The 60,948-nt window shown below is 44.7% G+C and overlaps 2 protein-coding genes across 5 annotated transcripts; both read right to left on the bottom strand.

Annotated features, from left to right (window-relative positions):
* Positions 1-7,709: 7,709 nt before the first annotated feature.
* Positions 7,710-15,702, bottom strand: GPRC5D (G protein-coupled receptor class C group 5 member D). Its single transcript, XM_042948431.1, has 3 exons — positions 14,721-15,702; positions 9,077-9,144; positions 7,710-7,975 (listed from the first exon to the last, which is right to left on the bottom strand). Exons 1-3 carry the CDS (start codon positions 15,700-15,702, stop codon positions 7,895-7,897), a joined length of 1,131 nt encoding a protein of 376 aa, XP_042804365.1. The 3' UTR covers positions 7,710-7,894.
* Positions 15,703-35,075: 19,373 nt separating this feature from the next.
* HEBP1 (heme binding protein 1) lies at positions 35,076-60,176 on the bottom strand. Of its 4 annotated transcripts, XM_042945850.1 has the most exons (6): positions 59,987-60,044; positions 58,960-59,208; positions 51,440-51,578; positions 49,486-49,666; positions 48,728-48,835; positions 35,076-35,665 (listed from the first exon to the last, which is right to left on the bottom strand). In XM_042945850.1, the coding sequence occupies exons 3-6, from the start codon at positions 51,480-51,482 to the stop codon at positions 35,494-35,496; spliced, it is 504 nt and encodes a 167-aa protein (XP_042801784.1). In that variant the 5' UTR covers positions 51,483-51,578; positions 58,960-59,208; positions 59,987-60,044; the 3' UTR covers positions 35,076-35,493. The 4 variants fall into 4 exon arrangements, with proteins under 4 accessions (XP_042801784.1, XP_042801781.1, XP_042801782.1 ...); XM_042945847.1 differs by lacking the exon at positions 58,960-59,208 and having other exon boundaries at positions 59,987-60,174; XM_042945849.1 differs by lacking the exons at positions 35,076-35,665; positions 58,960-59,208 and adding an exon at positions 46,386-46,404 and having other exon boundaries at positions 48,723-48,835; positions 59,987-60,176.
* Positions 60,177-60,948: the final 772 nt, after the last annotated feature.

Consider the following 60,948-nt stretch of genomic DNA (forward strand, 5'->3'; position numbering starts at 1 on the left):
GCTCTGTATGAGTTGACCAAGCCCAGCTGTCCAGCCCCATGTCCGGTTGCTGTCCCTGTTGTGCATTTGTGCTCTAGCGATAACGAATGCCTCGCGGTTCTCTGGATGTGTCTGCATTTTCCTCGCAGCTACACCTTTACACGGGTATTTTTTTCTGCCCTGCAAATCTGGGTCATTGCAGTCAGCTGAGTAGTTTGTTGTTGTTGTTGTTGATTTTTGTACCGCACAGAGACACCTGGCTGAGATGGTGAGCAGGTTGGAATTTAGCCTCGTTCCGCTTACCAAGCCCTGTGTCCTGGCATTGAGGCTGCCTCCCTGGGGGTTGGGGGTGGGGAGGCACCTTTTCTAATTCATCCACCCATAGGGGGCACATTTTTCTGGTTTGCACAAAGACTCCTTGTTGGTGGCTGCTCTATCATTCCCTGTATCACCTGCCCCATGAATTCCTGCCTACCATTTAAGATAGAGCTCGAGCTTTTGACCTCCACTGTGAAGACTTCCTTGCCCTCAGTCTCTCAGACAGAGTGACTCTGTGTTCTAAGTCACCACCTCATCCTCTGCGTGCTTTTATGATGGCAGCTTTCTCAGTGAATTGTAATTATGGGAACAACCATGGAGCCACCTGGCTGGCAGATTCGTCTGGCATATATCAGTCAGGAACAGGGTGGTTCTTCTTTAATCTAAGGATGTCTTTGAAGAGCACTAGAACAATCAGTGGTAAAGTAAAACATCCAGACAAGTAACTCCTTTCCCTTCAGGACACCAGACAACTGGTTCATGGCTAAGTTAGTCGGAATGTGCTGGGCCAGCTAAGGCAACAAGTCCGACTCTGGGTGAGTTAATACCAAAGTCTTATTTCTTGCTTAGACTGCGTCTTCATCATGGAATCCAGATGGATGGAGCTTGCCACCATGGAAGAAAAAGAATCAAACTCCCGATGGCCCTGCGCCAGCAATTAATTGCCTCTGCCTGGCTTTGACTTTGCAAATGACATTATCTCTGCTCCAACTTATTGGCCAGAATTAGTGCCAGGGTTCCACCCAACCTCACAAGGGCAATCCTGCCATATGCCTGGAAGGCAGGAGAGTTTGAAAAACGTTTGGCAAACAGCACTTACGACTACCGGAGCTGACACTTTCCATAGAGTTGACGGAGTTTCCTTATTTCCTAAATGCTCCTGTCATTTGTTTTGGTGTTTAGAAAAATGGGTTATCAACATCAGAACATGGTGATAACAACTGTAGCTAGAAACCAAAAAGCACAGTCTTTTTTGGAAATCTTTCAGTGACATCTTTGCTCATAAATAAGGATTCTCACGGGGTTTGTGTCTGTTGCAGTTTACAGATGTAGTTCAGATTATACTGTAAAAAACAGCAGAGTGGTAGTGGCCCAAATGCACTTTTAAAAGAGATTCTTATTATCTTAGAAAGATTTATATACATATATATACATGTATATATATCTACATATATATGTATATATGTATATGTATGTATATATGTATGTATATATATGTATGTATATATATGTATATATATACATACATATATATGTATATATGTATATGTATGTATATATATGATACATATTATATAAATATATAAAAATTAAATGTATATAACTATCACATGAATATATAAAAATTAAATATATAAACATAGAAATATATGTATATATACATACATAACTGAAATAAATTGCCTCATCCATCCAATTGATCAAACGAGATAGCGGATGTGAAAACCGTTTGTAAAGTGTTAAAACGTGAAGGGCTGTTTAACAACAAATTATTATTAGCCTAAAGGACCAGTCATCCCAAAGATCCATCTATTCTAAGATCTTATCCTGCTATAGGCATCTCCTTGTTTCTTTTCCATGGATTTTCATTTGCTTTTAAAACAGGCCCCTAATAATAACAGATCTAGCAAACATTTTTAAAAGTGTGAATCAGCTGTAAGTTCAAATCAAAACTCAAAAAGCTCAGTTTTTCAGACTGACAGAAAGTTTCCAGACAGAAATTGCCCTGGGAGTAATGCCATTTGGAGTTGACATTAAGGAATTTAAAAATGAATTGCAGATGAAGTCTACACAGAGTTCTTCTACATACCAATAAAGTCCATGTGGGAGCTACGACAAAACGTTCCCTTTGTAGAATATATTTTTAAAAGTTCAGCCCTGTTAGTATGTTCAGGTGGGCTCTGTTTTTGGAAGATGTGCACATCTATAAGACTCTTAAAAACGGAATAACTAAGCAGTGAATTTCACATTGAAAAAGAATTTTATTGGGGCGCCTGGGTGGCCCAGTCGGTTAAGCGTCCGACTTCAGCTCAGGTCACGATCTCGCGGTCCGTGAGTTCGAGCCCCGCGTCGGGCTCTGGGCTGATGGCTCAGAGCCTGGAGCCTGCTTCCGATTCTGTGTCTCCCTCTCTCTCTGCCCCTCCCCCATTCATGCTCTGTCTCTGTCTCAAAAATAAATAAACGTTAAAAAAAAAATTTAAAAATAATTTTATTATTTTTTTATTTTTTGTTTTAACTGTTTATTTATTTACTTTGAGAGAGAGAGGGAGAGCATGCACCTGAGCGCATGGTTGGGGGGGGGGGGAGGGCCAGAGAGAGAGGGAAAGAAAGAATCCCAAGCAGGCTCCACACTGTCAATGCTGAGCCTGACGCAAGGCTCCATCTCATGAACCACGAGATCATGACGTGAGCCGAATCAAGAGTCGTATGCTTAACTGACTGAGACACCCAGGCGCCCCTAAAAGGAATTTTAAAATCGTGCTCCCTTGGTATATTTATATCACATAAAAGAACATGTTGGTGAGTTAAAAATGTCAGTTTCGTCAAATAAAATACATATGCAGTACTATAATTTATTTTCTTTCCCTGTGATTTACACCTTTTTTATGGATAGCTTCCTCTGTATCTGCTTTACTGCGTGTACTCCATTATCCTATAGTAATTGGGCAATAACAGATATGACTGAAATCCCTACCAGTTTAGTTTATCTTGAGCCCTGTGATGACACATAGTTATCTCAAGAGCTTGTGACGATAATCATGTGAAAGTCCTGTCGAAATGAAAAATTATGTCTGACCTCAAATGAAAGGACTTGTGTAAAATAAAGTGTGAACACATCTCATATCAAATGCCAATCTTGTACATGTGAATGTTTTTCTCCTAGAACATATAAAAGTCAATAAAATCTGCTTACTTTTCATATTAAAAAAACAGTCTGTCTAGAGGATTCATCCTGTTGGAGATCTGGTGCAACGTTTCCAAACCCGGATTTGATTTATCTACTGATTAAATGTGGTTTGAGTTCTAATAGTTCCACTCTCTTTAGAAAAATCCAGAAAGATATCCAATGGCATTTCCGAAGCGTACTTGGTAGTTCTTTGAGTGACGGATGAGATCAATATTGGAAATTCCTCATTCAACTCACCTCTCCGATCTGACAGCTGGACTATCACAGTAACCCAATCACACTGATTTTCTTGAGACTTTCTTGAAAGCTGTTCCAGGAAAAGCATTCTAATAACGTTGTCAGCAGTGGATGCATCCTCATGCTTCCTGAGTCCTCCACTTTGAAGCCCTTTGAATAAATAAATTCTGATACGTGTTAAAATGCAAACTTAATTTTAACTCATCTGTCTGTGAAAGGCAGCCAGTATGATCTCTCACAGAAGACCGGGAGCTTAAAACTGGCTTGAGCCATCAAGACATTTTCAACGACTCCAAGGAGATGTCTGGGATGTCAAGCATGTCTCCTTAGAAGTCGAGGTCTTCACGATTGCCCCCGTTGAATGTTAATTGAGAAGCGCCTTCTTCTCGTGAAAAATACAGAGGCTTTTGTACCAAGGAAGCACACATACGTTTTCCAGTTTATTGCTCATCAATTGTGTGCTTGTAAAGGAGATGAGTAGGCTTAATCTGAGGAAGATGCTACAGAAATATCTTCTTTACCATCTGAGCTTGAGGCAAAAAGAGAACTTCATTCTGCCACAACTTAAGGGCTTGGTATGTGACACCCCTGGGTCCTTATATTATCAGAGAAAGCTTCTGGGAAAAGGTAGATTGGAACTGATTGTGGGAGGAGAAAAAGAGGATAACAAGGCATGAATCTGGCCAATCTGAAGGAGAAAGAATCCTGGAAAAAGGGGTCATCTGTTTAAAAGAAGAGAGAAGAAGGGCACCTGGGTGGCTCAGTCAGTTGAGCATCAGACTCTTGATTTCGGCTCAGGTCATGATCACAGGGTCATGGGATTGAGTGCCGCAGGGGGCTCCGTGCTCTCTCTCCCTCTGCCCCTCTCCCCCACTTGTGCCATCTCTCTCTAAAAAATAAATAAAAATAAAAAAACAATACAAGGAGAAGAAGGAATAATGGTAGAGAGCGTGAGAGAATTTAGTCTGATCAGACCACAGCTTGAAATAAGGCATGCTAACTGGAAGCCTTTAAGCTTACGGGGAGAGCATGAAATTTAATGTGGAGGGAAACAAATCTTTGATGATCTTTAGGTCAGGAAAAATCATCAAAATAAAGGATATATTAACTCTACTTGGCAGGTATTTTATTAGCATCATGCTCTAACTGAGCTAACCAGCCACATTATACCAGGGAGATATTTTATAACAAAGTTTTTCACCAATACCCTTTCTTCTGGATAAATAAAGTCAGCAGAGGATTATCTAAAATACATAAGAGAATAAGCACCTTTTAAATGATACAACCTGGTACATATAAGTAAATGAGTTTAAATCTTCACATAATACCTGTTGAATTGAGTAATTGAGTACAATATGGTAATCATAAATAGTTTTATCTTTTTTTTTTTTAAGTGGTTCCTCATGGATCTTGACTTAGAAGGCTATTGGGGTTTTTAGCTTTATGTGAATTGCTGCATTAACTTCAAAGAAATGAAATTGTACTTCCATTAAAATATTCTTTAACTTCATAAACTCATACTTTTCTGGATTAATCTCTCCTGTGTTGGCCACTCATGGTGCATGCTATGCCTTGCTGCCTGGAGGCGAATTTCCTGCCCACAGCTTCTTGCTGAGGGAGCAGACGTATGTGACCAAGTCTGTACCACATGATAAAGGCAGGCACAGCTGAATGGACCAAGGATGGGTATGAGACCCATGGGCTGTCAGTCCAGAAGCTGACTGTAAATTAAGAGGAGGGCCACTTCTAAAGAGCTCCCTGTCAGAAGCAATGATGATTAGCTGGACTGCTCAGACTTCCTTTCAGGAATCTGAATATGATACTTGGGGAGAGAACCAGTCAGCCCATAGTGGGTAGATACATGAAAACACCTCAAAAGGAGACAGTGAGGAAATTATCAAAATGGCTGAGGGGCATTTCAGGGCTGGGGTGGGGACAACAATCTCCTACCAATGCCTGACAGTATTCCATCTCCACGAAGCTGGCTGAGTGGCTATGTCTGCTCTCAGAGAGTTTTGTCTCCCTGCTGCCATATGTAACCTCACAATCCAACGTCATTCCTGAAATAGCCTGAATGAGGCACTTGCCACCTTAGAACCCCCACCCCCCAAATCTAACTAACATGTAGTCCATAATTTGGTACAAAGATGTTCGATTTTACTTTTACTAATTTTAAGAAAGACATTTGGGGAAACAATATTAGCCACCACATACGGTTTGAATGGGCTTATTATTAAAATGGGTTGGCCAACTCAACAGAACAGAATTATGTTGAAGATGCCACTGTCATCATTTTGAGGATAAAAACTAGGAGGATCAGTGATGATGATTTTCTTCCAGAGCAGATGTAAGGTTGTGGCTTGTTTATCCCTCGAGTTGGGTTCTTTACGTGGTTTGTTAAATAGCATCTAATCAATAGGTCTGAGTCTTCACGTTTAAACAGTTTCCCTCAATTTTTTATTACCGATAAAAGCAGAGGGCGACACTCTTTGGTCATTTACCTACATACTTGTTTGTTCTGAGAACACTGCTCAGGGCACAGATTTCAAAAAGGACCAGCTATCTGAGGGCAGCAGAAAAATATATGACATGTTGGAACATTGTGTAGAGGGTGAGCAAGCCCTTGAACCGTAGCTGGGGAACCTGGATTCTAGTCAATTCTGCCGCGGGCAAGCCATGTTATTCTGGCCAAGTCCTTTTCCTTGTCTGTAAAAGGAGGGAGCTGTGATCCTGAAATTCTCTGCGTTGTGTTATCTCCCCTACAAAAACCATAAACTCCGCCAAAGCAGCATTGTCTGCCTTATCTGCTTAGGGCTCAATCCAAGAACAGCTCCTGTTCTTGCAGGTGCTTAAGAAATACTTGGTGAGGGGTACCTGGGTGGCTCGGTCGGTTAAGCATCCGACTTCGGCTCAGGTCATGATCTCACGGTCCATGGGTTCGAGCCCCGCGTCGGTCTCTGTGCTGACAGCTCAAAGCCTGGAGCCTGTTTCGGATTCTGTGTCTCCCTCTCTCTGTGACCCTCCCCCGTTCATGCTCTGTCTCTCTCTGTCTCAAAAATAAATAAACGTTAAAAAAAAAAATTAAAAAAAAAAAAAAGAAAAGAAATACTTGGTGATCTTGAGCAGTTCACGCTGTATGTTGCTTACTAAAAAGGCTCTTTTTCATGTATGGAGTCTTAGCTATCCTTCAAATTGCTTTCACATAGGAGGCCCTCAACACTCACTGGTCTGAGATATCACATTTGGTTCTCAGGGGGTCCACGCTTACTTGTTAATACAGAAATACAGGCATGGAGAAGCCGTATAGAATGGGAAGAGGGGTGGCCTGTGAGTCGAAAGACCTGGCCCACCACTAACTACTGTGTGACTTTGGGCAAGTCTTTCTTTTTCTCTAAGGTTCTGTTTTCTGGTGGCACACCTCTGGTCCTGTTATACCTGTTATGTACAACAAATGGGTGTTAAGAATAGAAGAATCCATCAGGAAGGATGTGGAGCTGTAGGAGGAATGTAGTCAAAGTAATTAAGGCAGAGGCATCAGTCCATTAGAAACATCAAGACAGGCAGACTGCTTTTTATATGCACCACCTAAAATCCTTTATAAGCATCAACTAGGGTGGTTCTTCATTTGCTCTTAGTCGTTCATCAAAGCAGGTCACTGACCTCAGCCACATCTGCCACCATACTCGCTGTCATGGGGTGCTAAAACCATGGGAGAAAGCTGCCAGTTTGCTGCCAGCTTGCAAGCCCATGAAATGTCTGTGTTATTTAGTATGCCCAATTGTGGTGATCCCGAGGATTTTGCTATAATTTTTGTTGCAAATTCTGGGTTACTCATTTAGGGTCCCTTTATAAAACATGACTAGAGGATCAATCTAGTAGTAAGTTGCTACTGACCTCTCTCTCCTTCTCTCTCTCTCTCTCTCTCTCTTTCTCAAGAGAGGGAGAAAGAGAGAGAGAGAGAGACAGGGAGAGAGAGAATCCTAAGCAGGCCCCTGGCTGTCAGTGCAGAGCCTGATGCAAGGGTTCATCTCACGAACATGAGATCGTGACCTGAGCTGAAATCAAGAGTCAGACGCTTAACCAACTGAGCCACCCAGGCATCCCTGGACCTCTATATTTTGTCACATGAATATGGCCCTATTTTTTTCAGACCAAGGTCTTTGGGCCCCATTAGTAAGAGGTGCCAATTTGTTTTTGCATTGCTAAGGAAGGGAATCTTTCAGCTGCACGAAGGAAGAAAGAGACACATAATCAAGGTAGGGTGGCCAGCAAGATTGTAATTTTGCTTGAGAGTGTGGTCTTCTGATGATGGGTTCCAGATGGATGGAATGGGCTAGGAAGCAGGGGAGGAAGGATGAGCCCATACTCTGTTGATAGTGTGACGCAGGACTACCCAGCAACCCATCAGGGCTCCATTGGGATGATCTTCTGAGTTTTCACTGCACGTGTTTCCTATGGACTTTGTATTTCTGCATCTTCCTGGGAGCTTGGTTTAGGCAGTGGGATGAAACACTCTTGTGCGGGATCAACAGTCTGGAAAAGAAGAAATGGCATTGTCAACTTTCTGAGCCAACACAAGGGATGATACTCTCCAGAGCTACGTTTGAAATACCATTTCAGCTTCATTCAGTCCTTTGTTGATAAAGAAAAAAAATATTGAAGCTACCCACATCAGAACTTTGTTTTACCATCTTCCTTCTTAGCCAGTAACAAGAATCTTTTTGCAAGATTCTTGAAGAGCTGATCACTGGACATCGAAGTAATCCAAGAAATTCTTGGAGAAGGTATAATAAAGATCTTCTCATCATGTAAATGCCCTCCAGAGGGTTAATGACGGCAAACGATCTCTCTGCATCCTGGGCTGTGTGCCATTCCAGGAAAAGGCAAAGTCTCAGATAACAGACCAGAAGGAGTAGGATTAGTTAGAGTTGCCGTGTACAGTTCATCAAACAAACAATCTGAGCATGACTTTCACCCTCAGATTTCAGTTACGGGGATCAAAATACAAGAACCGTGTCCCAGTGTGGTATTTTTGGCTGCCTGCGTCTGTGTGCCCTCAAGCCATCATGACACAAACGCAAGTTGCCTCCCCTTCTACTCAGTAGCGCTCCCTCTGCTTTTGTCTGAAAGAATTAAAATCGGTTACACCCATCTGGTGATGGTGGTGACAGCCCTAACCCAGTTCTTGGGGGCAGCCTGAGCTGCAGGAGCTAGACAGTGACTCAGAGAGGCAGCCAGCGGGGCTCAGGGGATCATCTAGACAACTGATAGATACTAAAAGCAGATGTGACCTCATCCATATTCACAAGTCCCTGTTGCCCCCAAGGCAAAAAGCAGCGAGCTTGCTCCTCTTCACCCTCACACGAACCCTTCAAGCTGCCTTTTCTTTCCAGCGACATTCACCTATATTGGAGTACATCGTTAATGGAGGGGCCATGGGGATTTGGAGGGGCTCGGGCAGAGACAAAGGCATTATATCTGGATGACTCAAGCTGCACAGACTTGGAGGGACGAGCCTGCCCTGCCTCTCCTCTCTCAGGTCAGTAAAGACATTGGAAATGAAGCCTGACAGCTCTCCTGTGGAAGGTGGGCTTGCTGTATCCCTCCTTGGTGATTGTAGACGAGCACATTTACCTGCAGCTGAATGGGGGTACCATATGAAGTTAATGCTACATCCTCCTCAGCTCCATCACTGTCTCGGGCTGAAAGCCAAAGGAGGGAAGGGCTGGGTTAGTGTCAGAGATTCACGTGGAAACAGCACATGAGGACTATGAGGAGACTCAAGGGCTTGCAAAGAGGTTCTTGGCCTTTTAGAAAGGAATTCTCAGTCGAGGCTGATTTTTTTTTCTTTTTCCCCTGAATCTATGACTTAAAAAAAGAGTGCTTTAAAGCTTATGAGGAAGGTTGGCTATGGATGGCGTACGTGTGTTCAGGACATAGAATAATCCCATGTGCGGTTATGTGTTTAATGTCGGTCCCCTCAACAAGACTTTTGAGCTGTGTCTGTCTGTCTCCGAGGTCAAGCCCTTGCACGATATGTATCTGTTGTTTGATGGTCACAGACATGGCCATGCCCCAGGGTTCACACTTAGGGGCTCTCTCACTAGCTGTGTGACCTGGGGCCAAGTTTCTTAACCTTTGGTTGCCTTTGTTTCCTGATGCGAATAAGAGGGAGATCATGATGATCACAGTAGCAAATGTCCTTCATAGGATTGTCTTGAGGATTAAGTCATTCAATATGTGTACGGCCCTTGGAATAGGGCATGATCATCGAAAACACCATATTGCTGCACTCTGCATATTATTACCCACGGTGGTGCTGGTGGTGTGGTCATACGTGATGCTCTGACATTGTCTTCCCATTGTCATTTTTTTCTAGAGGGTCGGACCCTGTGAAATATGAAATGCTATTTTTTCCTTCATGGCAGAACGAACTGAATTCTCGGTTTAACTTTGTTCCTTGAGGTATAACGAGACTCCTTCACACTCAGCTCCTTAGGGACCGACATTCACCCAACATTCTCATCAGACTAGACTAGACACCAGAGAAGCTTCATTCTCCAGAATTCTCCAGGACTGGTTGCTGTTCATGGATTTACCAAAGGAAAACACCAAAGTGTTTTCCTCTTTCTGTTCATCCTGCAGCCACTTCATGCTGTGAAATCTGAGTTGAGTAAGGAAGACCTTATGTTTATACAGGGAGGAGGCAGAGACATTATAGCCATCATTTAGGCAAGGAGCCTGAGCTTCTAGACTTTGAGGAGCTTGGTTTTGTCTCAAAGTTGGCAGGAAGCAGAGCTGAGCCTCAAGCCAGGGCATCCAGATTCTGCATTCTTTCTGCTGCCCCATGCTGCACAATTATCTCACGCTTTCTGGGTCTTTAGGAATGTCAAACCTGTGCCTTATCCATCCTCAGAGCAGACAAATCCTGCCCAGACTCACTGTCTTCTTCCCTAATTTACACCACGATTCTCTCTGTAACCTGTAGCTCTTGAAGGTGATAAAACAGCAGTTCTGAGAGTTGTTCCTGAGAAAGAGCAAACAAAAACTACACCACTTGGGACCACTGAAATTGGGTTTCTCCTAGGAAGGGGGGTGCCTTGAAGAAAAACATGCTGAGAATTGTCAAAAAGGGCTGTCCAGGGGCGCCTGGGTGGCTCAGTCGGTTGAGCGTCCGACTTCAGCTTGGGTCACGATCTCACAGTCTGTGAGTTTGAGCCCCGTGACGGGCTCTGTGCTGACAGCTCAGAGCCTGGAGCCTGCTTCAGATTCTGTGTCTCCCTCTCTCTCTGCCCCTTCCCCGCTCATGCTCTGTCTTTCTCTGTCTCAAAAATAAATAAAAACATTAAAAAAAATTAAAAAAAAAAAAAAAGGGCCGTCCAGCAAAAGCTCGTATTTACTATAAGGCAAACTGCCCAATGAATGGGCTTACGTTTGCGGTAACATTCTCTTGGTTCACATCATTTTACAGTCATTGAACCACTTTTACACTGCATAGACTCATTGTTTTTATCTTAAAGCCTTCAAAAAGAATCATGCTAGGTTGGTACACCTTCAAACAACGAGCAGAAAAAAATGCCCACAATAATGTGATATTTTAAAATATACATGGGTCTTGGGGTGCCTGGGTGGCTCAGCTGGTTAGGCGTCTGACTCTTGATTTTGGCTCAGGTCATAATTTCGCAGTTTGGTTTGTGAGATGGAGTCCTGAGTCAGGCTCTGTGCTGACAGTGTGGAGCCTGCTTGGGATTCTCTCTCTCCCTCTCTCTGCCTCTCCCCTGCTCATGCTCGTGTGCATGCGTGCGCCCTCTCTCTCTCTCAAAGTAAATAAATGTTAAAATATATATATATATGTATATATATATATATATATATATATATAACACACACACATATACATGGGCCTTGCTTATAGCAAACTTGATATAACAATACCTTAAGTAAACTAGGGCAGATGAAATAAGCAATAATTAGAACAGGAGCTTTCCCTTCACAAAAAAATTTTGATGACTGATATTCTATATTTAAGATCTCCACAAATTATATTGCATTTAAAATTCTCAGTTATAAGGGGGCGCCTGGGTGGCTCAGTTGGTTAAGTGTCTGACTTTGGCTCAGGTCATGATCTCGTGGTTTGTGAGTTCAAGCTCCACATCGAGCTCTGTGCTGACAGCTCGGCCTGGAGCCTGCTTGGGATTTTGTGTCTCCCCCTCTCTCTGCCCCTCCCATACTCATGCTCTGTCTCCCTCTGTCTCTCAATAATGAATAAACGTTAAAAAAAAAAAAATCTCAGTTAAAAGGACAACTGGTTTAAAAAATATAATCAATATACAGCTTTCTAGGAATGCATTTATAATAGAGGGCAAAGAGTATTTATAACCATTTGTTTGGTGTCCTGTGGTAACATGCCTGAGTGCATTTTTATTCTCCACCCGGATGTTTTTAGATCTCGGAATTAAGTTCATAAGCCACTTCAGAGAGATAAAGCTTAATCTTCTTTTGAAAGAATCCCAGGGAAATAGAGTCCTTAATCCCCTTTGCTGATCTATTTCAGTGTTTACTAACTCTTATTTTCACAGTTAATCTAAATCCTTTGTGCTTTGGTTTGAGTTCACTTCTACAGATTGTCTTTAGTTGGAGACAGAAAACAGGACAACAGCCTCTTGGAGAGAGGTCTTCATACTTGTGAAATTCCCTGCTAATCTCCTCTTGTCTTTCTCTTCTTTCAGATGAATAATTCTCATCTCACAACCCAGTGGTCAATCAAATAATTATGTGACTGGAGTCACAGCTACAGGCAGTATTAATCAGAAGAGTCTCATGACAAACGCATGCCTCATGGACTCACACAAAATGTCATGTTTTGGTGTACAGAATTTAGAGAGAGAACTGGCATGGTCTATGAGGAAGGCACCTTAAGAACTACTGTCTATTCCATTGTCTTAACCTTTCCACATGGGTCTGATGTTATAACCCTTTAACTATCTTTGTGGTTTTCCCTCAGCCTCCCCAAGTCCCTCACACTTCTCATTGGTGGATCCCAGAACTGGAATGGGTATTCTTGTTGGCGACTGGCTGACTGACGCCCAGCACAACAGCCTGATTGTTCTTGCTGACCACACGTCTATTTATATAGCACTGTGTTTCTTGAGCAAAGGAAAACAAAGGCAGTGGTAAGCTGCTTGCCTATTGCTAGCTTGTGACCTATAATACATACGTAGGGTTTCTCAAGTTCTTGTTATCGTACTGTTCTAGTCTGGCTCTTATCTATTTTGTGTCTACTGGTATGTTTTCCTGAGCTTGGTGGAATCCTCTATTTTGTACTGAGTTTTAATTATTCTTCTAAGTTTTGATATTTGTAATTTTTCCCAGGTGACCTAGATTCTGATTCTGTTATCCCAGTTTAAGTTTCTGGTTATTCTGACCAATGTGGAGAGCAATCTGTATGTCCTTTACTACACTACTGATTTATTATTATTATTTTTAACAAAACATCAAACTGGGGACACCTGAGTGGCTCAGTTGGTTGAGTGTCTGATTCTTGATTTCGACTCAGGTCATGATCCCGGGGTCGTGGGATCAAGCCCTGTGTTGGGCTCTGAGCTGAGCGTGGAGCCTGCTTAAGACTCTCTCTCTCTCTCTCTCTCTCTCTCTCTCTCTCTCTCCCTCTTTCCCTTTGCCCCTCTCTCCCACTCATGCTCTCTGTCTAAAATAAAAACAAACAAAACACCAAACTGCTTTGACAGTGACTGTCACTGGCAGGCATTTCCTGCTCAGAAATGGATTTTCTAACCATGCTCGAGTAACAAGGATAGTACCAAGCCCTTGGTCTTTCACCAAACCCTCCTTAGAACACTTAAAACACTTGTGTTTTGGGGTATGGACTCTTGATCATTACAACTCCCAGTATGTTTGGGGTATTATACAATTCTAAGAACCCCTCTCTCTCTTTCTCTCGGCTTTTGTTTCTTGGAAATATACAACGACAATAAAACAACACAAGAAATTTTATCTAATCTTCTGGCGAGAACTACAAGACGTAGTTTCAGGGATTGACTCTGCAATTCTGCCATAAACCTTAGTGATCTGATGACGCACCATCAACAAGCAAGGAAAAACTGTTAAAGGAAGGATGTATAGCATCAATTTCCGACTCTCGGTCAACTGAACTGAAAAGAATGAATGGCTGCATCTCTCTGAACAGGATTTAATTTGAATGTGTAATTGGCCATAGATGGCAGCTCAAAAAAGTGTATGCATTTAAAGGGAAGGCTTCTATTAATTTTTTTGAGCCTGGTGAACATTATGTGTGATATACAACATTTAAAATAACATCATTTTGCACATTAGAAATAAATTGTGAGGAATCAGATGCCTATTAAGACACAAAAATTGATGTAAAACTATGATATTGGGTTATGAATAATAGGCCAGATGTTTCAGAAGGGAATGAATGGGGTTTGACATATTTCTAGACAACCAAAATTAGCCACTATCTCCCAGGTTGTTAGGGTCCAAGCATTTTTGTTGTCATGGTTAATCTATTTTATTCATTAACCAAGTATAGACAGGTGGCTTGGTCTTACATAAAGATAAAAACAAAATCTGACCAGAAATTTTTTGAAAATGTCACATAAGCAAGTTGCTTTATTTCTGTTAATGATTACATATCTGAGCCTTTATTAGAATTCTGATTCGATGGCTCTTCCGGTCACTTTTTGCAAACTTTGAAGGCTTTCAAGCAGGGAATGGTTTGAAAAGTAGAGATTTAGAAGTTATTGGGATTTGTGACGTTAATGAAGTGATGAGTCCTATGAATCAGTTTATTATGATGTTTGGGCAAATTAGCTTCAAGACTTAAATTTTAAAAAATGTCCATCACATGTTACCTGGATTGACTTTTGCATCCGATGGCCCAAACATCTGGACTTAGCATCGTATGCCATGCAACTGCATGGTCCAAGCCTAATTTGGTGCTAGTTAACTCACTTTATAGTGGGTGCCTTTCTTTACCCAGCGTGAGCACTCAGCCACACCCTCTTTATTTAGGGCCTTTGATTCGTTTCTGTCTTGGCCTCTCCCCCATAAATCTCTGTATTTTGGAAGAACTGAATTTTCGTAAAAGTCTAATCTTGATTCCGGGTATCTTTACCTCCTTTTTGGAAATAGTAAGTCGCCCATCTAAATTGTTCCCTCTTGGTTCATCCTATTTCTCAATATCTCTCCTGTTTTTCCCACAAGAAAGCCTCCCTACTCCCTGAATCCCCTGGGAAAGTACCTCGTGAGAGTTCCTGGTTCTCCACTCTGAAGCTGCATTGGTAGGCTGGGGCTGGGCAGGCATTCCCTGGTAAAGGGCAAGTCTGCTTGCTCGATCTGTAGAGAATGCAGAGCTCGGGTATGATGTACAGGAGCAGGAAGACCCATGCATTGGTGACCAGGGCAATACAGATGACAGGGTCATCCCACTGGGGCTGCCGCTGGAACTGTGGGTTGCCTCTCAGGAGCATGGAGATCCACACTACCCAGATAATGATGGAGATGAGCACAGTGACGAAGATGAGCCTTCCATGTTGCTTCCAGTTCTCACATGGGCCACAGAAAGTGGCTTTGGAGACGAAGAATGTGAGGGCCATCAGGAAGAGGACATAGACCAGGAGCACAACAAAGTCCACGTTGAGCTGACAGGGTGTCATATGCATGAACATCATACCCCTGGTCATCATGAGAGTCACATACTCAGTGGCAATGATTATCTGCAGCAAGCTGACACCAATAGCAATGCACAGAATTGTTGTCCAAGAGAAGGAGACTCTGCCCCGGACCAGCTTCACCAGGTTGGAGGCATGAGCCAAGAGGCATGAGAAACAGAGAGCAAAGAGAACCCCAAAGAGAAAGTAGCGTACAGGGGCAGTTTGCTGATTGAACTGAGTGATGAAGGCAAACGTGAGGCTAAAGAGTCCCAACACACCCAGGAGGAAGAGGAACTGAGTGGGAAGGACATTCCACTGGCTGCAGTCTTGAACCCTTCGCATGAGGAAGAGAAATGCCAAGAGTAGGATAATCGTAACTACTATGCCAATTATTGCCAGGGACTCTAGAACAATGCTCCATGGCCCCTCATTGTCACAGAGGAAATAATAGTCCTCAGTGGACTTGACGCAGTCCTCATACATGGTGACTTGTAGGTGGACCTCACGAGAATGGACTTCTGTTTCCCTGCAGAAGAAAGATGAGACAAATTTCTGACTACATCCACCCATAAGAGCGCCTGTCGGGTAGTCCTATTTGGGCACTATAATGTCTCTCATTCCCAAAAGAAGACACCTGGACATACTGGATAAAACGTCCCCAAACTATCACACCCTGAAATCTCGCCTGGCTCCATTCTGCTGGGAAAAGCAAAACAGTGTCTACTTCCCGATGCTTCATCCATTTTCACGTCAGTTTCCACCAAGCCTTTTTGAAACCTGAGGCAGGATCATTTTCACAAAATAGGGTATGTGACAAAGGTTGCATGGCTGATGAGATTCCAGTTAGGTCGGACTCCAGAACGAGCGCTGTCAACGTTAATGGATCATCGGATCATTCGAGACACTGATGCACTGCTTGAGGGAGACAGGCAGATCATTTTTCCTAGTAATTCTAATGGCCGTTCCCTCTTTTAACGTAAGTCAATCCAACAGAACATGTTATTGCTAAATACCTACTGTTCGTTCATCAAAGAATTATGCAAAATGGTCCCTGCTTCAACTACCTTTTGGGACCATTGAGCACCAACATCTATGTCGTCACTGAGGCTGCCCAGGAAAAAAAACTCCACACATTCTTTAGGAAAAAAGTACTTTGCAGTTGGATACTTCTAGCTCTATTCCCCTTCAGTTATTCCCAAGCCAGGTGGCTGGAGCAATCCTGGCTTATGGCTAAGGACATGGCCCCTTCATTCCCACTTACCTTCTCTGTGTCCACGCTGGAAGCTGGTAGTGGCTGCGAGGTTGTAACTGCCAATGAGTAAGAAGGAGACAATCGCAGCTTCTTTAATCTCTTCCCAAATGGGCGGAAGGCCCTCACTCAGGTTCCTGCAGTGCCTATAAAAAGAACCGGAAGGACACACCTATTCCAGTTTCACGGCAACTTTTCTCCAGAGCTTTCTTTGGTGAGAACAATTATTTTCTTTTTTTTTTTTTAATTTTTTTTTTTAACGTTTATTTGTTTTTGAGACAGAGAGAGACCGAGCATGAACGGGGGAGGGTCAGAGAGAGGGAGACACAGAATCTGAAACAGGCTCCAGGCTCTGAGCTGTCAGCACAGAGCCCGACGCGGGGCTCGAACTCACGGACCGCGAGATCATGACCTGAGCCGAAGTCGGCCGCTCAACCGACTGAGCCACCCAGGCGCCCCGAGAACAATTATTTTCTATGCTATTGCTAACTTGAGGCACCTTGGCCTTAGGGGGTCCTGAAGGTGACTTTAGGAAAAGACGGCTTCCTCCCCATATACTCCACTGTGTTTAGGAAGCCGCAAGAGGCCTTCAGTTGGCCTTACGTGAGGACACTTCACTCTCCGTCTGACCTCCTCCCTAAAGAGCCATCTGGATTCTTCCCCACATCTTGATTTTGGTTGTGAGATCCAAAACAGTATCCATTTAATGAATAAGAGTTTTACTGGGCCCTAAAGAAGGGTTATGTGCATTAAAAGGGCCAGCGGTTGGCAAAATTGTGAATTAGGGGAAATCTGTCTTCTCTACGACTCTTCCCTATCCAGTGGAAGTCTTTCCTCAGGCTTTGGCTGTCCAACAAGTGTGGGCCCCTACCTTGACCAGCTCTTCCTGGTAATGCCGAAGCCTTTGGTACAATTTCCCGTTGTCCTTCCTCTCCTCATTCCTATCAGAAGACACCTGTTCTGGGTTTCATTCCATCAGGGCATCCCAAGGCCAAAGATGGAACTCACAGTTGAATTTACCAGCCAATATTGGTGTAACAAATCCCTTTTCTCCTGTGACAGTGTATAATGGAACACATTAGTAGTGTCCAGCCTATACTGACCGCACCTCTACACCCCCCAGTTTACTCCTTGGTTCTTTCGCTGGGTATTTGCATTTTGATAGAGGACTTCCAAAGACCCCAAGTCAGTACTTGTTAGTTTGGTTTCCAGTCACTCTGCGATCTGGCCCTATCTTTCTCATCCAACTGTATTTCTTTCAGGTCTCCTGGCCCTATGGTTTATCCAGGTTGGTTTTCCCACTGTGCATAAAGAAACAAACTCCGGTCTGATTGCCTTCTCTTAGATGTTGTCCATGACCTGAATTGCCTTTTGCTTTATTTCCGCTGATCCTGTTCCCTAACCAAATACTTTCCCTACCTCTAAGATTTCTCTCTTATTTCCTCTGTGAGCTTCCCTGACTCCCTTAATCCCTGGAGCCCTCACCACTCACCTCCTACCATGAACTCCAAGGCATGCTGGGGTTGGGTCTGTGCTCTTCACAATTAGTGGAAACCATATTTTCTGTCCATTTTATTTGCATCAATCGATTTTCAATAAATAAAATAATCAGTGAATTCAAAATAGTAATAAATAATAAATGTATTAATTTATTTTCTTTGTATTGGCCTCACCCCCTTGATTAGATTTATAGCTTCTTGGAGGGGGGTCAGTCTCCACATTTTATGCCCCCATAGCACCTGGCCATCCTAGGTGATGGGTGGATTGTTCAGCTGGGAGAGTCTAATGATAGAATTCCTGACCTTGTGAAGGCAGGTCTTAGCAGTGTGGTTTTCCAGCAGAAGCTTTTTAATGGAAACTACCAGCAAACAAGTCAGGACCTTAACAAACCCCAGACAAATTCATTCTGAAGTGGTGCTCTATCTTTAGAGACTCTTCAACTTTAACAAGCCATTTTCCCCCCTTTGAGAGAAGAATATTCCAGGGAGGAGAGTCCTCTCCTTTACTTGCTTTAGGCATAATTGTGGTTTGTCAGAAACTGTAAAAGCTAATCTAAAGTTTACTTTAAGGGTAAAGAGATTTTTCCAGATGATGAAATGGGACATCCATGAGAATTCACTCAGAGGGCCTCACGAGTAGTTACATTGCTGTCTGTAGGACAGCAGAGGATTTCCCATTTAATTCTTCCAAGAGAACTGTTCTGGTGACCCTTCCCCTCCCCCCCCCTCCCCCCAGCTAGTTACTCATGGCCACTCCTCACTGTGGTGATGTTTCCATTTCCAGCATGCTTGTCTTCTAAGAAGATTCTTCCTGAGCTCCTGATGGCTTGAGGCAGGTGAATTAATGGGTTAATGACCTCAAAGCCCTTTGAGCATCTTAGATAAAAGAGCTTGTCTCAGGTACTAATTATTGGCATTCTAAAATCTGGGGTCATGGAATTAACCCATCTGCTGCCAGGCCTTAAGGAAACGAGGGCCTTCTGTGCCTACACACGTCCACATTACTCACATCTCCTTTCTTTTGGCTTTTATGCAGCAACGACATCTCACCAAACAGTTCAAATGTGGCTTTGATGAATCAGAGTATATTGATTATAACAAGTCCAATAAAAATGAAGACAAAACAGTCAAGAGGCCAAACGCCTTTTGCCAAACACCGATTTGTGTTGTCTCTTTCTTCCAGAAACAGACCTGGAGGGAATGTTAGAGGTCACCTAGTCTCACCCTCTCATTAATAATTAATAAGCAGGAAGCCAATAGTATAACATGAGAAATTGCATAGCAAGGAGGCAGAGGCCCAGAGAGATGAAGGGAGGTACCGAAGGTATGGAATGTTAGAGGGGATGGCCAGGGCCATCTGATTGCTGGCACATTCCTGCTGCCATATTGGCTATCTCCCTGACACTTCCACCTCGGGAGGACAGGCCTCGGAAGAGAGGAGCACTCAGACATGACACATGGGTCATGACCGGAAAGAAAGAAACATAAAAAAATAGATTACGAGAGTACGTCAGATGCTCGGCATCCTGCAGCACACCCCGCAGCCAGGCGAGGACTGGCCGTGTGGCGCGGGGTGCTGGCCAGGACTGGGTTACCTGCTCATTTTGCTCACTGGCATCTCCAGGACCAGCTTCATGGTGGTGCCACCAGGGACTCCCATTCAGAAGGATCCCATGCTTCAAATTTAGCGCCTTGTGGTCACCATCTCGAAATTCTTAATTTTGTCTTTGAATCTGTGTGATGAACGTGAAGTCAGATGAGACAATGGAGCAGGCCCTGAGAGCTTGGAGCCTGGGGTCAGGCGTGATCCTGCCTCCCATTGTCTCTCTGCTTCCCTGAGACAGGCTCTTTGTCGCCTACTCCCTACCACCACTTGGCGCCCTGGGTCACTTGGCTTCCCCATTTCTGGTCCTGCCCCATGACTGCTGGCACACTCCATCAGGGGTCACCTGTCCCCTTGGATTGAGGTGGTGGGCTCTTGGAAAGGGGGGACTGACTTACCCATGGCCAGGTAGGGTGCCACATTTTCATTTTGCACTGAGCCCTGCAAATTATGTAGCAGGCTTTGGGCATCTCATTAAACTTTCCCACATATGGTCAATTTAATGCATATAATATCGGGATGTTACCACTGTACAGTTTAATTGTATATTAATAGGATGTGCAGTTAGTTGCGAGGAACCTACAATGTTTTATCTGGGTCAGCAAAGTGTCAAGACTCAACTGAGTCTCATTTATGAATGAGCAGCGTAGTTTTTGGAAAGGAAATTATCCGACTTTTTTTTTTTTTTTTCCAGTTTGCAACTACTGTAACATTTTAATTGAACTAGTATACATCGCTTTCATATTGGGTTGTTTTATCCTCATTAGAAGAAAAGAGATGATGTGCAAAATATAGAGGTATGTCAAGTTTAACTGCTGGATCTGGAAGCGTAAACACAACAACATTGAGAAAAATGTTGACTAAGCATTATAAAAAGGAAAAAGTAGAGGCAGGACCTTAAATATGAAAATCCCCTAAATGTGATTTAATTAAATAAGCAAAGCTTAGCAAAAACCACAGACTTGACACATAATTTTTAATGAAATTTACAGTCTGCTGACTTACCGGGGTTCAGCTTCCAATTTTTGGACTATGGTGGTGCCAAAGAGTAGAAACTGAGCTTCAAATTTGAATTTGATCTTTTTCCGGGCTAACTATGTGCTGAGCAATCTTCTCTCCTGACGTTGGGTGGTGGCAGCCGACAGCTCCCGGTCAGCCACAAGATCATGAGGCTAAACACCTCCATACACTTATAATCACTCTGCCCCCATCCAAGCATTCTGTTTTTCAGCATAGTATTCAATAAATTCTATGAAATAGCCAACACTTTATTATAAAACAGGCTTTGTATTAGATGATTTTGCCCAACTTTATGCGAATGGAAATTTCTGAGCACATGAAAAGGTTTTTTTAAATGTTTATTTAGTTTTGAGAGGGAGACACACAGAATGTGAGCAGGGAAGGGGCGGCGGGGCGGGGTGGGGGGGCGGGTGCGGACATAGAATCCGAAGCAGGCTCCAGGCTCCGAGCTGATGCGGGGCTCGAACCCACAAACCGTGAGATCATGACCTGAGCTGAAGTTGGACGCTTAACTGACTGAGCCACCCAGGCGCCCCTGAGCACACTTAAGGCAAATTAAGCTAAGATATGATGCTTGGGAGGTTAGGTGTATTGAATGCATTTTAAACGTACTCTATGTTCAACTTAAGATGGATTTATCAGGATGTAACCCTGTTGTAAATTGAGGAAGATCTGTATACCATAATATCTCATCAAATCTGTCTTATTGCAGAGCACAGAGAAGCTATGTTTTAGCATAATTATAGTCTGCTATAAGTTTTGTGATTTAACTTGATAACATCACTGATCTAAGTTGCCAACACTTTTGGTTATATCAGATACGAGTGACAAGACAATTTTTATGGAAGATTTTTTAAGTTGTTTACATTTAATTTTACTTACAACTAGATTAAATATAATCTCTGAGTTGGAACAATATGTTGATTCAATGTTTATTTAATCTGGAAACATTGCAAAGAAATTACAAGCTTGGACAACAAATATGAGCAGAAACAATATCAGAGTTATTAAAAACTGATTAGCAATCATGGTTTATTCATCCTGAATCTTTGGCACCTAAATTTCTTGAACCTCATGGATTCATTGAAACCAAGTGAGATGCCAGTGAGCAAAGCCTGTAGAAATATTTTGTTCAGATGTTGGAGCTGACCACATCTACTTACTATACATGATAGAATTTCTGGTCGCCATAAGATACAATATTAAGCAGAGCATGATACATAAAGTCAGAAATAAGATTTAGATTTCTTGAATTGAGAAAATATCTCATTTTGCAAGTCCTTTTGGACGTGATACTCGGATAGTAAAAGTGCATATTAGGCTGATTTGGGGGCATCCTTAATTAACAATTTTGGAAGAAAACTATAACATGTCAAACACATTCAAGGATTCCAAAAGACAGGGCAGTTTTAAAAGATGGCTGTCATTATTGGACATTCCTTCAGTCAAGAAACGGGGTCGAATTCCCCACCACTTGAGGGGAGATCTCACTTGGCTGACTCTCTTGTAACCAATAAAATATGGTGGAAGTGATGATGTGTGAATTCTGAGGCTGGGTCAAAATGAGACTTGTAGCTTCTGCTTTGGTCCCTTGGAATACTTGATCCCCAGATGATTTCTCCCGAGACACAGCTACACAGCTCTGATGCTCTGAGAATCCCAAGCCACTAAGAGACCACAGGTAGGTTCGCTGGTCAACAGCACCAGCTCAGTCTTCCAGCCATCCACACCAAAGCACCAGACATGGGAATGGAAAAGCCATCTGGGAAATGGATCCTGTTGTTCCAGGTGTTCCACTGACACTACACTGAACAGAACTTATGTACATGTCTATATGTAAGAATTGTTTGCATCGCTATGAGTTTTCTATAGCTTAATGTTTATTTCTACAGAGTTCTAAAAAAGCCAAGTCAGTACTGGGTGACGAAATCCACTTTGAAGGCAAAGGTGACATTGGCAATTACTACTGAGTGGATTTGCAGAATCAAGTCTGAGTTAGCAAGTTTAGAGAGATCAACGCTAAAAGAGCTGGGTTGGTCTTTTTTTTTTTCCCCCCTGACTTGCCAATGTGCTACTCTCCTGTTTTTCACTTCCAGAGGTGAATACCTACCTACTTACCCACTGAGTGGTCAAATGACCAAAAAAATGAGCATCTGCAAGACGGCACGGTACTCAGCAAGATAGCAAATGTTGGCTTAGCTAATATTGGAAATAATGAATCCCTATGGAAAATTTGTGGACAATACCAGTGCCTGCCCACACGAGAAATGTAACTTTCATAAACTGTTGGATCCTGAGAGAAGGCTCTGTATAACCCATTGACAAAGATGTCCCAGTGACAAATACGCTTTTTGTGTAGAAGTGCATATAATATTTTTCAAGGTTGTAGTTGTCCTGGTCTGAAACACATACCAATTTCACATCTAACCTCTAAATCTTTGTTCCTGTCATCAAGCTTTGAAGTGCGTTGAAACTTCATTCAGTGCTCCAAATGAAAACTGGCATGTTTTACTTGGGTGGGTAAGTGGGGGTGTAGTCTAGTTAACGCCTCAGGCCCACATCCCCATATGATCAGAGCGACCAGCACTCCATTGAAACGATGTTCATTCCAGTCTTTAAATTTTCCTTAAAAATGTAATAATTCCAGCTGCTGTATGTTCCCGACATTATTGCAACACATAGAAGGGAACATTATAAAAAAATTTTTTTAATGTTTATTTATTTTTGAGAGAGACAGAGATAGATTGCAAGTGGGTTAGGGCAGAGAGAGAGGGAGGCACAGAATCGGAAGCAGGCTCCAGGCTCCGAGCTGTCAGCACGGAGCCCAACGCGGGGCTCGAACTCACGATCTGTGAGATCATGACCTGAGCCGAAGTCGGCCACTCGACCGACTGAGCCACCCAGGCACCCCTAGAAGGGAACATTATAAAATCAGCTTGAATGAAATAAAATGAGAGATACTGTTACACTTCATTTTTCTCTCAAAGTCCCAATCATTCCTTTGTAGAGGAAAATCTGAAGCTTGCAGGGAAAACATTGAATAAAAGATACATTTGCTTTTCACTGAATCTGAGTCAGTAACTCTGAATCAATAATTGAATTAACCTTTGTGAACAGAAAAGAGAATAAGTAATTTCATTTCATTCTGATACTGAAGAATGATTAAGAGGTATTATGTTTGTTATTTAGATTGAGATTTTAATAAATTTCCAGTTCTACATAGAGAGTATTACTATATTACCAATCACAACAACACATTTGGGTGAATTTTTAGGGTTTTCAACTTTTACTGGATTAAAAAAGGCAAAGAACCAGGTTCAACGTATTAGATGTATATCCTCAGGTATACACTTTGTCCAGCAGCTGGAATTATTACATTTGTCTTCAGGTATTCCACTGGAATGAATTTACAAACAGGCAAGCACATCTGTTCACTAAAGAAAAATCATGTCTAAATTTTTGTTTATTTTCAATTTTGGATTTTTATCTTCTGTGTAAATATCAATAGAATCGTATGCAATGTTAACTCTGCTCTGTTTTTATTTACCATTGGTAGTAATGGGAAATATCATTTCATATTTTCATATCATTTGTTTCATCAGTGTGTGGGGGTGTGCATGTGCTGTTACTGGGTTGAAATGTAAGATGTATTTCTGACTGTGGGCTGGGGTTAACAAAAAGTTTGAAAAATCCTAGTTTCATCAAATGGGCACTGGCCTGGAATCCGACTTGGGTTTGGATACCAGCTATGAACTAGCTCTCTGATCCTAGACAATTTTCTTGATTTCTCTGAACTTACATAAATGTTTCCTCTTTCCTGTGGGTATATTTACTTAAAGAAGAAAACATCAGTGATTTCTGTGATAATTTGGTGTGGGCTGGGTTAAAGAGTCTTGAAAGCAAAATGATGATACAAACTCTATGAAAGTTTAAAGAAGACCGTTGAACCTAGGAATACTATTAATTTTAAAGGACTTTTGTAACTTAATTGTCAACATGCAAACTATGATGTTAAATTCAAATGTTAGGTCTACAGAGGAAGGTAGTCCATTTATTTACTTCTAGAGCCTGTCTCTAGAAGTGTATTATCGGCATTAATTCATTCATTTGCTCATTTGTTGTTCTTTTTTTAAAGTTTATTTATTTTATTTTTGAGAGAGAGAGAGGGAGAGAGAGAGAGAGAAAATCCCAAGCAGGCTCTGTGCTGTCAGTGCAGAGTTCCATGTGGGGAACCCAAGAACCGTGAGATCATGACCTGAGCTGAAACCAAGAGTCAGACACTTAACTGACTGAGACACCAGGTGCCCACTCATTCATTCTTCTAATGACTGTTTCTGAGCATCTGTTTTTGCTTGAGCTGTCACAGCTAATGAGACCTAGGGCCCATTGCTGTATTCAAGTTGCTTATAGACTGAGGTGGGTGGAGAGTGAGCGGATAATGGAAACATTAGGCATTCAGTAAATAATCTGTGGGTACACCCGATGGGGGAATCAGAGAAGACCTTTCAGAGGAAGACATGTGTAAGCCAAGCTAAGCTACGTGAAACGAGGAATCAGAGGGCTCCACATGGAGGAAACAGCCTGCATGCACAGTGGCTGAGGCCAGGAATGACAAGTAGGTGAGTGGGGGGTGGGGCATGAACAGGTGAGAGAAGAGGAGGGGCCCAGAGCCTCGTATTTTAAAGAATATAGATGCTATTCCGAGGGTAATTTTATTTATGGCATTTAAGCTTTCTATTGCATTACACTTAATAGGATTCATTTGTTCCCATACCCACACATGGCTATGGAACATCTGTAACTACTTCTTGTGTCAAATGCCATGGACATAGAGATGAAGAAGACAGACATGTTTCTGGCCTCAATGAGCCTGCAGTTTGGTGGGAGAACAGGCAGTAAGACAGCAAATAAAATATATAAATATACATTATTTACTGGTTGTGGAAAGTACTATAAAATAGCCTGTGCTAGCGAAAAACGGGAGTGGGGAGTGCCTCTGTTAGGGTGGCTTAGGAGGGTCTCTCAGCGAAGGGGACACGAAGCAGAGATAGGATGGGACGGGACAGGAAAGAGCCAGCCAGGACCATGCAGAAAGAGGAAGAGCAATCCAGGCAGAGAGGTAAGATGAGCAGGAGCACGAGGCTGCCAAAGAGTGGAGTGTTTGGGAAATTGAAAGAAGGCCACTGTGTCTGCAGCAAGGGATGAGAGTGGGACAGGAGGTGAGCATCAGACGGTGCAGGCGCTTGGGACCCAGGGAACGGAGCCCGGTGCAACAGAAACCACTAAAGGGCGGTTAGCAGGTTAGTGATGCGATCCAGCTTGGGCATCAGACTGACCCGCTTAGGAACTGGGGGCAGGAGCGTGGATCAGAGAGGATCAGGACAGGAAGCAGGAGGCCACCTCCAGCCCAGGCGGGCCGTGATGGTGGCTGTCGGTTTCCTAGGGCTCGTGGGGGAGGTAGGTGGGAGCCAGAGGGATTCGAGGGACACTTTGGAAGAGGAATCTGACTTGCTGGTGGTTGAGAGACAGAGAATAAAGAAAAACTGGGCCCCTGAAACCCCCAACCTGCTTCACCGGTCCCCCTTCCACATCTCAGTTTATAGCAAATCCATCTTTCTAGTTCCTCAAATCAAAACCTTGGCATCATCTTGACTTTTCTCTTTCTTTCACGCCCCATATGCAATTTAATGGGAAATCCTATTGGTTCTGCCTTGAAAATACATACACGCTCTGATCGCTTCTCACCACTTCGGTGTCACCCGTTGACCCAAGTCACCATCAACCCTTGTCTGCTTGGCTGAAGGAAAACGCCTAGCTGGCCATCTGCTTCTGCTCTTGTCCCCACCCTAAGCCCGACCCTGTGCCTCTTATAGTATGTAATCAGTACAGCAGCAGAGGGATTCTTTCAAAGGATGGCTTTATGTATCTGCTTAAAATACTGCAATGGTCTTCTCCCTTTTGTGCAGAGGGAAAGCCAATGCTTTAAAGTGGCCTCTGAGGGGCGTCTGGGTGGCTCAGTCAGTTGAGCGTCCGACTTCGGCTCAGGTCATGATCTCACGGTCTGTGAGTTCGAGCCCCGCGTCGGGCTCTGTGCCGACAGCTCAGAGCCTGGAGCCTGTTTTGGATTCTGTGTCTCCCTCTCTCTGACCCTCCCCCATTCATGCTCTGTTTCTGTTTCAAAAAAATAAAGTTTAAAAAAAATTACAAAAAATAAAATAAAATAAAGTGGCCTCTAAGGCCTGACAGGACCAGCCCTTTTCATTACCTCTCTGAACTCGCCTTCTGTGCTCTGGCCTTTGCTGTCGCAGCCCCATTGACCTGCCAGCTTGGCCTCAGTCACACAGGCTTACCTTGTCTTAGGGCTTCACATTGGTTTTTCCTCTGCCTAGAATGTGCTTCCCCCCCCCCCCCCACCCCCGTCCCTCCCGCCCCGCTCCCGATATCCACATGGCTAGCTCTCTCACTGCCTCAAGTCTTTGTTCTCTATGGGGCCTTTCCACACTAGTAAAAATTTCACACCATCCTCTAACACTGCCTATTTTCTTATCCAGCTCTACCTTCTAATTTTGCCATAGCATTTATTATTTTCTAAAATATAAGGTAGTAAATGATTTATTATGTCTACTGTTTACTACCTACATACCCAACTCCACAGGGCAAGGATCTTTGTTTCGTTCACTGATGAATCTTTAATTTTTTTTAATGTTTATTTATTTTTGAGAGAGAGAGAGTGAGCAGGGAGGGGCAGAGACAGAGGGAGACACAGAATCGGAAGCAGGCTCCAGGCTCTGAGCTGTCAGCAGAGAGCCCAATGCGGGGCTTGAACTCACGAATTGCGAGATCATGACCTGAGCCGAAGTCGGACGCTCAACCAACTGAGCCATGCTGGTGCCCCTTCACTGATGAATCTAATCGCCCACAACAGTGGGCATATAGCATACAGTGGGGGCTCCATAAATATTTGTGAAATGAATGAGTGATGAGAAGGAATCAGGAATGTGTTACGCCCAAGAGGAGAGCCTAACACCACAAGCTATAAACATAAGCTAAAGCATGGTTAATAGCGAGGACTCAGCAGCAGACAGTCAGCAACATGTATGTGGCCCCTGGACTGTCACTCTTGGCCAAGCTTGCCTGGAGGCACTGTGGGAATGGTGATCCAGGAGAGGGTCTCCACTCTTCCCTACCCACCCCTCCAGTCTCTGTAAGAGAAGTTGGGAGGAGACAAGAAACAATTGGCCAACTGGTCAAGTTAAAATGGGGGCTTTCCAAGGAGAATGGCCTTGTTGGCAAGAGGAATACTCTGGTATCAGACGATAGCCACACAGGAGAGGGAGAAGCTGCTTGAGGACCACCCACCGAGGGTTTGTCTCTTACCAGGAAGATTTCCAGGTTTTTGCCTCAACCTAGTAGGGGGATGGTGTGCTAGACAAGGAAGACTGAGACGGGAAAAGGTCTTGGTGGCTGGACCGAGAGTTCAGTTTCGGACACAAGTTCAAAGTACTTGTGAATTGTGTGTGTGAATATGTCAGGTAGTCTGTTGGATAAATGCATTCTGGAGCTTATAGATTTATTTTTGCTTTTTTGTCCTTTTCTTTATGTGCCAGGTTCCTGTTGGTACCAAGCTGGATGACAGGGAGACGGGACACCCCTTCACCCTCACTTTCCAGCTGTCTCTCAGCAGCTGCATAAATTGGGAAGCACATTCTTTCATTTATTCATCCCGCAATCAGACACTGAGCCTTTGCTAAGAACTGGTATTCTTCTGGGAGCTGAGAATACAAAAACAAATAAGCCTAACTATCAGCATTCAAGAAATCACATCGAATTGGTGAGCTATGCTGACAAATGTGGAGATGGATGCACTCGAAGGTGTAACTTGAAGAATAAATGAATACACCCACCTCTCTTCCTACCAGAAAGAGACTCCAGAAAAGGGCAGGCCTTATCAATTACCTATTAACCCCCCACAAGTGGTTATTTCAAAGGTCTTATGTTTTTGCATCACTGAGAGGGGGTCTGTTCAGTGTAGGTCTTAGCAATGGACCCATTTCTTAGTTCCACATGCCTGCAGGCCACCTTTTGAAAGGAGATGGGATGCATACAAAAGTTAAGTCTGGGCTGGAATCGAACACTTGGGAGTCACTGGCACATGGATGGTCACAGAACCCAGGCACGTGATCTGTGACATCATGGATGGGCTCCCTTGGGAGGGTGTGGGCTCCCTTGGGAGGGTGTGCAGAGCAACTGATGTGGCAGAAAGAGGGTAGAGTATTACTCGACTCTACCCCCCCCCCCCCCCCCGAGAACCACAGCAACCTAAGGGCAGGGTGGGGAGTGAAGGCAGTAGGGAGTAGTCTGGGGTGGGTGCACCTCGAGAATGACAGATCACAGGTGTCAAAGGAGGAATGCAAGGGAGAAGGTGGTGTCTCTATCAAATGGTACAGAGGAGCCATTTACCCTGATAAAGACCAAAATGTGCTTGCTGGACTTTGTGAATGAGGATCACTTTCAGAGAACATAAATGTCTATCAACAGAGTGAACGAGAGGCAAGGAAATGAATACTCTGTGTGTAATCTGTTTTTATTTTAATTAAGTAATTAATTTTCATAGAGAATGTGAATGGAGGAAAGACAGAGAGAGACACAGAATCCAAAGCAGGCTCCAGGCTCTGAGCCATCAGCACAGAGCCCAATGCGGGGCTCAAACCTATAAACTGCGAGATCGTGACTGGAGCCGAAGTTGGATGCTCCACCGACTGAGCCACCCAGGTGCCCCTGTGTGTAATTTGTAAGGCAATTTGTGGAGGAAATGAAATGGTACCTGGAAAACAAGACAGGACCAAGGGAAGTTTCTTTGTTTTTTTTTTTTTAATTTTTTTTTAACGTTTATTTATTTTTGAGACAGAGAGAGAGCATGAACAGGGGAGGGGCAGAGAGAGAGGGAGACACAGAATCTGAAACAGGCTCCAGGCTCTGAGCTGTCAGCACAGAGCCCGATGCGGGTCTCGAACTCACAGACCGTGAGATCACGACCTGAGCCAAAGTCGGACGCTTAACCGACTGAGCCACCCAGGCGCCCCAAGTTTCTCTGTTTTAACTGGAGGGTGTGAGATGATCATACGTTGGAGAGGAGAGAGCCAGGGAAGAGGGAAAGATTGAAATCATAAGGGTGGAGTAAGATAGTCCAGAATTCTTATGGAAGTGAGACCTGGCCCCAGCAGAGGTGACAGGATAGGTCTCGATGGACAGTGGGACACCTCATTTTCTGTAAAAGGGAAGGAATCAAGGACGGTATTGTCCAACGACCACCAAGCCCTTCTCCTAAGAATTACATAGACTCCAATAACTGTTTCCTCCATGGGGCCTTTGCAGACACAACCAAGTGCTGAACGTTTCTCTTGGTTTCTAGAATGGCTGAGGCTTGACAGGGATCTGCCTCTGGTTGAGGCCTCTCTGTTCATGAAACACACTCCGCTCATCCCGCAAACACCCTGTGTGAATGCCCCCATTTGGTGGCCCATAAGAAAGGACTCTAAAATCAGAGTGGAGACAACATGATTACAGACACACATGATATATTCAAAAGTATGTTGTGGACATTGTTTAAGGAGGGGCAATAGTCCTGTGTTTGCAATGGTGGCATATGAACTTCTTTTAGCTGAATTTTAATCTGTAGAGGGGGAGAGAGAGACGGGACAGACCAAGGCTGCTGGTTTGACAGGTAGCGAATAGGTTGCTGCTGGGTATCTGTGTTGTTTCTGGAGTTTTAAGTTCCTGGAGTTTGGTTCACCGAAATTTCAGGCCATGCCATGTACCCTAGGGATACAGGGATTATATCATTGTCACTTTGGCTCAGCCTCAGAATAAATTATACAGGGAGGGAGCGTCCACCCAGTATATTCCCTCTTGGCCTCCTTTCCTTCTTGCCAGATGTTGAACTGAATGTTTAGGAGTATTCGGTCCTGGAGTCAAACTTCCTGAGCTCCCATTCTAGCTCTGTCATGTACCATCTGTGCAGCCTGGCACATGTTAATGAACCTTCCTGAGCTGACCCAGTTCATCTGTAAATGGGATAGAAATGGCGGCGCCTGTGACTACCTCACAGGGTTGTTGTATAGAATAAATAATTCACATAATGAGTTTGCCTAGGGACATGCCTGGGACATGACGAACGCTCCATAGATGTTAGTTACCAATAGCTCTCATTTAAAAATTCAAAACAATCTACATCAGCAAGACTGAGCATCCACTGTGCACATATCCTTATACTCTGGGGGTGACATGGGGAAGAGGGGTGTAACTGGGGGAATCAGAGAAGAACGTGAAGTCACTTCAGCTGGGATGTGAGGGATGGATAGGGAGGCAAGGGGAGGTTCTAGGTGTGGGAGCAGCATGAGCAAAGGCACGGAGTGGGGAAAGTGAGGGGTACTTTTGGAGAACCAGCATGTATTCTCATGCTATTGGAGGATAAGGAGCCCAGGAGAGGAGAAGAGGCAAGACATGAAAAGAAGCTGGGTTTGAGCCAGCTCATAACATGACTTTCTGATGAGGGTCTAATGAACTCATTGCCAAGGAAAACTTAACTCAAGTTTTATCTGAAGTTTGATTACGAGGTTGCTCTATGCAGCCCATACCGATTCCTGCCACACTTTCAGTCCACTTTGGCATTTCCACCTCACACAGATGGATTCTCCGTTCTGCATTTGTGCACATCGCTTGGGTCTCTCCCCAAACTTCTACAGGATGATGATTGCTAGAGAAACAAAACATCTCTAAAGAGAAAGCCTAGAGCTAGTCAAGAATATAAATTCAATCAAAGGCAAGATCCATGGCATTCAACCAAATGCTATGAAGCTTTAATTACTGTGCTCAAGATCAAAGTAATTTTACTCAAGAGTGAAGAAGCCAAATGTAAATGAAGGAGGTCTTCCTTAAACAAGTGATGACCAGTTCCCTGAACTCAGCCAAATGTTCCACTGTAGTCACAGCCACAATCACCTGACGGCCATTAAGCACTCGTGTAAGCAGGAGAGTGAGGTATCGTGCTGGGTTATGTACAGGACAAAGCTTACTGGGTGGTGCTCACAAAACATACAAGGGTATTAATGCCACAGGAAGATGGCTTCTGGCTGAAGGCAGAGACAGCATCCTTATATACGCAGTTCCAGGCTGTGGTCCTAAGCATCAGACCCTGAGCATAGTTGAGATAATTTGTTAATATCTGTACTCTACTGTTTCCTGGTTTCCAACTTCATTACACAATAATCTCAAATATTAACTATATGCTCTACTCCAGATCCCAGGGAGAGAAGGAGGGAGATGGGGCCAGAGGGCCTTTTCATAACGTTCTATTTTGGGAAAGATACAGACGAGAAGTACATGGGAGTCAGGAAAAGATGTTACCTTCACTAGTTCACAGATTGGCAATTGGAAACCCTGGTTTCTGTGGTTGTTTTTCATTGTTAAATCGAGATTGAAGATAAACATTTTATTTCCTTCACTCCTGTCCCTCTTTTTTTCTTAATTCGCTGTATTACCATCCAGTCACCCCCTGTCCTCACTGTGGGGTAGGGGGACTGAAAATCAATCCCTTCTGCACTTTGATGGCACTCCACTCTTCTGGGCTTTCAAAGGGGGAGAGAGGAGAGATGGGGGAACAGGAACCACTGGCAGAGGAAGGCAGCCAAGTGCGAAGCCATTTGCACCAGCTCAGAAGTGAAAATGTAGAGGGGGCGCCTGGGTGGCTTGGCTGATTAAGTGCCCGACTTTGGCTCAGGTCATGATCTCACGGTTTGTGAGTTCGAGCCCCGCATGGGGCTCTGTGCCAGAGCCTGGAGCAGATTCTGTGTCTCCGTTTCTCTCTGCCCCTCCCTCTCTCCGCCCCTTCTCATAAATAAACATTAAAAAAAAAAAAGTGAGAATGTAGAATTAAAACCTTTAAGATCCTCTGCAATCTGGCCTCCACCCATCTCTTCAGCTGTCTCTCATTTCTCTCTGTCCCAAATTCTTGATTCCAGGTAAACAGCCCTACTCACTGTCCTCTTGCAGAAACCCCTGTAGATTAGCTACTCCGAAGCCATTCTGAATGTCATTTTCCCTTGTTGCTCCCCACTCCAGAGGCTGGAAAGTTAAACACACACACACTTACCCCATCTCTGTTGCAGGTATGGGGGCTCTATGTCAGTCCTGGCCCATTAGATATAAGTGGAAATCTGCTGGGGGAGTGTCTGCTTGTTTACTCATAAAATTAGATGATACTACTGATACAGCCTTTCCTCCTCTCCCTTTTTTCCTACCTTGAACATGGACGAACGTGCAATGGCAGGAGCTGCGCCAGCCATTTGCAGCCATGAGGGAAACAGCAAGGCAAGTGCAGAGATGTAAGCATTGAGCTAATGAACCTACCACTAGATTTCTTGCTATGCGAGAAAAAAAACTGTATTAGTTTAAGCTACTGTTGGTTCAGTTGTCTGTTACTTAAAGGTTAAATTCATCCCTAAATGATGACCCTGAACTAGGTCAGGGGATATAATGGAGAACAAACCAGGTATGCGGTTCTTCCTTATTATCAAGAAAGAGGGAAGAAAAAAAGAGTAAGTCCCCAAATCACAAATACTGGCTTGCATTAAGAAGGAAAACATAAATACAATGCTATGATAGAAAACTGTGGGGGACCCTAGTTTAGACAGAGGGGCCATTATAGACTTTTTTGAGGATGAGGGGGTTAGGTTAGGGCCTATGGGAAGAGAAGAGGGCCCAGCCACTTGAAAAAGAAGGTAGAAAGGATTTCTGGCAGACACAACAGCTAGTGCAAAGGCTCTGGGGGTGATAAAGAGCTCGCTGTGTTCAAGGAAGCAGAAGTTCACCAAGGCTGGAGGATAGAAGGAAGAGATTATAAAGAAAGGAAGGGGAAAGAGTGCTCAGGGGCCAAATCACACAAGGCCTGGCAGGACATGAAATGGAACATACATTTCAGTCTAAGGGCAAAGTGAGAGTTTTAAAGCAAAGTCCCTCTGGATGTTGTATAGAAACGGACCAAAGGGAGGTGCGACCAGTCAGGAGGCCACCGTGGGAGTCCAGGGAAGAAAGATGGTGACGTGCCCTAGGATGGTCCCGGTGGAGACAGAGTTGCCTCAGTGGCACTTCCTGATGTAGCACTTCCTCAGGTGCTCCCGCACGACCATCGCGTGGACGCTGCTCTCGGTCACCTGCTTCTCGCCTGGGCTCCCTGCCACAGAGAGTGGCAGCTCCATCCACCCCGCTCCAGCCAACATCCTGGGCACTGCCCTGGACCCCTTCTCCCTCACCTCACTCACCCGGTCACCTCCAAGTCCTGTCGATCCTGCTTCTCTCGAACTGCCCGCTTCTCCCCACCCCCATGCCACCATCCCACCTTAGGCCCCCGTCCTCTGAGAGTTTCGTGACTGCTCTTCACACCTCCGCTTGCATTCCCTTCCGGTCTCCCTTCCACAGAATTTTCCCTTTAAACCACGGCGGTGTCGTGTTCCTGCTCACAGTCATTCACGTGCTTTTCCTTTCTCTCCGGGTAAAGTTCAAACGCCTTGCCGTGACCTAAGGCCCCTGTGGCCGCGTTGGCATCTTGGCCCTGAGTTCAGTGTGTGAGCCTGTGGTGCTCAGCTGTGTGTGAGGGTCACCACAGTTCCTCCCTCCCAGAGCGTGTACGTGGGGTACGTGGGGTTGCACGTAAGGCACCCAGCACGGTGTTTCCAGGTGGCTAAGGCTCCAGGGTGCTCTCTCACTGGTCTTCAGAGAGGGGCCCGGCCCGGCCCTCAGAAGAGATGGCCGTTCTGAATGGTTGCCAAGAAAGGCGATGGCATAGCTCTTACCCCTTTCCTTAGCAAATCCCGTTTTATCCTGGTGAGGATCCAAGCTCATTTTGGTTTCTTTCCTCGCTGCTCACGTTGTAACTTTCTGATGGGTGCCGAGGTGGGTTTCTCCCAGAAAACCTTTCCAGCTGTCCCCGGGAGGGCTGTTGACAGGGCAGGGCCCTGGTACCTGCCCCATGACCCACAAGGCTCTTCTGTCCTCTTGCTTCACCCACACATTCTGTTTCGGCTCAGTCGCTTTCCCGCCTGCCCCTCACAGCCCCCGGAAGCAGGGGGTCGAGGGGCCCTTTCCTTCTCCGCAGGCCAAACCGCACATTCTTCTTCAGCTCATGAAACCAGACCTGCGCTTTTTCTAACCTCATCTCGTCGCCATGAATACATCCTCCAAGCAAATTTCCTGCCTTCAGGGATGTGTAACAGAATGTGATGATTTTTCTCATTGGTCTACTTTGGTGACTCCCGGAACCCTTCGTGGACCACAGCTGCAAAAAGGATAGTCAACTCACGGTTGTAGAATCATCACAACACAGTCAAGGTGAACGTCTCTGATGTGGACACGTTCAAGCATATGGCACATGTCCTTCTACCCCGGGATTTTTGGCTTTATATTCTGGAACAAAACTTGGGATTCTTGTAACAGTAAACATCATCACTAGTACTCATAACGATGTTATTTATGAGACTCTGGAGTCGTGGAAATAACTATACTTAGGATCGGTATCAGCTGTTTGAATCGAAGATCTTTATTTCCAGACAAAGATCTCGTAAGGACCACAGATGAAAGATCACGCACAAATCACATTTTCCCCTCAATAGCAAAAATACAAGTTCAATAATTTTTAAAAAGCAGTTTTGAGTGCCCTAGATACCTGGAAAAACGTTGCTGATTCTTTTTCTGGTCTACCACAGAGCTTTCTAAGTCAGTCAGAAGGATGCCGCCTACCTGGGCTGTATTATTTCCCACCACGAGAAAAAGAGCAGGGATGGAATATGCTGATTTCAGAAAACTGGCAGTGAAGGGCTCTGAAGGAAGGAAGATTGGTTAAGCTGGAGATACAGCCGGCAGCTTTGCTCCTCCCTCTCCCCTGAGGAAGCGGACACAGAAACACACGTCCAGGAAGGTCTAACTCAGAGAATTACTCATGCTTTCACCAGCCAGACCTCATTGCGGCGTCCGTAGGGCTTCATGGGAGGATCGTACCCAGTGCAGAAGTAGATGTCACTCCGGCAGGTGGCTGTGCCCTCCAAGGCGGTCCGCAGCTGAGCGGCGTGTGCTACATAGTCGGCCTCCTTGGCATAACCACCAAACTGCCTAGGGTAGAAGAACAAGGGGCTGGTTAAGAAAACACAGGGTCTCCAAGAGAGGGGGGAGTCTTTAAAAAAAAGAAGTCACTGGCCGCTCTTACTATGACAAGCACGTGAGAGCAGTAAGACGTTTGCCACTTCCTAGATGGGGAGATTTGACCCCTCTGAGCCTCAGATCCTCGTGTGTACAATGGGGATGTGCTGTCTTTTCCCCCCAAGGTTGTTATGAACATTAAATAGAGTAATGGATGTGAAAAACTAATGCAGAGCCTGAAACACAGGAGTCAAGTGCTAAGTGTGAGCTTCCCTTTCCTTTCTGGAATCTCCCCGAGCGAGGGTAGGCTGACCTTCCCATAGGCTGGGCCTTCGCCCTTCTCTCTAGATCTCTCTACCGCCCAGGCAGCCACTCCTCTGGGCCCCTCTGGCTCTAGCTGAGGAAGGAGGAGGAGACAGGGGCGTTAGCTAGGGTGGAGCTGAAGCTAATGTCTCTTCCCCAGCAGATCCTTTTTGAGGAGGGAGCACATCACAGCAGTGACAGGTAGCAGCTCTGTTAAAAACACAGAGCGACCAAAGGCAGAGACCCGAGGAAGGCTTGGGAGGCCCCTTGGCAAGCTGTAAGCATGCCCCAAATAAAGAAATCACTTCTAATAAATCCCTTCTCCTGTTCAAATCATGAAAGCCTTCTTTTTCTAGCATGTAAAAAGACTTTCCTAAATCAGGCTTTTTCTTGATGGCAGAAGGTGGGGACAGAGAAGGAATAAAGCTTGCGTTTTCAAGATGATTATTCCCTCCTTACGTCATCTGCCTACGCTCCAAAATTCATCCTGTGGCCTACCCTAAATATACCACTCTAAATCTGGGTTGCACTAAAATCTTTATTAGAGTCAAATATGTCCCCAATTCTAATGAGCTTTATGACTCAAAAGTCTGAATCTGCACCAGGCCAAGATTAGGCCAAATGCATCATTTTTGGTGGGGTTCTCTGAGTCACGCTTTGCTCTTTTATAAGCGGTTAGTCATGCTGGGCAAGCATTCAGCACGTTGATTACAGGGTTACTGATGTAAAAACACCCAGGATTTCATCTTTAAGGGATTGATTCTTCCAGTGTCTAGACAATCACCATAGAACATGGACAAAGCTGAGACCAATCTGGAAGAGAAGAAAGTTGGTTCAAGTATATCAAAGAAAGACTACAAGGCAGTTGAAGAAAAGCTGAACTCTAACTCAATGAGAGGAAACTGGATTAGCAGACCAACGATGAACATTAAGGAAAGACTGTTCTGGCAATAAAAGCTTGCAAGACATTGGAATTATTTTCAGAGAATGTCTATAGGTTGAGAGCCACTTGCCTGAGACGAATCAGATGCTGAATGTAGGAGTGCAGAGTGCCCTCTGCATCCCCCTCTCATGCTGTGACACTACATTTTATCCTTGAAAATGAACAATGTTGGCTCTTTAGGCTACTGGGTTTTTGAAACGTCCAAAGAAGGTGTGGTCCTCAAATACCTTCATTCATTGGTTGGAGCCAAAATGGCTAGTTGTGTGCTCAATCATACTACCTCTGCCCTTTCCTAGCTCATGGTCTTGGGCAAATGCTTGAATTTCTCTAATCTTCAGATCCTTCAACTGTTAAATAGGGTCGACAGCAGAATCTCAGAAGGCTGTTGTAAAGACGATGGGAGAAAAGACTGTGAACTGCTCAGCACAGTGCCCGTCACAAAGTAAGCCCACAACAAACAGAAGCTGTTGCTGTTACTTTGCAATTCTGCTCAGAACAGCTATCTGGTTCCCTGCCTTTGGGGTGGGGGACATGACAGTAATCTACGGTAATATCAGGAACCCGGGAAGACAGCCTAGTAATGAAGACCCGACTCGATAAACAATCTCACCTTCTCAACTGGACCCTCTCTCCAAACCCTGTTTACTTTTTCACTCCACTTCCCCCGCCCCCATTTGTTTTCCCTTTTTCTTTTTGTTTTTTCTCTCACTCTCTTTTCTTTCTTTCCTTTCCTTCCCTTCCTTCCTCCCTCCCTTCCTTCCTTCCTTCCTTCCTTCCTTCCTTCCTTCCTTCCTCAGCACTTATGACCTTCTAACATACTATATAATTCATTTATTGTGTTCATTGTCTATGGTCTGAATTCCTGAAAGAATATAGGCCCCATGAAGGCAGGGATCTTCGTCACTTTCCCCCCTGGTATATTCTGAGCACCTAACACAGTGCCTGACACGTATTAGATCTATTGGCTAGATGAACAATTCTGGGATAAACAATAAGGATTAGGGTCTTCAGGTCGACAGACCTCAAGATGATAGCACTTAGGTCTATCGGCCTCCATATTCACTCACTCATGTAATAAAATCTGAAGCACATACTAAGGGGACAGTAGTGGTAATTTAAACAAGAAAACTGGATTGACTGGAGCCACACTGGGAAGGGCTTTGAATGCCATGCCGACTTTGAACCTGATCCTAGATGCAAAGGTGGACCTACAAGGGGGTTGAAAGTAAGAGGCTGACATGATCAGGTTGTGTTCTGGAGAAATTCCTCTGGTGGCAGTGGAGGGAGAGAATAGAGTCAGTGGAGGCCAGGAACAGCCAGGTGTGAGGTGGAAAAGGCTTCTGGACAAAGGCACGCGTGGGGGGTGACTGGATATGAGGGGAGGGCAGGGAGAGGTGGAGGAGTCGAAGATTCTCCAGGGCTTCCAGTAAAGTCTCTAGATGGCAACTGGTGCCAATAACCAGAATAGGGATGCTAGGTTGAAGAAAAGAAGGAGCGGGGTGAGGACGGTCAATAATATGGCTTGGGGGCATGTTGATATGAAGGTGCATCTGTGAAATACATTCATGCAACTATTACTGTGTACCTAGGTGTGTGTCGGGCACTGTGAAAATCTCCTCAGACCTGGGAAAGAACTGGAGTCAGAGATCCTGATGTGGGAAGGTGGACCTAGTGACAGCTACTGGGAGTCCTCAGTGAGTAGCTACTGGCTGTCATCATGGTAAGGAGGGAGACGAGGCCTGGATGGTGAGCAGACAGAGGGTCAGCAGTTTGCTCTTGGGAGTCCTCCTCCCCAATCAGTGAGCGGAAAAAGTGGCCTTGGCAAGGGCCACTGGAGAAGGAACTTGTCTGAGACGTGAGATGGAGAATGTCATCATTTGGGGATTCTTAAGTTCATTAAAAAAAAAAAAAAAAACCAATTAAAAAATATTTATTCCCAGGCTGACTGAGATGCTGATAATGAGAATAAAAATTCCCTATTGCTTCATCATGGAGGTATTCTACTAGAAAACAAACCAAGCGAGTGGGCCATGAAACAGATACATGTGTTCTCCTCACCGGTAAATCAACCAACTCACCCATACCCAATCACAGAACGGCACAAACAGGCCAGAAAACCAAACCCCACAGGGCACGCGGTCCTAATAAATGATTCAGGCCCAGTGCTGGCTCCTCAGCCTGTTCACAGGTAAGCTGCCTCCTTCCTCCCTGCCTCAAGCTTCCAAGCTATCCGCGGAGGATAACACAGTGCCCATGGCTCTCCAAGTTCCCATGCACGTTTGAGTGTGATTTCAAGAATTCTCGTAACGCGCTTTGAGCTCCTCAAAGGAAGTAAACACGAAGTCTATACGTTATTTTTGTAAGCCTGTTAACAAGTCTCAGTCTCCATCTTCAAAGAAGCTCTCCTCCGGGGCACTGCATTTTATCTCCCCCCACGTCAGAGTTCAGCACTTGGAACAAAGAATTGGGTTACTATGGGAACCGAGGAAAGACACACACACCCTAGATTGCAGAAACATGAAAGGAGCTGACTAAAAAGGTCTGGAAGAGGTTGGGGAGGCGGGGGGGGGGGGGTGGTGGTGGTGGTGATGGATGATGCAGGCATCAATGAGGCAGGCCAACAGACAAGAGGCTTTGGTCCAAAGAGGCAAAAGATAATAATAGTTCAGGCATGCAAATAAAATAGGAAGAGAAATGCATGGTTTAGCCTGACCATCCAACTTGGTCTAAAACTTTATCAACAAGCCCACACAAATTTAGAGACAATCTGCTATGCATGTAGCCCTGTGCTAGGCAAAAGAGGTATTAAGACTAGGAGCTGATAATTTCACGTCAACAGGAAAGAAGTCACACTATAAGGCATTTCAGGCCATCAGACTGAACCGTGCTCACGGAGTTGAGCATCACGGGGCACAACACACAAGCTAGACACCACAGAGCTGTAAAGACGACGAAGACGTCTATCTACCCTCTCGAGGTCTAACTGTAGTGGTCAGGACAGAAACACACATAAAGATTATATAGGGCAGAAGGAAGCACTAGAATGAAGGTAGAAGGTACAAATGGAATGCTCTGGGGGCGGGGAATAGGGAATGATTGGTTCTGACTTACAACACGAAGGGAAGGCATCACGGAGGACCTGATATTAAGCAATTGTTTATTGAGCATCCCTTCCTGATGCCAACAATGAACAATACGACAAAAATGCCTGTCCTCACACAGCTTCCAAGAAGCAGAAGCTGGAGACAGTCTGTAGGAGGAGCTGGGTGAAAGTGAAAGCGTGGAAGTGGAGGGTGCCTGCGCATGTTTTGGAGGGGGGCCCTGGGAGCTGGGGGGCGGCGTGCGCTGAGATCAGGTGGACACGGAGTGGGGCGACGTCACAGATGCGATGCCATGACAGAGCATTTTTACTAGGCTTCGCTGCCTGGCTACACATTCGGGGACCCAGCCCAAAGTTTCCCCATCCCCCTTCTCATTTTATTACTAGCTTGGGCTTAGATCCCAACCCTGATGCGTGCCTAGGTCAGAGGCAGGCCCGAGGCCCGTGACCGGAGGTGAGCAGCAGGGGGGAGGGAGTGCGATCGGTCCCACGCTCTATGGAAGGTGGTGATAAAAGGACAACTTAGAAGGGGCAGAGGTGGAAGAACTAGAAATTATCAGGAGGACACGGCAACAGTTCAGGCAAGAGGTGCCAAAGACCAAGGCGGTGCGGATGCAAGGGGAGGCACGGCTGGGGGGTGACCAGGACTTGGCCGACAGTTGATGTGCCAGGTGAAGGAGTCAGGATGACATTTGAACAGGACGAGTAGGAGGACAGAAGGGACCTTTAGTAAGACAGAACACAGGGCATCAGATCTGGGGAGGACATCTGAATTCCATGTTTGACGTATTGATTTGGGAGACCCTGGGGAGGTGTTTGGAAAGATGCCTCCTGGGGAGCTGGGAACGAGAGGCTGGTGCTTGGGAGACAAGGCAGCGCGAGCCGTGTTGACTCAGGCTCACCCGCCCAGAAATGGTGACTGAAGTCCCTTCCAAGTACCCATTCGCGAAAGACTGGTGGGACACCTGACCGGTTGTGGGGGAAAATGTTTTTAGATTCGGAATCTCATCACTGGCAGGCTCTTAGAAGGGAGGCGGCTTAAATATCAGAGGTACTCGATAGACATTTGCCCAGTGGAACCAAACTTCCCAGTTAGTATGAACATTACATAGCACACGGGCTGCACGTCTCTCCAGACGATGCTTAGACTCCTTCAGGGCAAGGGCTTCCTCGCCTTGTCACCTGTCCCACTTACTGTTAGATACTTCATGCCAGAGTAAGAAATATGCTCCTCTATAATCTCAACCCACAAACACGACTTCTTATCTCGGAAATAACACAGTCCTCAAATACTTGAGACATCATCTGTCTCTCATCTCTCTTCCCCACTAGAATGTTTTTCGGGCTTCAAAGGGCGGCCACGTCACTTGTTCCCCTGCACTATTTTGAGGACCTACAGCAATTCCTGGAACAGAGTAAGTGAATAATGAATATGTGGTGTTTTTGAATGAATTCATGGATGTGTAAATGGCCTCACCTTAGTCATGTTGAGTCTGATGATTGCTAAGACATTCAAGGGAGCTGGAGAGATGGTCAGGCTGGAGATTTACCAATGGAAGGGTGACAGTTGAAGCTATGGGAGGGGACCAAGATCTTTAGGGAGGACAGCAAAAAAAGAGAAGTGCAGGGAAGGTAAGGACCAAGACTTTCACTCACTTATTTATTCAACTTTTAACTGAGCACTTACTAGAGACTAGCCCAAGGTCCTGCCCTCAAGAATATCCTGGTGAGGGAGTAGACAATAAACAAATGAACAAATGGGTATATAATGCAGGTGAGAATAGGTGAGGTGAGGAAAATAAAGGGTGAGGGGACAGAAAAGGAAGGGGTGAGGTTTTTGAAAGAAGGTGAGGCTCCTTGCGATCAAAAGGACAGAGCTTGAGTATTGAGCTGACCGAGGAGGCAAAACTGTATTATGTCACCCTCGGCCTGAGCCTCCTGTGATTACAGATGGGTGCTGGAATTATCTACGAACTTGGCTAACACTGGTCTATAGCTCTGGGAACACCCTAGAAGCTTAGCAGTTGTACTCTTTTTACCAAAGTTCATGTTCTCTAGGCTGAACTTCCCAAGCTGCCAGTGTCCTCAGTTAGGGGCTGGTTATTTATTTATTTATTTATTTATGTTTATTTATTTATTTTGAGAGAGAGAGAGAGTAGGGGAGGGGCAGAGAGAGAGGGAGAGAGAGAATCCCAAGCAGGCTCTGTGCTGTCAGCACATGGCTGATGTGAGGCTCGATCCCACAAACCGTGAGATCGTGACCTGAGCTGAAATCGTCTGACACTTAACCGACTGAGCCACCCAGATGCCCCAAGGGCCTGGTCATTTAGAGAGAAAAACAACATCAGCATCCGTTGGTGCCTCATGGCTGACAAAGTGGTGTCATACGCACATTTCACTGGACCCTAACAACAGTGCATCATAAGCTTTATTTTATTTTATTTTAATGTAATTTTTTGAGATATCAAGAGTGTGAGTGGATGAGGGACAGAGAGAGAGAGAGAGAGAGAGAGAGAGAGAGAGAGAGAGACGAAATCTTAAGCAGACCCCATGCCCAGCATGGAGCCCGACACAGGACTCGATCTCATGATCCTGGGAAGGGTTAAGAGCCAAAATTAAGAGTTGGACACTTGGGGCACCTGGGTGGCTCAGTCAGTTACACGTCTGACTTTGGCTCAGATCATGAGCCCCGCATCGGGCTCTGTGCTGACAGCTCAGAGCCTGGGGCCTGCTTCGGATTCTGTGTCTCCCTCCCTCTCCTCCCCTCCCCCGCTCACACTCTGTCTCTCTCAAAAATAAACATTAAAAAAAAAAAAATTGGATGCTTAACTGACTAGGTGTCCATAAGTTCTATTTTATAGATGAGAAAACTAAAGCTCAGAAAGCCCAACTGTAAAACTCATAATAATTAGAGTTGAGGTTTGAACTGAAGTGTATCTGTAGGAGCTTGACTTTTTTGTCAATTCTAGTAAAACTTGACCTGATTCTCAGAGGGAAGTGAAGTCAAGAAGAGAAGAGGCTAACTCTCACCAAGCGTCTACCTAATGTCTCGCGATGTGTAGGCATTTGTGGATACACAATATTGCATCCTCACAACAACCTTGTGGGTTAGGTACTCTTGCTCCATCTTATACTTGGGGAAACTGAGGCACAGAGAAGCTCGGCAACACGCCAAAGGTCCCGTGGCCATTGAGCTAGCATTGGATCTCAGGTCACCCTGACAATGAACTCCTAGTTTCCAACACTTTATACCCAGACATTTTACCAAAACTGTCAACCTTCTCCTGCCATCGGTCTCTGTTGAACTCAGTGCTGAATTACGCTGAGGAGGCTGAGCTGTAACCTAAGTGGCCTTTGTGGAACACAGAGGGAGGACAGTGGTCTGGAATGGGGCCACTCATACAAATGTGAGGGTATTTCTATTGCCTCTTGTGAATACTAAAAGGATTCTGATAGTATTATTCTTTCTTAGCCTTCTATTCATTGACTGCTAACACATACTACTAATAAATGTATATTCCCTCCTGAACATCCCTTCACAAGCTCATACAAAAGGAAGGCTGAATGAAGGATGCAAAGCTTTCATTTTGGAATTAATTTTTTGGTCATCTAATGCACATACTGTGTACTTGACTTTCTACTACCGCATTCACACTGCCTTCCACATAAAGGTACTTTTAAATGCACACTTGACTTGCAGTGTCACCCAGTGGCTGGTTGAGGAATAACATGTTAATTTAGGACCATGTGTTCGGTTAAACAAAAAATTCACTAAGCCATGCAAGATACCATTATTTATCATTTTCATCGGTTTAGATTTCAGAGAATTAAAAGGAAACTTCCACAGACCTGATGTTAATAGTACTTTTAAAGAGATACCCTCTCACACTATAAGGAACCAGGGTCCTTGGAGAAATGGCTAATTCCAGCTCTAGAACAAGAAATGCCCAGATGTGCTTGAAACATTTCTGTGACACCAGAAAGCAAGGAAGCTACCATAGAGCACTAGAGTCATGTCCAAAGGACTCAGAAACCAATTGGAAGAGGCTCCCCCTGGCCAAAGATGGACAATTTGAACATCAGTAAGAACAGCTACAAAGAACTGAAACACATCCATTATGTCTAAATTCGTATGTTAATACCGACACTCAAAAAACAGATCGACACCACCTTGCGTGTGGCAGATGTTCAGGAACGAAGTCATTATTCTGAAAACAGATAAGGAGAAGGCAACAAGCTACAGAGAAGGTATCTTGCATTTTCTCTACGACTCCATCTCAGGGAAGTCAAATGGCAGACGAGGAGAGGTTTCTCTTTGTATCAAAGTATTCCAGCTAATAACTGAAGGACAAATAGAACACATTATCACTTTACCAGGTATAAGAAAGGCCTCTAGGCAAGGGTGATCTACAGTCGCTGACCTCACAAAAACAGAGGCAAGCAAACCGTATGGGCCCCCGATAGAGGGATACAGCACCGCCTATGAAACATCCTTGCCAAAAGCAGCAGCTGGAATCTGACTATGCCTCTGGTTCTAACGACTAATTTACAGGCAGTGCCGGAGGCAGAGGAACACGTTAAAAGGTCACTGAAAGGCAATCTGCAACATTCAGACTACAGGAAACAAGAGGACAAATGACCCCTAAGCAGTAATGAAAAATGAAAAGGTGTAGTGGCGAGGAAGGCCGCAGATTAGTAAAAGCTTAAAAGGCATACCAACCAATTGCAATGGATGGATTTTATTTGGATCCCGGCTCAAAACAAACTTTTAAGAACAAATTTTCAGGTAGTGGGAGAAATCTGAACACTGGACATATTTTATATTATTATCACATTAATGAAATGTTAAAATTTTAGGAGTAATAAGACATTATGAGTGTGTTTTTAAAAGGTCTTTGGTAGTCACACTGAAGTATTTGTGGATGAAATAATAAAATGTCTGGAATTTGCCTAAAAATAACCCAGTGGAGGGGCTGGGTGGTAGTTGTGAGGGTACCCATGACACAGATTTGACCTTGAGTTAATTATCTTGAAGGTGAGTGATAGGTTACATAGAACGTCATTAAGTTTATTGTATCTTTTTATTACACAGGTTTGGCCTTGAGTTAATTATCATTGAAGGTAAGTGATGGGTTACATAGGATTTCATGATCTTCTATTTTTTTATAAGTTTGAAAATTTCCATACTAAAATGTTAAAAGAAAAAAAATCATACCAACTCATCACCCTGGGTCTGGTAAAACAGACGATTCAAAGCCAGCCTCGTCCGCTTGAAGTCTTATGCGAACTGATTTAACCATGTCAACCTCATTCCTCATGAAATCAAAAGGAGCGAAGGGAAAAAAAATTACTGAACCTTACCACAGGTCATGAAGTGATTTGTAAAGACAGAAGCATCTTAGTAGCTACTGAAAGGTACTCTTTAGTAATAATCCTATGAGGGACATTGTTATGGCACTCGACAGATGGAGAAACTGTCTTAAAGAGGGTGAGGGACTTCCCAAGCTTCTGGGATTCAAACGAAAACATACTTATTCATTGGAGTATACCAGACTGCCTCCCAAGACACAGGGAAGAGAATGGAACAGAGGGATCAGGCATGAAGGTCAGATAGGTGAGACAGAGGGCATAAGATTTAAGGAGGCGCTTATTCTCTCAGTGCTAACCCTATACTTGGACAACTGTGAAAGTGGGTGTCTCTTTAAATTCTGGGCCACAGGCACCTCAGCTCGCTTCCCCACTCTAGTCCCTGCCCTTGGGAAAGACATTCTTTTTTTTTTTTTTTTTTTAATGTTTATTTATGAGAGAGAGACAGAGAGACACAGAATCCGAAGCGAGCTCCAGGCTCTGAGCTGTCAGCACAGAGCCCGACTCGGGGCCAGAACCCATGGACCTTGAGATCTTGACCTGCGCTGGAGTCGGACGCTTAACTGACTGAGCCACCCAGGTGACCTGGGAAAGACATTCTTTACTTAGAGTTTGCTTTCTCTGCAGACTCTGTAGTGAAGGCTGGAAAGTCTGATGACTGGAGAAAAGCGGAGTTTCCAGTGCTAGCGGTCCAACTGCAGTACACGCACTGTCCTCTGGGGGGCCCTGCGTCGCTTGGCCTAGGACTGCCCAGAGCAGCCAAACTCACATTCCAAGCCTTAGTGTTGGCAACAGAGAAAGTTGCACCCTCAGGTGCAGAAGTGGGGCGGTGCAGTCAAATAAGTATGTTTGGAGGCCCCTGGGCGTGGACAAAAACTCTCCAGTGCAAGATTATTTGTATATTTATTTTTCTTTAAGTTGTTCCAGAGTAAGAGCAGATCCATACCTATAGTTGATACTGGTGACGTTCCTGGTCTCTGACTATACATGGTTCAGTGCCTGCCACGAAGTAGGATTTTGAAAACAGGGAGTCATTGATTATCTACAAGAGACTTGGTTTCTGAAGGGAGGTTGGGGCCCAAAGAATAAAAACCTGCAACCATCTGTACCTGTTGTGCTCTACAGTCAAAAGAACATGACCCCATTCGAGGCCCTGGCAACAGGACTAGAATGATAATAGTGCTCTGCTCAAAGGACCATGGACAATGAACAGCTAAGGGGGTGGCAGTCCAGCTCTGGCAAATACTCCCTGCCCTTCTCGCATTCAAAGGGAGCATGGGCTAGAAAAGGAGATTCCCCCAAGTCCTTTATGTATTTATGTACTCATTTACATATTCGTGACCCCAAACTACCGCTTGACTTAGATATTCCCAGAGTCTCCCAGAACCCTGCTGTGGCTAATGTGGATGTTCAGCTTAAGCTGTGGGGATACTCTATCCAGGTGAATTTGGCAACTGGCAAACGCATTTATTCAGCTACAGTACAAATATTTGTGTGTTGGAAGCTGAAGAAACTGAAGTGAGAAATTGTCAGGACTCGGTATTTCTTAACTTAATTCATCGACAATACAGAGAAATTAAGGAAACAATCCTATTGACATCAAATAGGAAAGAATACCTAGGAATAAATTTAACGAAGGAGGTAAGAGATCTGTACCTGAAAACTGTAAGACATTAATGAAGAAAACTGGACAAGACACAAATAAATGAATAGATATTCCATGCTCATGGATTGGAAGAATTAATATTGTTAGGATGTTCATACTACCAAAAGCAATCTACAGATTCAATGCAATCTCTATAAAAATTCCAATGGAATTTTTCACAGAACTAGAAAACCAACCCTGAAATTTGTATGGAACCGCAAAAGACCCCAAATAGCCAAAGCAATCTTGAGAAAAAAAGAATAAAGCTGAAGCGTATGTCCTGATTTCAAACTGTATTACAAAGTTATTATAATAAAAACTACGGCATTGGCATAAAAACATATACAGATCAACGAAACAGAATAGAGAGCTCAGAAACAAACCCATGCATATATGGTCAACCAATTCACAACAAAGAAGCCAAGTGTCTTCAATAAATGGTGTCTGGAAAACAGGGCAGCAACAGGCAAAAGACTGACATTGGACCTCTATCTTACGCCACACACAAAAATCAACACAAAATAGATTAAATACTTGAACATAAGACCTGGAACCGTAAGATTCCTAGAAGAAAACATAAGGTGTAAGCTCCCTGGCATCAGTCTTGGCAACAATTTTTTGTATTTGGCAACAAAAGCAAAAATAAACAAATGGGACTACATTGAACAAAAAAGTTTCTGCACAGCAAAGGAAACCAACATAATGAAAAAGCAACCTACTAAATGGGAGAAAATATTTGCAAATGATATATCTGATCAGGAATTAAAAGCTGAAATATATAAAGAACTCCTATAAATCAATAGCAAAAAAGCCAAACAATCTGATAAAAAAATGGGCAGTTGGTTAAGCATCTGACTTTGGCTCAGGTCACGATCTCATGGTTCATGGGTTCAAGCCCCATATTGGGTTCCACGCTGACAGTGCAAAGCCTGCTTCAGATCCTCTGTCTCCCTCTCTCTTTGTCCCTCCCCTGCTGACACACACACACACACACACACACACACACTCTCTCTCTCTCCCCCCAAAATAAATAAACATTTTTAAAAAGTGGGCAGAGGATCTGAATAGACATTTTTCCAAAGAAGACATACAAATGGCCAATACGTACATGAAAAGGCACTCAACATCACTAATCATCATTGAAATACAAATCAAAGCCACAATGAGATATCACTTCACATCCATTAGAATAGCTATTATCAAAAAGACAAGAAATAACAAGAGTTAGCAAGGCTATGGAAAAAAGAGAACTGTGTACTGTTGGTGGGAATGTAAATTGGTGCAGCCACTAGGGAAAACAGTATGGAGGGTCCTCAAAAAATTAAAAGTAGAAACTACCAAACGATCCAGCAATTCCACTTCTGGGTACATATCCAAAGGAAATAAAATCACTATCTTGAAGAGATATCTGCACTACCATGTTCACTGCAACATTATTTATAATAGCCAAGATATGGAAACAACCTGAGGGGCCATCAACAGATGAATGGACAAAGATGTGATACATATATACAATGCAGTATTATTCAGCCATAAAAAAAGGACAATCTGCCATTTGTAACAATGTGGATGACTTTGAGGGCATTATGCTAAGTGAAATAAGTCGGACAGAGAAAGGAAAACACTATATGATCTCACTTATATGTAGAAGTGAAAAAAAACAAACCCTGACCTCACAGAGAAGAGCTTGGTGGTTGCCAACGACAGGGGATGTAGACGGAGAGTTGGAGAAATGGGTGAAGGTGGTCAAAAGGTACAGATTTCCAGCTATAAGATAAATTTGTCCTGGGGATATAATAGAAAGCAAGGCGACTATAGTTAACAATATACGGTAATAAATATTTGAAAGTTATTAAGAAAGCAGATCTGAAAAGTTCTCATCTCAGGAAAAAGCAATTGTAACTATGTCAAGCGATGGATGTTAAGTAAACATTATGGTGATCATTTCATAATATTTACCTATATCAAAGCATTACATCTTGTATACCTTAAGTCACTATAATGTTATATTTTAATTATATCTCAATAAAACTGGAATAAAATATAAATGTAATGTAAATGCTTCCTCCAGATGATTAAGGAGTGGTGATGGAAGTCACGTGCTACCCTGGATGCCTAAAGATTCCTCTCCTTACAACAATAAAATAAAAACAGAGAGAGAGGCAAACCATAAGAGACTCTTAAACATAGAGAACAAACCGAAGGTTGTCGGTGGGGAGGTGGGGGGATGGGCTAAATGGGTGATAAGCATTAAGGAGGACACCTGTTGGGATGAACACTGGGTGTTACACGTAAGTGATGAATCACTGGGTTCTACTCCTGAATCCAATACCACACTGTATGTTAGCTAACTTGAATTTAAATAAATAAATTAAACACACACACACACACACACACACACACACACACACACACACACAGAACCCTCTCCTTACAGGGAATAGACAGTGATGCTTTCCCTCTCCTCGATCTTAACACTGTCATCGGTGGGAACTGGTGGGTTGCTCTGAAACTGGTTTGGAATCCGGAACCAGACTTTCAATTTCTTCTGCAGGGAGCCATCATCACTTGGAAACACAGCAAAGGAAATAGGCACGGTCATGCCCATCCCGATTCCTGAAAACATAAAAACCCACAGAGTGAGGGTATTGTAGACAGAACTTTGGCTCAGAACTGTGAAAGACCTGCTGGTCTCATTCTTCTTCCAAATCAGGATTCTTTTTGTTCTTGAAATTAATAATAAATCTTTCAGGTATGAAAACTATACAGTCAGATACATACAAAACACCTCTTATTTGTATATTTTGGAAATAGGAGTGTAGTGATTCAACTCATTTGGAAAACATTATTTGCTAATATATATCAAGACTGTAAATAGATCAGTATCTAATTACTCTCTATTTAAATATAAATTTTAAGGAAATAATCCAAAATGTGGAAAAGGCTACAGGTGATAGGATATTCATTGCAGCAGAATTTATAATTGTGAGAGACTGGGAGCCATATAAGTGTTCAAAACAGCAATATGTCTAAGTGAATTATAGGCGCATGATACAATATAACATAGCTATCAATAATTACGCTTAAGAAGACAATTTCTCAAAGGTGGAAAATAGTTATGAAATAAGTAACAGAAGGGTATACAATTGCACAAACACTATGATTACATTTTAAAAGCCTATTAAAGGATGCCTGGGTGGCTCACTCGGTTGAGCGTCCTACTTTGGCTGAGGTCATGATCTCACGGCTTGTGAGTTCAAGACCCGTGTTGGGCTCTGTGCTGACAGCTCGGAGCCTGGAGCCTGCTTCGGATTCTGTGTCTCCCTCTCTCTCTGCCCCTCCCCCGCTCACGCTCTTTCTCTCTCTCAAAAATAAATATTAAAAAAAAAAAGCCTAGCAAAAAGCCCTAAAGAAATACATTCAGAAGACAACAATGATTGTATTATTTGGGGTGCTGTTGTGTTATGTTCAAAATTTTCTTTAACGAGTTTTATAATTTTTATACATATTTTCTTCTAAAAAAAAGTTATGACAGTATTAAGAAGGAAAAGATTTCTGACTTCCTACCGGTGGACTTATACAAAGCCTGATTACTTTAGTCCTAGTAAATGTTACTGAGGTTAATACCAGTTTCTAGCTTTCTGAATTATCAGCTTGAGAAATACCCTAAAAATAAAACATCACATCTCTTTTTTCACCTTGCTTTCTGATCCACTTTGGGTTTGCACTGATCATAAAGGGTAGTTTAAATTAGAGAGCTTTAGTGTTACATTCATATTAAATATGGTTTTCATGCTGACAGGCACACTGAAACTTCACGCCCATCATTTTAAAAATAGGGGCACAGCCATCACAGACTGCCAAGACTGTAAGGAGTGGGACAGCTTAAAAATTCTCAGACCCTTCATTTGCTAGAACAGAGCCGGGGACCTGCCGTACTCAACACTCACTGAGCCTCAGTACCCTGCAGATTCTGAGCAACCAGACCAGGGAACTGAGCAGAGATGTTCAGCCTGGAGGCAGAGGTCTTGGGTCAGAGGTTGGCCTGGCTCTATGACTCGGCTTCCTTCACTCAGTCATGATAAGCACCGTATGGTTAAAAACCCCAGAGTGTATGTTCACGCCTGGGAGAGAAGCAGGAAGGCAGTGATACTGAGCAGGGATACCACCCAACGAGGGGGAGGCTGGGATGAAGTCAGTGTGGTTCCCGCCCGCCCCCCACCCCCCCGCCTGCCGAGTGCCCCCGTGCACACAGTACAACAAGTTCACAGGCCACGGAAACACACGGTGACATGTGCCTTGTGGCCTCTCCCTGTGTTTTCCACTGATGACGGGAGCCGTAGCAAGCTTGCCTCTGAGACTAGAGCCACATCCCTCAGGGATACTCACCCTTGTCATTGGTGCCCCCCACATACTTCATGACCTTGGGCATGGCTTCACGCAGACCCTCATCCACAGGCTTATCTGTCACTTCCACTGTGGCAAACTGTCCGCCTTCACAGGTCCTCTCCTCATAGGAGACTTCTTCCTAGGGGCAGAATACACATGCTTAAGAGATGTAAAGTGGTAACCTGTGGTGACTCCAGAAGCAGTAACGGTCCAGCTCCAAGAGACCCTGACTGCTAAAGAACTTTCCATGACGAACCCGGGCATGGTGGCAGGGTAGAAGAGAGGACAGTAGAGGTACGAAGGGCCATGAGAAAAAGGTTCTGGGATTTCTTACAAATGTAGAGTCAGCAGAAAAAAAAACTTGGTATAATCAATATTCTCAGAGAGATAAGAGAAGATACGGCATTCCCAAGCCACTCAGAACGTCCCCCAGAATGCGATAAAAATAGAATGTCCAGGGATCAAAGGGCTCTTCGAAATTAAAAATACAACAGAAATGAAAAATTCAGTGGAGAGGTCAGAAGATAGAGCGGAAGGAAATCTTCCAGAAAGTCAAGTGAAAAGGCAAAGAAAACAGAGGAGGAAATGAACTCAGGGGATCAGGCCAGGAGATCCAACATCTGAATGACAGGAGAGCCAGGAAAAAGAGAAGAGAATTGCAAAGGAGGAAACAAAGAGATACAACAACAACGCCACAGACTCCAAGGCTCCAGGATGGGCCTCATTCTAGAAGCAGGGACTCCGGGCAAGAAGAAACAGAGTAGTTCTCTTCACTCAGTACTTCCAGACACTACTCCTGTCTCGCTAAATGGTACCCCTCCCCCACTCCCCTGGATGCTCAGCTCCACTACTTCTCCAGAGCCTTCCTGGCGGGACCCCCACCCCCGCCACCCCCAGCATGACCACTCTCTGTGTGGGTCTCTGCCCGAAGGTCCTTTGCCATAGAGACCCACGCAGCTCTCCTTCACTCCCTCCTCCTCTTCCTTGCCCTGTGATATCTCCGATAATTTCATATTCCTCAACATACACTGTAAGACCGTGTCTTTCAAACGTTAAAGAGAACCACGACACATAACAAGAAATGTGTATTTTTTTACAAGGAGAAACAAAGCTTCACAAAAATAATACTTTACCCTTAGGGAGGGGATACATTCTGAATCTAGCCTTTTCTTTCTTCCCCGTTGACTTCCACTCTACTCAAGTAAATTTCATGCTATTCCACGAAAAGAAGAAACACGTGCCCTATATTGAGCTATCGGGTAAGGAAACACTGCTGCAGTTTGAAAAATCTGCCATGAAGTCTTTGTGGACAAGAGCTATGCCACAGAGCATCATAAATTAGATGCTCAACAGACGTTTATTTATTGATTAAGGAACTGCCTCGCTTACTAATGATGATGAAAAACAGACACATGGGAGAGAGAACTTGGCTGCCCCTGGTTGGGGAAACAGGACTTCCTATGACATCCTAGACTGAAAGGTCTCAACTCCCAAGGGGACCGAATGACTCTCTGGAGGTGGGGCTAAGTGGCCTGGATAGTCTGAAAAAGTACACTTACATTATAATTTTGTGTTTAGAATGAGAAAAATACCTATTGTGTTTGTAATGCAAAATTAAAGGAGAATAGCAAGAAGCAGGGCTGGGGGCGGGAATTGCACCAGACCAGGAATCAAGAGGCTGAAAATCTACCGCGGCTACTAATTCCAAGGATTGCTGTGAGGCCCTCCCCTCGGAGAGCGTCACACTACCAAAGAGTCTCCAGTAGCAAACCCTGCTGTGTAAACGGGGCGGTTTTGCTCGTTCTGGCTCTGTCGCAGCACAGACGACACACACCTTCCACTGGAGGTCCCACCGAGTCCTGCCATTTATGTTTTAAATTCCAGAAATGCTACTCCGTGAATCACAGAATTTCAGCCTGAAATTTCCCAAAGAGGAAATGAAGAACCAGAGGGATTGAACTGCCCAAGAACACACAGCTACTAAGCGGTGAAATTGGAACCAGACTTCACACCTCCAAACCCTAGTCTAATGCTTACTGCCGGACTCTATACTGTATGGGGGATGATGTTAGTGCTTTGAAGCATCTTTCTTTAGCTACTGAGTAAGTTATTTCTTTTTTTTTTTTTTTAAAGTTATTTATTTATTTTGAGAGAGAGAGAGAGAGAAGCAAAGAGAGAGGGAGGGAGAGAATCCCAGGCCGGATTCTGCATCGTCAGCATAGAACCAGACGCAGGGTTTGATCTCATAAACTGTGAGATCATGACCTGAGCTGAAATCAAGAGTTGGATGCTTGGGCACCTGGGTGGCTCAGTTGGTTGAGTGTCCGACTTTGGCTCATGTCATGATCTCACGGTTTGTGAGTTTGAGCCCTACATCGGGCTCATTGCTGTAAGCACAGAGCCTGCTTTAGATCCTCTGCCCCCCACTCCCTGCCCCTCCTCCGCTCACGCTCTCTCTCTCAAAAATAAATAAAATATTAAAAAAAAAAAATTGGATGCTTAACTAACTGAGCCACCCAGGCGCCCTGAGTTAGTTACTTCTGATAGACATTTGTGTGCCTGCGTCAAACTCAGAATAGGGGCATCCAAATTCATTTCATGGACCCTCATCTCTCACAACTGGAGAAACCAGTGATAAACTCTCAATGGAGAAAAGAGCTGGTTGGCTCTTTCCTTTGTTCTTTCGTTCCTTCTTTTTATTCACTCAACCTACAACTATGGGGCATCTACCGTGTGCTGAGCACTGTGGCATGGGCTACGATACAGAGAAGAGAGACAGAGTCTCTGACACCAGGAGGGGCACAGGCTAACAGGTAATAATCTGATATGTTTAAGAGGAGAGGCAGGGCAGGGTGGGAACACAGAAGAAGACTAGTCAGGTTGTTTTGCAGGGCACGGGTGCATGTTGACGTGTTTGGCTAGGTCAGGCTGAATTTGAGGTGCTGATAGATCATCCAGCTGGACATTCAGTCACTGATGCATTGATTCATTGAATAAATATTGAAAACCTCTGCTGGGTGCTATAGATTTAGAGATTAATATGATATGGGCAGTCTGGTTGGGTGGTGAGAAGATTATAAAATTATCGTATGATGTAGTAAATGTTCTGATAGTTCGGGGAGGGCGATTCCAGGTCGTGGACACCACGAGAAGAAGAACAGAAGAACAAACTGCTGAGGGTGATGCAGTTCACTGGGGCTGGAGCAAAGGCGGTCAAGCAGGGCACAGCAAGAGAGGGGCCAGACGCACAAAGACCTCATAGGCTGTCACAGGGAGAAGGATTTTGTGACAACTGTCCTAGTGACGGTGAGCCGAGTGTGCAAGTCAGTTTCATCCACCCCACATTAATTCAACTGACTTTGTGATCCAGATATGGAATTTCGAGTAGGAGGGGTCCCGGAGCAGAAAGGAGAGTTCTGGGGATGGTCTAGGCGGTATGTGCTCTCAGCCTGTCCCCCTGGCAGAAAGTCCAGGGACAGGGAGGAAGGGCTTCAAAGAAAGGAATCCAGTGTGATTCAGAGAGACAAGGCTTCCATGATAAGTCTACCCACCCTTAAGGCTCAACTCAACCTCCTCCTCCAGAGTGATTCCTCCTTCTGAGGAGCTCAGACAAGACTAAGGTTAGAAGGGCCCTTTCATATCTATCTGTTCATCTGCGTCCTGTTATAGATGAGCAAACTGTCCATTGTGCAAGCTGGACACGTGGGTCTAGAGCTCAGCAAGACACTGATACAGGGATATAAGTTTGGGAGTCATCAGCAGAAGGGGTAACTAAAGCTGTGAATGGAGCGAAGATTGCCTGGGGAACAAATGAGTGTTCCGTATCACTTAATCATGTTAATTAATCCCCTACCTACAAGCCATCATTCACCAGTTTCTTAACCTATCCAGGTGGTCTAGGCCCCGCCTAACTTCTGTCTGCCTTGCCAGCCACACTCAGAGCACTTCCTCACTGGCCTTCTATTGCCTTCAGTGCCATGGTCATTCCTGACTCAGGGCCTCTGAACCTGCCTCTTTTCTCTCCCCGGAATATCTTTTTCCTGTCTCTGCCTGACGAACCCCTACTTATCCAAAAAGCCCCAACCGAAAAGTCGCTTCCCAAAGAGGATCCCAATTTAAAACAAGTTCCCCTGGTATTTTGTACAGGCCCTTGTCCTTTCGAGACACAATACGTATTGTAATTACAGCTGAAGAATAACGTGTTTAACCTCCACCTGCAATCCCAGGCCCCATGGGGGCAGGGGCTGTCTGCATACTTTAGCATGTACTACTGTGTCTTGCATATATTAGGTACTGTAAGGGTCTGTGGGGAAGGAGACTGCGGAGTAAAACCTGGTCTTACCCTAACGACAAGAAATACAACAGACAGAGCTGGGTAGAGAGATAAGAAACTAGTCTAGTTATATTTATGCTGGAGAAAAGCGGGGTCACAATGTCTAAAGGTGGTACCATGGCAGGTCCCACCTTGTTTTTACAGCATCTAAGTCCATAAACTCTCATTGTTTACTGGATCGCTCAAACCTAAGTGACGGGTATTACAAAACTACTCTAGTTCTCGAGGGGGAATTGAAATAGAATTCCATTTCTGCAGAAAATAAAGCACCTAGGTTAACCCAGTTAACATATTTGGTTCTTCAGATTTAATGTCTTTAGTGTGTTTCATTGTCACATGGAACAGAATAGTCCACCTCCGCCCCAGATCTGGCTAGCTTATGCTCCCAGTCATATAAGGATTTGGCCCATGACTACAAACACCAATATTCAGCATTCGATGGGAACCCTGGTCAAGTTCAAACTCCAGACAGGGATCTTGCAACAATGCCTCTTGCAAGGGTATTTGCAAGGTCCTCTGCAAGGTCAGTTTTTTTTTTTCCTTGCCACCTGATGTGGTGGGTGTACATGTTAATTCTGGAAGCCAGCTTTCTCATTGTAAGAAAATAATAATAACAATCAACCTAACTCAGGACTTTCTATGTGTCGGGTATTATTTTAAATATTTTGCATGGATTCGTTCACTCAGTCCCTCCAATGATCTTGTGAAGACGTTAGTGTTTTTATCTTCATTTTCAGATGAAACTGGAGCACAAGGGGTTAAATAACATGCCCAAGTTACAGCGGGCAGGTGATTGAGCCAGGATTCCAACCTAGGATGTCGGGTCCCAACCAATGTGCACAGGCTGGAAAAAAATCCCATAAAGATGTCAATTGTTGATGTCAGTCCTGCTTTGAGCATCCACAAGACCCACCCAATCCAACACAGAGAGCAGTGTGTCCTCCCCTCTCCAGAAGCAATGTGGAAGGCACCTGATAAGGTCTGCAGCAGACTGGACCTCCCCCATCACAATCAGTTCTGAACATCTGGTGAGCCTGAACCTGAGCTACACAGGACACGCTTCCTGCCATCAATTTGCCCAGCGAAGTAGGCAACAGTTCCTGACCCAGACTCTTTCCAGGGTAAGATGCTCAATTTCAGGGAGAGTCTGTTTTCAAAATAATAACACCCTGAATTTGTGTGTGTGTGTGTATGTATATATATATATATATATATATATATATATATATATATATTTAAAAAGGCTTGTAAGTACCTTTGAATATTTAAGTAATTGTCACATAGGCATGGTGATTCTTGTATTACAGTTGAGGAATTTCAGGGTTCAGAGTGGTTAGGAGGTCAAGTAGTTTACCCAAAATTACCTGTGAAACTAAAGGGATACTAACACCATACCAACCAAGTGTTAGGTATTTTGTTGAACAACTTTGAATTGGTTATCTCATTTAAGCTTCCAAACAATCTTATAAGATACAAATTATTTCCTCTCATGCTTACTTCAGAGAAGTTAAGTAAGTTGCCTGTGACCACACAGCCAGTAAGAACAGAGCTGAGTTGTGACATGATATTACCATATTTGAAGGGGGTAAACATTTTAAATGTTTATTTATTTTGAGGGAAAGAGAGCACAAAGTGGAGAAAGGGCAGAGAGACGTAGAGAGAGAATCCCAAGGAAGCTCCTTACTCAGTACAGAGGCCTATGCAGAACTCAATCTCACCACCCCAAGATCGTGACCTGAGCTGAAATGAAGAGTCAGAACGCTTACCCGACTGAGCCGTCCAGGCACCCCGCATGCCTTTTAAAAAATTAATATGTATAGTAACACTGGGAGCAGTTGGGAAAGATATTTTTATATCCATTCTACAGCTGCAGAAACTGAGGTCGGTCAGGTTAAATGATTTGCATCAGCCTGATAGCAACATCCCAGATAGCACCATACTCCCATCAAACGTTGAGGGAAGATGCTTATCAGGGAGTTGTATTTGTCCTTAGAGGCACCAAATCAGTGGTAGGTGACACTGTATCCATAAGGGAAACAGAAGCTACCAGAGTATTTTGAACAGAGGCATCTTGATTCAAGGAACTAATTTCATAAATAATAGAAGAGCGGAGATGCCCCACAGGGAACAGTGAGGCAACCCAGAGGTGAGTGAACACCTTAGGAGGGGTAGAGGGAGGATTATGCTACCTGAGCTCAGACACCTGGATCACTTGGTGGAAGCTAGAACCATGGTGGCCTGTCTAGAAAGAGCTGGATCCACAGAGACACTCTTGGTGCCAGAGCCCTGATAGTTTGGAGAAACACCTTCCTCCCTTCCTCCCACCCTCTTATCTCCCAGTAGTGCCTCCCACTGGGTGAACCTCACTGCCAGGTGCCTGACATCGGAGCCTGGGAAACAGGCAACTGGGATCAGCCCCCACTCCACACAGAGACCCAGAGAGCAAAGCAGGGAGTGGGTGAGGAAGGGATCTGAGGGCAAACAGGCAGCAGACCAACTCAGACCTGAATGTGCAATTGTCTCTTAACCTAAAGAGACCAAGTAAGCTGGATTCCACTATAGAAAGGAAAGCTCTCTGGAACTTGTTGGTAACATGTGGATTCTATAAGTGTTAGGGCCAAAAAGCACCGTAGACATCCCTGGGCTGAGTCCACAGACTGGCAGGCACACAGGCCTGGTCTAGGCACAGACAGATCCTATGGCCCGCAGTTTACAAACATTCGTAGGCAGCTATCCACAGTTAAAACCGACATATTTGCACAGCCTCACTCCTAAAATTCCCTGTTCCTTCCTCTCTCCCCTGCTTGTTTTTCTTCACAGCCTTGATCACCATCTGATAATGATGTTTGACCTGTTTTTTTGTTAACTAACCACTAAGATGTAAGCCCCATGAGGACATGGAATTTTTTTGGTTTTGTTCACTGCTCTATCTCCACAGCCTGTAAGACGGACTGGCACACAGATGGCACTCGACAAGTAGTTCCTTGTCGAATAAATTAATTTTAACTTGGGAGAGTTCACACCAAGAATCTGGATTTCTGGTCTTCCTTAAAAATCTGGCAACTCTGGTTTACGTCTCTGTGAAGCCACATCACTGCCTTTGTAGAGGGGGCCGTGAGTTCTCTCTGATTTGCCTCAGACCCCACCTTGCCCTAGCACCTAACACAGCTAGCGTCATTCCCCTTACCTGCTTGGATGCTTGTGGGCATCTGACTATGTCACCCTTGACCTGGGCTAACCTTGATCATTCTATGTGCTGCCGAGGAAACGGAGAGACAGACAGATGAAGGGACAGGCCTCTGGTTATAGTTGCTTGAAGAGTGCAGACTAGAGTCTAGTTGAGGGCTTTTGTGACCATCACTGTAGCAGGTACCAGAACTTGGCCGCCAGACAACACAGTCCTTTAACATACGAGATGCGAAGCTGGGAGCTGAGTCTACAAAGTGCACAAAGTAGTTGTCTGCAAGGAGACTATGCTCTAGTGGGGGACTCTGTCTTCAGGGGGCAGTCCCATTTGCTTGTGCTAGCACTGATGTAAATTTGGGGGGAGACAGCAGTCACGCCCTCTTCACCCAACCTGTATTCTAGGACCCAACTCTGGGAGTCCCACTGGCCAACATACCATTTCACAGCTCTGGGCCTTTGCACCTGCTCTCTCCTTTTCTGTGCACTTCTAACCTCCCTGAGGCCCAGCTGAAGACACCTCCTCAGGGCAGGCCCCCTCATCAGCCCCTGGCAGAATGGTTTGTTCCTGCCCCTGTGCCTCTGTGGAGCACAGATCTTGTTCCTTTATACTCAGTCCTCCAGGAGTTGGGAGTTTCTTAAGGACAAGCATGTTTCTGGTCTTTCTGCAACCGAAGGTCTCCCAGGAAGCAAAAGAGCAGAATGCTTGGGATGTTTAAACTAAGGAATGCATTCAACAGGCGCAGTTCTATCGCCACGGGGTACCCCTCCCCCAAAGCAACCTCTCCTTTTTGTCACCCCTCCTCCCAGCAGAGCCCTAGGCCTGCTGTGCTGGACTTCCCTTACTTCCTCCTTCCCAATTCATGTGCTGGGCACTGGGGGGCCGCGCCCCCGGTAGGCGCCAAAACGCACATTCCGGAGCACAGCGCTGTCCCACCTGCCCGTCAGAACCCGCCCCCGCCCCCCCTCCGATCAGGGTGCGGTGGGAGGTGCCGCCCCGCTTCAGGTCCTCGGCAGCCCTGCGGGCCTACCTTGCCCCCTTTGCTCAGGACCTGCCAAGGCCACGTCTCTACGCTCCCGAACAGCGAGTTCTTGATCATGCCCAACATGGTGCGGCTGCGGCGCTCCGGACGCACCTGCGGACTCGAGGTTGCAAAGGTGGATAGGGCGAGCGGGGCCGCAGGCCGCGGGCTGGGCTGCTGGGGCTCCGCCCCGCGGAGCGGCGCTCGAAGGCGGGCTGGGCGGGGCACGGCGGGAGCGGCGGAGGAGGGGCCGCGCTCCGCCTCCGCCGGCCCCGCCTCCTCCACTGAGTCCGACCGTTCTGGGGGGCCTGGAAAGAGATTCTCCCGCGTTAGGGATTTAGGCAACGGTAACGGAGAACTTCCTACATCCCGCCGCCCTCCACTCTGTCCACGGCTGCTTCTGCTCTCAGGTACCTGGACGCCAGACTTCCAAGCCTCTGATTCCTCTCGGGCTTTTTTGGTGCTCCACTCTTAAGGCTCTGCCCCTCGCAGGGACTGAGTAGACGAGGTTCAAAGTCTCTGTAGCTCCTGACCCCTGGAGACAGCTGATGGCGGCATCTCCACCTACAGATATCCCAGTGTATCCCGCTCCACCCCGTTACCTCTCATCTGGACGATTGAAAAAGCATCTTAACTAGTTTTCTCCTTACTACTTTCTTTCCTGCAACCAGTTTTAATCACAAATTCCACGTTAATTTCTCAAATCGTGGCTTTGCTCATTCATCCCTTCTATTCAGAACCTTCTAACCAATGTTATTACCATTTGTTGAGTGCCTGTTCCCCCTGACAAGCATTTTACAAATATCACCTCCTCTCACCACTAAACATGCATATTTTATAGCCATTTTACAAAGGAGGAACTCGATACTCAGAATAATTGACTTTCCTAAGGTGAAAGACCAGTGTGCAGCTTAGCCAGGATTTGAATCCCTGAGCATGCTGTCCATATGCATGGTGTCAATATTCTCTGA

This window comes from Panthera leo, chromosome B4 (genome assembly GCF_018350215.1).
Source record: "Panthera leo isolate Ple1 chromosome B4, P.leo_Ple1_pat1.1, whole genome shotgun sequence".
Taxonomy (NCBI): domain Eukaryota; kingdom Metazoa; phylum Chordata; class Mammalia; order Carnivora; family Felidae; genus Panthera; species Panthera leo.

Excerpts from the sequence above, each read along its gene's own strand:
- GPRC5D (XM_042948431.1), bottom strand. The coding sequence starts at position 15,702 with ATGGGTGGATGTAGTCAGAAATTTGTCTCATCTTTCTTCTGCAGGGAA. Across the intron at positions 9,145-14,720 it reads GAACCAGGAACTCTCACGAG|CCCGAGACAGTGATGGAGCT; the intron begins GTACTTTCCCAG and ends TTTGGCTTTCAG. Across the intron at positions 7,976-9,076 it reads GTACCCCCATTCAGCTGCAG|ACTGTTGATCCCGCACAAGA; the intron begins GTAAATGTGCTC and ends CTTCTTTTCCAG.
- HEBP1 (XM_042945847.1), bottom strand. The coding sequence starts at position 60,064 with ATGTTGGGCATGATCAAGAACTCGCTGTTCGGGAGCGTAGAGACGTGG. Across the intron at positions 48,836-49,485 it reads AGCATCACTGTCTATTCCCT|GACAAATTTATCTTATAGCT; the intron begins GTAAGGAGAGGG and ends TTATATCCCCAG. Across the intron at positions 35,666-48,727 it reads CAACCACCAAGCTCTTCTCT|GCAGTTTGGTGGTTATGCCA; the intron begins GTGAGGTCAGGG and ends CTTCTACCCTAG.